Source organism: Cornus florida, unplaced genomic scaffold (assembly GCF_030987335.1).
Source record: "Cornus florida cultivar Cherokee Brave unplaced genomic scaffold, ASM3098733v1 CherokeeBrave_3.0.0_Hap2_Chr11, whole genome shotgun sequence".
In the NCBI taxonomy this organism is placed as follows: domain Eukaryota; kingdom Viridiplantae; phylum Streptophyta; class Magnoliopsida; order Cornales; family Cornaceae; genus Cornus; species Cornus florida.
In genome coordinates this window covers 101122884-101194972 of record NW_026775581.1, presented here as the reverse complement: position 1 = coordinate 101194972, position 72089 = coordinate 101122884, and the positions used below count along the sequence as shown (strand labels likewise).

Genomic DNA, 72089 nt, shown 5'->3' with positions numbered 1-72089 from the left:
CACATAACAATCAAAGATTAAACACGTAGATACACACAATACACAAAACAACCAAAATATAATTCTACTTAAGACATACTCCATTCCAGAGAAGAAAACCTCCTTTGAACTCAAGTTGCCAAATTAGGTCATAAAAGTTCAATTCGTAGTTTCGTTGGTAATCATCCAACCTTGAAACCTATCCATTAACCATAGCGTAATAGCACCATCGTTTGCCTAAGCAAATATCCAATGTCTTAACCATCATACTCCTTATATGTGGAATGCAAACCATCTAACGTGGCTTTACAACGCAGCGTAGAACGTCAGAACCTAATCCCCATACTCTCCGGAATGTGATATAAAATCACGTCTTTGTTCTGGTAAGAACTCCATCCGATTCCCAAACTCCTAAAGAGTACTTCTCACATAACTCCCGGAGAGATGATACAAAACTTTAACTATATGTAGATTGGTTCATACCAACTCCATTAGTACCATTCACTATACTGCTAGTGAATGAGAGCACACTTGTGCGATCCTTCATCCTCAAACTTCAATATCCCTTTTCTTGGATACGCTGATATCTCCTCCCTTAGGATCATTTTCAGAATCCTACTCCTCGCTTGTCTTTTTTTTTTTTAGAACAACTGAAGTTGTGTTGGCCCGACATGCGGCAACCTAACACCTACACCCTGATCCGTTCTTGGCGTATACTTTCTAAGTAGTGCCAACTCCGAAACCAAACCTTCAATCCCCAAGTTTTGTTTCTAGCAAAGAACTCGACAACATACTCCTTTACTCCGTTAAGTCCGTATTGCTTTCGTCGTGGACCCCATCCTCCTCCTAGTGTTAACCATTCTGTATCTACAGAATTCAATTGACATCAACTCCTCCTAACGAACCGTAAATAAAGTATAACGAATCCTAATATGGCTCTAAGTCTTTAAGAGACGCAACGCGGAAGTCTTATAACGAAAACATTCCTAAAGACACTAGAACCTGGAGTGCTCTGATAGCAACTGTGATACCCCCGGATTTTCGGATACGGTTTGGCTAAGCCCACACCCAATTACCCGAGGATATCAAACCAATTAATAATAAATGAACACATAATACAGTTAAGATAAACAAGAATAAATAAAACTGCTGGAACAAAACTAGAACGATAATCCAAAACTGAAAACCTCATAATAAAATTTTATTAATAAAAAATTAATCTGATACATCCAACTTCTCCAATTCTAATACATCTCGGGAATCCATCTCTAATGGACCCCTTATAATAATCCAAACTGAAATGAAAGTTACTTAAAGAACATCCTGTGTAAACCATGGAGAAAAAGTCCTACGTCGTCGGAAGAGTGAGTAGTAATCTGCTCAACGCAATCAAGTCTAAGTCTGGAACTGATGAGTACCTGAAAAATAAAGGTGGGTTAGGCCCACGAACAAGTTCTAACCTACTACAATCCAAGCAGAGACTCGATATGCATATACATTCTAACCAACTCAACAATAGCTAATAGTCCGTATGTATGTATATTCACACTGCAGGACTCTCACTGGACTATAGAGAGGGTCTCAACCTGAATAGAAGGCAACATGCGAAAACGCACCCATAGGTGGGCATGAGTACCTAAACCTAACAGGGTACACCTCAATCTCTCATATCCAGCTACGCATCCTACTGCATATACACATCCTAACCAACGAATCTGACACTCAAGCTCATCTTGTGGTACCATAAAAATATATTTAAAATCCATTCATATCCATCCATAGGAAATCCAATAAGTCGTTCAGCTTATTCAACCGTACAGACTTATATAAGAGTTCCAATAAGTCGTTCAGCTTATTCAACCGCACAAACTTAAATATAAAGAGAATATGTTTTTATAATTCGTACCCTTATTCCAAAATAGGTAGGACTGAGTATTTTTAATCAGTCTATCCCTAGTATGCTACTGTCCCATACTGGTGCATACAATCCACAAAATCTATATAATTGATAGAACGGGTAAAGCTGTTCACCAATTAAAATCCATAAGGTAGGAATTAGCGTTTTGAGCTAAACCATACCTAATATGTCACCGTCCCATACCGGTATATACAATCCTTCATATCCATGTAAATTACAATATATAAATAATAAATAAGTAATTTACAGTCCAAAACCAAATATCCATATCATTGCAGAAAAGTGATTAAAGTTTCATCAATTTAAATCCAAGATCTAAATCATGTAATTGCAAGAAATGGTTTAATAGTTCAACAACCAGTATCCAGAGCATGCATAGATCAGTTTTAATAAAACCACAACTCTATCATGCATTTAAATAAGTTTTATAATTATGTTCTAGTCCAAACAATTGTTAAATTAATTTAGGCAATTTAGTTCTTTTCATCCGGTAACATAATTCTCCAACAAGATTAAAATACGGAGAAAAAGTATAATCCATTCTGTAATCCATTATGAGCATAAAATTAATGATATCAGAATTAACATGCTCACTTAAAACTGTTCCACGATATTCGACAAATTAATAAAATACAATACTGTATAATTGTATAGTTAACAACCAAGTTCCCATTAAGCATAACAACGAATTAATACAATTGACATGCTTAATTTTATAACACTGTGACATGATCTAAACCATAAACTCCTTAAGTCTGTTGCTAATTTAGACATGAGCAACCTGAATCATCTGCATCCAAGCGAACACTTAGACTTTCTGTAAAACTCCCTACTATTTTCTACATTAATTTCCTATGGTAGTTTACGTATTACCATGCTTCCTGAAGCTTTAATAAGGGTTTAGACATCACTGTGCTCCCCTAGAACAAATCCTAATTCAATCTAGAATTTTAAAATCCACCACAACAGCCCAGACTTCGCAGAAAACCAAAAAAAATTGAAAAACCATGAAGGAGCCGGCTCTAAACAACTTGGAGCCGCCTCCAAACATGATAGAGCCGGCTTTAACCTATTTGGAGCCACCTCCAAACCCTTTTAGAGCCGGCTCTATGATTCTATGGAGCCGCCTCTTCCCCCTCTCCTCCTCTCTGTTTGATTTCTTCCCCTGTGTCTACTCCGGCGACGTTCAATTTGTCTGTCCTTAATTCTTAAGACTTTTAGGTCTCTAAACTGAGTTCCAGTATGTTCAATAGACAATTAAATTCTTTATAGAAACCCAGTTATCCTTCGGAACACAACCTACACAACAAAACTTAGAACGAAGTAATTGTTTATTCCTGAACACTCACTGATTAAAGAATTCAACCCTATGATCCAGTTTAATTCCACTGTATTCCCATGTGTTCCAGATTAATTAAAACCCTATATACATTAATGTACATGCATTCAATTAAAGGTTAAACAAGAAAACCTCAAAACAAGCAGTACTTAATCATACAACTACGATTAATTTTAAAATATCAGAAACATGAAGACGCAGATTAATTTTTAATCATTATTATCTTCCTAGAGTTGTATTAGACATGCAAAGAACACAAGTCAACGGGATAGAGTTAGGATTAGAACTTGCCTGTGAGTTATCAGTTCAAAACCTCAGCGTCGTCTTCCTAAGTTTCTCCGGCGAACTATGGTAATCCTCCTCTTTTCCTTCTTTGCCTCCATTGTCGTGAATAGGGTTCTAAAACCCTAGGCAGAACTTAATACATATATTTATAAGTTTACACAAGACCTAGGTTCAATTCAAACCCTATACTAAATCCTAGTTGGCCCATAGAAAACCCTATTTAAAATCAACGTCGGCCAACATACGTGACTTCTCAAAGAACCCTAAGTACTAAACATATTTTAAAAACTTATTTAACTTAATTACCTAATTAAACAATTCCTTACAACAATTAGATCAAAATAAAAATAAATAAATAAGTAAGCTAATTAAATACAACTTAAACATATAATTAAATTAAACCAACCAGTCAATTCACACATCAGGTAATTCAAATTTCACACATAGCCACATAAGCACCTAAAAATAATAAAATAAATACTGAAAACAATAAAATAAATAATAAAATTCCGATTATATCCCTTTCAAAACTAGGGGTATTACAGTTACCCATGGGTTAGTAACCCTAAAGTAACTATGGTGTCGGTCTGATCCGGCGTGATGTCCAAGTATCCACTTTGTTTGATTTCGCATTTCATTTCAAGTTGATAACTAGGTGATATTGTAACTTGTTGTCCTTTAATTGATTTCCCATTTTGAGTTTCAAGATGTTAACTTTGAGGAATCATGTTTTATGCATTGTATTGGAAGTTCCAATGTTGGTTAAATTGTATCGATATTGTGATTTGTGTTTTGATGTTCTAATAAGCTTAGGAATGATCTTATAAATTCATTTAGAACATAGACGTTAGGTGGCATGATCTGCTTTACTTATTTTCATGTTTTAGATTTCAAGTTGAGGACTTTGAGAATCTATATCTTGTTGCTTTGTGTAACATGCTTCTATGTTATTTCAATTGCATGAATGATGTGATTTATGCTAGAAATGATCTAAGGTAGCTTAGGATGCTCCCTGAGTCTCATCTTGACATAGACGTTAGGTGGCACGAGCCCTTTTGACTTGTTTCACCTTAAGGTGATAATTTTGTAAAATGCTAGATTGATGCATGCTCATTTCCTACGAGTAACTTTATGTTACTCACCCCGAAGTTACTGGGGATTTTTTTCGGGTACGAAGGCTTGGTTCATGATGCTCATCATTCCTTCGATGACTTGTAGCTTTTAAATTTCCATTTCATGCAAATGTTCGCATGAAATGTCATTTTGTAGCTTTATATGCTAAAACTTGTATCTTTGATTCCGTATATGTAATATGTACATAAGTACACCTTTTGTAATGTATTTGACATATATGAGATGTGGCCAGAGGCCAATAACATATACTTTGTATTCTAGGTAACTTTTGACTTCATGAAATATTATAAAAATATTGAAAAATCACAAGTCATTGTTTCACCATGGTTACATCGGGTGTGGAAATTCCATTTTTTTTCTTCCATAGGGTCTCATTAATCATGTTTAAAGTGTGGCCAAGGGTCAAATAGTAATTTGAAATCATTTGTTAATTTTGGTTTTCAAATTTCTCATTTCTTGTTCATTTTTGCCTTTTTGGTCTTCGGGGGGTCGAATTTTACATCAGTAGTATTTTTAAGCCATGGACCATTATCGCACGTCCGAATAGGTTTTTAACCCTCATGACCTGTTTTCATGGAGGGGCATTTTGGGCATTTTACAGCGAGTTTTTTTCATTTTCTTCCACAATGCTGGATAGAAAATTATTAGTTTACCCTTTTAGACTTAAGTGCTCGTTTTTCTTCGTCATGCCGTTTCTCCTTCATCCGAACTCCGAATCATGTGATTCTTGAGTCCATCTTGATTAGTTTTTTGTTGTTTTTCCAGTGGTATACTCGGTGGCACCTGAATTCATATTTTTAGAAAATTACCACTTTGCCCCTGAAGCTTATTTGTCATATTTTCGATCTTTTGCTTCCGTATCAGTTCTCGTTGAGTTCCACGGCCTCATGGAAGGTCACTTTGACTTCTTAGAGTCTTATTTTCTGTTTTCGCTTCTGCATTCGAATTCGTTATCGGGTCAATCTTCGGTTCATCACAGGACGCACTGGCTTGAAAAACCAGGACCGTCACATTTATACTTTATACAATTGGTGAATTCAATGTATTATGTTTCGATTCATTACGGAATTGATTGTGTCCACTTGATTACAAGAGATATTTATATATATATGTGATGTCGATCAATACATGAACATAAATAGTAATCATAAATAGTTCATAGTCGGTAATTATGGATGGACTCATTATTAACTAAGACTTGAACTGGATCTGCGTTAGGTTAAAATATATTGTGAGAGCCATCGTATGCAATTACTCCATATCACTGTCATGGTTTTTGACTCTTAAGTATGAAAGAAGTATAGACTCTTTTATTAATTAATAATTACTTTGATTTATTCGGCGGATATTTCGGGATCCTTAGACCAACACTTTGGATAGTTATGTAATTAATAGTTAGAGGGTTATATTCTCAATATTTGCATCAATGTTACTTGTATTTATTTTGTATTGATTATGGTTGATCACAAATTAAAATTAAAATCCCTCAGAAAGTTTTTAAAACTTGCACGTTTCCCAACACCCATTACCTGGTAGCTATAAGTTCAAAAGGCGAATAGTTGTGAAGGTTCCGACTTCATCTATAAAAATATATATAAAAAAAAAGATGGTCCCATTACGAATTTTAGCCCGTGATTCATAGCCCCGGCCGTAATGTTTGCTTGTAGGTCAATATGCGTAGCCGCACAACCAAATGACCAATTTGGGTACAAACAGAGACACATTTACACATTCTTTATTTGTTTCATTATTTCTTTAGTAAGCTTTCACGATGCATTTTGAGTCTTGTATTGTAAATTTAGGCTTTCTTTTATTTGTTCATTGTTTCTTTATTATGCTTTCGCAAGGTATTTGAGTACGCTATTGTGTTGGAAATTTAGGTTAAATACTTCAAACATGTTTTCAGGTGCAAATTTGTGAAGCTTTTGTTGGATCAGCTTTTTTGTTTGCATCTATTACAAGTTACAACATTGTAATTTAAGGGTCCGTTTGGATGGCGATAACGTTATATGTTATGGTTTGGTACGATATGAAAACAACTATTTTGGTATTGGTATGTTTTTAGTAGAAATCGGATCCATGTTTGGTAACGATTGTTTTGTTTTTAATAATTGTATATCCGAAACATGATAACGCGTTTGGTATTGTCATGCGTTTTAAGAAATCCAAAAACAAAACACGTTTGAGAATAGTGTTTTGTTATTAAAAATTCTGAATCAATAACAGAATACCTGTTTAGTAAAGACTGTTTTGTTTTGTTTTGAAAAATTATATATATGAATACAATTATAAGTTTATATGTAAAATAGTCCATTTTTCTTTATGATTTGAAATAATTTATGGAAAAAAAAAAAAAAAAAAAAAAAATCTGCATTAGAGTTGGGAAATTTTTTTTTTGTTAAATTTACATGTATAATGAATAAATCTGCATAAACATGATTAATGGCAACCAAGTTACAAATCTAACTTTGTAATAATCTTTCAATGAGAGTAGATCTTTGCACTCCATTTATCTTTTTCTTTTGGCTTGCATTCCATTTAACTTTGTTTTGTTTCATATATATATATATATATTCATGAAGAATGTGAGAGAGAGAGAGATCCTTGTAGTTAAAACTAACAAGAAACAAAGCCAAAACGTTAATCGTCTTGAATTGGTCAGAGTTGAAATTTGGTGAACATTGAAGCTTGTAAATAGTTTTACTTCACTTAGATTAGTTTGAAATTTTGCAGTGGAGGTCCTTCAAATTGGTAATATTTTTTTTTGTTTAGTCATAAGACCATTTCCCCTTTTGTTGAGTATTTATTTTGATAACGGACTTGTGAATATTTCATACAATATCCAACCATAAGCAGAATTGATAAATATGAATAAAGATTAAAAGTAAGCAATCAAGGAAGATCCCTCTTACAAGACTGAACGACATTCACATATATACTTCCACGTATAGTTTTGCTTTATACATCACAATCTTAAGAACTTGAGTGTTGCACCATTCACATATATACTTCCACATATAAGAAGCTAGACATTCCTTTAAAATATTTGAAAGTACACACACACTTCATTACACTTACAAAAAATGTACACATAATTGGAGATCACTAATATTCATTCCATAAAATGTACACCCACTTTTTTATACTTGCATAGGCCTCCATTTGATTAACTTAGAGATCACTAGCTTTCTGGAGTTGCAGCAACTAGAGAATGCTTCCTATCAATCCCGCTGGTGCCACTGCCTACAACTTACTGCCATGTCCTTCAATGTAGTAGCAAAAAATGAATTTGAATGTAAAACAAGACATTACCTATAGTAGCAAAATATAAAGCAGAGTTAAATTAAATTTTTATTATTTTTTTTAAAAAAAATCCGGCATGACTTCCCCTTAAAAATGGACATTTCCAAAATTTCAAAACACAATAAACCCAAGGGACACCGCCCACAAAATTAATTCAATAAGGGACACCGCCCACAAAATTCATTTAACAAGGGACACCGCCCGCAAAATTATTTCAATAAGGGACACCGCCCGCAAAATTATTTCAATAAGGGACACCGCCCACAAAATTATTTCAATAAGGGACACCGCCCACAAAATTCAACTAACAAGGGACACCGTCCACAAATTTAATTCAAGCAAGATATATCTAACCTTCTTTCAGGCTAAGCTGCAAATTTGGAGTGTAAATGACCTCATGCAAAACAAAACACATGAAGAACATTAGAGAAAAACAAAATAACACACGGTAGGAATGAAATAATTAGAAGTAGTAAATAAGATATATCTAACCTTTTTTCAGGCTAAACTGCAAATTTGGAGTGTAAATGACCTCATGCAAAACAAAACACATGAACAACATTAGATAAAAACAAAATAACACACGGTAGGAATGAAATAATCAGAAGTAGTAAACAAATATATCTAACCTTTTTTTCAGGCTTAATTGTAAATTTAAAGTGTAAATGACCTCATGCAAAACCAAACACATGAATAACATTAGAGAAAAACAAAATAACACACGGTAGGAATGAAATAATTAGAAGTAGTAAATAAGATATATCTAACCTTTTTTCAGGCTTAGTTGTAAATTTAAAGTGTAAATGACCTCATGCAAAATAAAAGACATGAACAACATTAGAGAAAAACAAAATAACACCCGGTAGGAATGAAATAATTAGAAGTAATAAATAAGATATATCTAACCTTTTTTCAAGCTTAGTTGTAAATTTAAAGTGTAAATGACCTCATGCAAAACAAAAGACATGAACAACATTAGAGAAAAACAAAATAACACACGGTAGGAATGAAATAATTAGAAGTAGTAAACAAGATATATCTAACCTTTTTTTTTCTCTAATGTCGCAAATAGAGTGTAAATGACCTCAGTAGCAAATTTTACAAATACCCTAAAGCTCACTCCCAAAATGACAGAGAAGATAACACAACAGCAACTAATACGTAGTTCAAAATATACCATTTAAGTATATATTACATACCAAATGAAACACAGGAAATTAACTAAATACATATTACATGTCATATATTACAAAAGATGGAAGTTTATCTAACTTCATCTTTCAATAACAACGATAATGAGCAACAAGAGGACAATCACAATAAATATGATTGTGATAGCAAGACATCCACAACCTAGGAAGAGCATGTACTTCTGTCTACATTGTTCATTTTGAATCATTGCAATGACTCTGTCCAAGTCAGATTGAACCTGTTCTTCAACTTGTGCACCTTGGTGCAACTCATCCACCCACATAAATGCATTCATATGTGACTACAAGAAATATAAATTATACAATTAGGAAACAGTAACAGAAATAGCACCTAAAAGTAATTGACCATACCTCCCGAGCCGGACACCTATAGAATTGTCGACCATCATTTTTTGGAGTTCGAGCCCTATACAGATGCATAGGACCTCTACCACATGCACATTGTGGTCGCTCACCTTCAAGCCTATACATAAGTGCGCCTACAAGTACTAAAGCATTTAATATTTGATATCCTAATATAATTAGTTATTACAGTTATCCATAAATAAGGAGCATCTGAGTTTAATTTACGTAATATAATTAGTTATTACAGGCATCCATATTTTAATTCTACACACTATTAGACAGTTTTATAATTAGTGATTACAGTGCTCCCAAATTAGGTTGGCAATACCATCACGATAAATATCCATCTGTCGTATCTGTGTATTAGTAGCACTGACCACCTGAACATCGTCATCCACATTAAGTTTATTTTGTGAAGATTGAGGGGTTTCAGAATCAAAATTTTCATCAGATTCACCTTGGGATCTTATGAAATTATGCAATGTACAACAGGCAATGACAATAAGAACTTGAGTGTCAAAGTGATAAGGGTGCATTTGCTTCAATATAGCGAATCTCATCTTTACCAACCCAAAACATCGCTCTATGATATTCCTCAATAACGAGTGCCTAAAATTGTACACCTCTTCTCTACCATGTGGTCCTCTAGTATGTCTACGATATTCCTGCATATGGTAACGTTGACCTCGGTAAGGGGCCAAAAACCCCGGTTGATTGGCGTACCCAGAGTCGACTAAATAAAACTAACCTGTCATGTTAAGTATTAAAGTATTAAAGTTAACGTATTTGTAATGTTAAATGCACAAATATGAAAACTTAATATTTTTACCTTCGGGTGGTGATGGAAAATTGAAATCCTCATTCTGAATGCACTCATTTAAAATCTTCGAATCATTAGCAGACCCTTCCCACCCTGCTAGAATGTATGTGAATTTCATATCAAATGAACACACGGCCATGACATTTTGAGTCGTATCACCCTTTCGACCACGAAAGGGTATTTGTTGGTCAACTGGCACTACAGCATGGATATGAGTACCATCTATGGCTCCTACACAATTCTTAAAGTATGGGTAAAACTTTGGATTGTTCTTTATCTCTTTAGGAATTTCATTCAAATCCGGGGGAACAATAATCTTAGTCCCTAACTCACAAATTAACTTTAATACAGTATGAAAGTGATATGAAATTGTGGATGTAGAGTGTTGGAATCTTTCAGCAACGACACGATTCCTTTCATTGTGAGACACGGTAAGTAGGAAATTGCAACTTGTTCTTCTACCGTTAGAAATGTTGAATCTTTCAATCCTAACAATTTCAACTCACGACACAATGCCCTAAAGATGTTGGGGTACATCCGAAAATTTTCATAACACCTATCTTCATGTCCATTTAAGACCTCGAATATGTAATCTTCCCCTTGTAACATGGAATCCCTACAACGTTATTTATCAAAATGTTTATAATAGTACTCATATACGGCTGCGATCATTACAAGAATTTCCTCCTCATCATCATCATAAATGGTTAATATTGTCCTTATATCCATAGCTACTATCCTATTTAAGAATAAACAGAAGCAGTTATTGTAACAAAAATGAAGCAAAATGGAAAAGACATACCAAATCATACAATTATCCAGCAACAATGTAAAAGCAATAGATGTAGAACATAAATAGTTTTCCAGCATTAATTTAAAAGCAGTAAATAGAGGAATTAAATATAGTCTTCCAACAATAATGTAAAAGCAGTAGATAAGAAAAATTCATTACACTCATCCAACAATAATGTAAAAGCAGTTATAAAACAGTCATCCAAAAGCACATAAAAGTAAGATACCGAAGAAATCATAGAGGCTGATTCATCACCCACCCAACCTTCCTTGCATCAGGAATGCGAAGAAATATATCCCTCCACACCTTGTCCTCACCAAACATCCTTATGATCTTAGCATAATGGGTATCATCAATCCCCACTAATGTGTTGACGATCTTGACGCACTCTTCAAGCTGGGGATCCATTTCTTTTTCTTTTTTACTGGGATATGTCACTTCAGGCATTTCGGTAAATCGAGATGGTTAACAACTAGAAGATGATTCTGCTATGGCTTTTGCAATTTTTTCAGCTTTCGCGTTCCTAATATTAGTCAAACATTCCATCACTAAAGACATTGTTTCTGAAAAAGTTTCTTTCTTCTGTTTCTTAGCTATAGGTTTGGGAGTAGGACTGAGGTCAATAGGTCCTTCTACATTAGGTCCTTCTACATTAGGTCGTTCTACATCAGTCATGCCCACATTGCCCTCAATGTTATGAATTTGAGCTTCATGTGTTGCCACTTGAGGCATTGTTAGCACTTGGTGAGGTCTGGGTGGCTTTGTAGAAGGATGAACATGCTTGCCAGTAGCATGTGTATTCCCAAAAATCCTTACCATCTGCTCATAATTCTTACACCCCTGTTTTTTTATTTTTTTTCCATGCTTGAGAATCTACACGTTATCAGCTTACAATTATTGTTCATCAAACCCTTTTAATACTAAATCACTAATTATTTACTGTATGTATGGTAAATAGACACGTATTGAAATACTAACCTTGCACAATCGAACCCATCTTTCAGCTTCCAAGTCAATCATTCCAGTTTCACTGTTGTACCCTACACCAGTCTCAGATAATATTTGTTTGCAATCTTTGTACAATGCTCTTATATTATTGAATTTTTGTCTACATTGGTCCTTCGTGTACTTCTTTCCAGTTTCTAATAACATTGCGTCCACAATACGTGTCCACCCATTTGGATTAAAAGTCGTGCCTGTACGATTTCCTTTTCCAACCTCTTCCTCCATCAAGAGCATGAATTTCTCTTGATGGGCATTACACCAAACAGCGGCATCGGCCTGTTCAACAACTACAACATCCTCACCATTGTCACCATCAAGAGAATGAATGTCTCTTGATGGGTATTGCTCAACATTGTCATTGTTCATGTCCATCTGATTATTATTAAGTAATTGAACAGTTTAGTATATTGAATTGTGTTTTGACTCATAATTCAACACGTCAATGATAAGTAAAAAATGTACTGTCTATAAAACACTTCATCTCACGAAGAGCAAGGTGAAGGAAAGTGGTATATAGCAGTATAACACACAAGGTACTGTCTTTATCTCTTTACGAAATTTCAGGGAAATATTATTGCAAGTACATTTCACAGAAGTAATACCTCTAGATGGCAACAATCATATTTTTGTTTCAGATGTGTGCATAATATACTGAGAGAATATTCTAATCATTTAGTGCATAGTGAGTGTTCCAGTAAATAAATGTATAATAGTATTCTTTAGGCCATTCTTTAGAAACTTAATTGCAACCCTATGAATTTTTGTATAATATCAACAAATATGCGAATGTGAATTGACAAGATTTGACAAATTATCAGTGCATTTTTTTCAAAGAGATGTAAATGTTTATTCTTTTTCTTATATTACCAATGAATATTCAAATATTCAACAAGCGATTCGTTCTCTATTTAGTTATGTGAACAAAAGTTCGTGTTCCTCTTCTGTTGATTTAATTTCTTTTTTGGATTCTTTGGGGCCTTAGACCCCGGTTTCTTTTATGTCTACGGGACGAGTTCCCCTATTGAACGCCTTTTTTAATATTATTACTTATAAAAAAAATAAAATAATAAGGCTATTTTTAAAGATATAAATTCGATTTTAATGCATTTCTTGTGGAAGGGTAGTTCTTTAATGAATGCTGGTTCAAAAGTAGCTTCGGAGGATGTTTGTTACCCTAAAAAGGAAGGTGGTTTGAGTCTTTGGAGTTGAATGCTTGGAACAGGGCCGCTATGGCTAAGAACTTATGGGAAGTTGTTCAAGTGATGCCTCAATCTCTATGGACTGAATGGGTTAAAGTTCATCTCCTTAGAAATAGAGACTTTTGGTCTATTAAAATTCCTCAAAGTAGTTCTTGGAGCTGGAGGAAAATCTTACAAATTAGAACTAACTTTAGAATGTTTATTATGCATCAAGTGGGTAAAAGGACACACACTTGGTTATGGAATGACTATTGGCTCCCTATGAGCCCTATTGTGATGAGAATAGGTAATAGAGTCATCTTTGACTCAGGTTTACAATGAACAAACAACTGTGGCTGATATTATAGTTAATAACCACTGGCAGTGGCCTCAAACCAACACCCTTGAGCTTATTGAGCTAAGGAATGTCATACCTTCAGATTTCCAGCCTTTCTAAATAATGATCAAGTTATTTTGTTACCTAGTAAGGGGCAGTTTACCATTAAAACTGCTTGGGAAAATATTAGACCTAAGAAAAATGTTGTTGCTTGGAATGAGACTGTTTGGTTTCAAGGAGCTATTCACAAGCATTCTTTTATCTGTTCGCTTGCCTGTTTAAATAAATTGCTAACTCAGAACAGGATTTGGATTTGCCTGAATCTGTTTTGAGGATCTAATGCTTTTGCTTATGTTGTGCCATCTCTTACTCTGCAGCAGGCCTGTTAGCTCTGACCAGGTCTGTTGTGTTTTTTTTTTAGGTGTATTCTTCATAATATCAGGGTTGTCGTTTGGATTTCTTGGTGCTGTAGCTGGAAGTTGTTCTGTTATCAAGATTAGTACTCCAATTCTTGTATTCTCAAGTCTTGTTCTGTTTTTTACATTTAGGGTCTGTTTTTGTTGGTTATGGTCTTGTGGAAAGATAATAGTGAAACTCCATTTTCTGTTGATATTTGAATTCCCTAGTTTAAATTTTATTCTAGAATTTACTTGTATTTATTCTTCTTTTTCAAGTCGTCTAAATTATACTGGTTTGAATGTTTACAGAACTGTGAAGCATACATTAAAAATTGGCGGGGCCTAGCCAATATAATGCACAAATTAAAAAAAAAAAATATATTGGCTGTAGATTTCATCATCCTAAGTTTGAGAATTTAAAAGTTGATGAATGTTTAAAATTTATCCTTTTGTCGAATCTTTTGTCCTCCCATTTGTCCTTAAATAATATAATACAACAAATTGATCATTCAAACAATTTAATAATTTACAAATATCAATCTTAATTTTGCTTTTTAATGTACGATCAAGCCTGATATGATATAAGAGCCTGTTAGGTTGATTTATACATAATACAGATCCTTTACAAAATTGTAATTTGGACCAAGAACAGATCTTGAAAATATCGCTAAAATCGATAGCTATAATTAACTCAGTCAACATTCTAATTGCTTCCACATTACAACACACACAATCGATGGATGACATATAAACCCTTATATCAGAACCATGGTTGATAGAAGAAACAACCCAGAAACAGGGCTAAAATCAAACCCTAGATCTCCGTCACAGCCTCATGAAACTTGTGATCTGGACACAAATGCCCTAAATTACAACACTCACAACATGATTCGAATAAAGATCAGAACTTGGAAACGCAATAAAGATTCTGATTGTCACAATATTAGAGAGAGAAAGTGAACACGAGGACCTCCCAAATGTAAATCTCAAAAGCGAAGATATATGTGATCTATAGATACAAACAGAGACACAAAATGACGTACCTGGTGGAGGAGCTCTGCCAGATCGGTGGTGGAGAAACTTGAGATCTGGACACAAATGCCCTAAATTACAACACTCACAAGATGATTGGAATAAAGATCAGAACTTGGAAAAGCAATATAGACTCTGATTGTCACAATATTAGAGAGAGAAAGTGAACACGAGGACCTCCCAAATGTAAATCTCAAAAGCGAAGATATATGTGATCTATAGATACAAACAGAGACACAAAATGACGTACCTGGTGGAGGAGCTCTGCCAGATCGGTGGTGGAAAAGGTTGGATCGCCACTGAAGTCGCCTTTCAGGGAGCTACGCGAAGAGAGAGAAACGATGCTGAAAAATGACCTAAAATCTGATATGCGATCTTATATACATGATATCACCGCTACAGTAAAAACGAGGGTTGGTTTGGTTTTGGTTTGAGATCAATTCACCGCTACAGTGCCATATCAGTCTAAATATCACCAAAATGTTGATATGAGTTTTGGCCCAAAAATGATAATGTTTTGGCACTGTTAAATACCATATCAGCCCGCTCCAAACATGATATTGACCCAAAACCAAAATCAAAACACCAAAACAATATCGGGCCTCCGAACAGGCCCTAAGTGTTTTTTGTTTTTGTTGCAGGTTAAGTTATAATTGTGTTAGGTAGTTTTGTCATGAAATTCTGAAAAGAAGATTACCAGAAACTAACTTTTGTACCTGTTGGAATATTTTGTGCTTAAAACTCTGCTCCCCAACTAGTTGAACGTGACTCTGCTCCCCAACTTGTTGGGCCCACAACTGGTTGAATTTGAAATATTAGTCTAGAATGCTCCTCAGCTGAATTTGGAAATTTCTGAGCTAATTTTAAGTTTATAAAACTTTTTTTTTTTTTTTCTTTTTTTCTTAACTATTTCTGTTTCCAACATGAACCCATACTCCTGGTAGTGATAAAATTGTATTAGACACTAATTAAATACGAAAATACGTATAGAATCCACTAAATTATGTACATTTTTATAACTTATGTGTCTGCATTTATTTGAATTTATTTAATTAATAGGTGATACGATCTTATTCCTGTGATAAGAATATTTTTTTTATAAAAGTTTTTCTCCTTTAAACTTAAATCACATAAAGCGTGAGTGGGGGTGAGAATTGCAGCTTTTCGATACTCATTAAAAAAGATTGTATAACTTAGTTCTAAACATAGTCTAATATTTTTGCACCAACTTTTTCAGTACTATGAATACTCAGTTTTCAAAAACCCAATTTCAGCTGTCAAAGGTTTGTTACCACCGAAGAATTAGTTGTTTTTGTATTTTTAGGTACATATCAATCACCCACTTAACTCTCTCCCTTTTTTCATATATAAATGTATATACACCTATAAACATGAGATACATTAGAACTCCGCCAACCACCACATTTGAATGTTACCCACACCTAGTCATGGACTCTTCTTCACTTCAAGCTCTGCAGCCCTTACTCTCGTGCTTCATGGTTGCTCTCATTTTCCTTGTCATGACCTTCTTCAGTCACTCACGCCCAAAACTTCCATACCCACCCGGCCCAAAAGGCTTACCGTTGATAGGAAACATGCTGATGATGGATCAGTTAACTCACCGCGGACTAGCCCGGCTTGCCAAGCAATACGGCGGCCTGCTTCACCTCAAAATGGGTCGAATACACACGGTGGCCGTGTCCACCCCAGACATGGCACGAGAAGTCCTCCAAGTCCAGGACAACGCCTTCTCAAACCGTCCAGCCACTACGGCCATAAGCTTCTTGACCTACGACCGAGCCGACATGGCATTTGCCGACTACGGCCCGTTTTGGCGCGAGACACGTAAGATTTGTGTCATGAAGCTGTTCAGTCCGAAACGGGCCGAGTCGTGGCAATCGGTAAATGAAGAGGTGGATTGGTTGATGGGGACCATATCGGCCAAGGTTGGATCCTCCGTCAATGTGGCCGAGTTGGCGCTTGCTTTGACAAAAACCATAACCTATCGGGCTGCGTTCGGGTCGATATCACGTGAAGGACAAGACGAGTTCGGGAAGATTATAGAGGAGTTTTCGAAGCTCTTTGGGGCTTCTACTATTGGGGATTTTATACCATGGTTGGGTTGGATTTGTGGACAAAAATTCAACGAGAGGCTTATCAGTGCTCGAAGATCGCTTGATGAGTTTATCGGCAAGATCATCGACGATCACATGGCGAAGAAAAAGATTAGCAATCTCAACAACTGCTTAGATGAAGTTGATACAGATATGGTGGATGAGCTACTGAAATTTTACAAGGAAAATTATTTTGAAAATGAATCCAAAGATTTACAGTTCTCCTTTAAGGTCACTAGAGATAACATCAAAGCTCTAATCATGGTAAGAAATTCGTATAACCATGAATCTAATCACAGTGATTTAAGTTAACACTCTTGCTTCCCCGACTACTAATTTTTGTTAAGAAAAATTACACATATATATACCCGAAATTAGGGACCTTTTTAGGGTTTCAAATTTTAAATAGGTGAATTTTTCAAAATTGTTAAGGTGGACATGAATGAAAATTTTTATTTTCAATTATTTAATATGCATTTTAAACTTTTTTCAAGTGGACCATTTTCGGATGATATATACAAAAGATAATGATTTGAAATTTGAAAGTCCCACAAATTGGACTGATTTATGTGAGTGGGAATTGACATCATCATGATATCAATAATATTTTTGACCCATATTAAATTAGTAGAATGGTCCGTTGCATATCAGATAATTCAAAATAATGCATAAGGTTTGTTCCTATCCACCTCAGCAATTTGAAGAATTCAACTATTTACATTTTGAAAATTAACTAACTTCATGTTAGTGTAAAAAACGGTCCCCTCGTGTATATGTAATTTTTTCCTTTTTTCTAATTTATAAATTTATTTTGCTTCTGTTTTTTAAATTTTTACTGTAAATGGGGACTTTTTATGCTATCTATATCATATATGTTATGAATAGTAAATTTATCAAAAAAAAAATTCTTTTATTTTTTTTTACAATTTTCTAACTTTTATATATTAATTTCTTATTTTCTGTTGTTTTAAATTTCTGTCGTAAATAATAACTTCTTGTGATATAAATGTTGTATATGCTATGTTCCATAATTTTCTTGTCTTCGCTTGACTTGTATTATATTTTTTAAATAAAATTTAAATTCTCAGATTTATTTTTGTTTATAATTTTAAATTCTCACCTGTTATATATTATGAATTTTCAGTTATTTTATTCTTAAATCTATTATTCTAAAGTGTAACAATTTACCAAACCATTATTTCAATTGGATTTAATTTTTTCGAACAAAAACTTAATTAAATCACGTTCTAATTTTTTTTTGAAAGTTAGAAATAAAATAAAAAAAATATCACGTTCTAATTGCCATTATTATAGGATGTGATGTTCGGTGGAACGGAAACCGTGGCATCGGCGATCGAGTGGTGCATGGCGGAGCTAATGAAGAACCCGGCGGACCTCAAGAAGGTGCAACAAGAACTCTCCAACGTGGTGGGCCAAAACCGCCGAGTCCACGAGTCTGACCTCGTGAAGCTCACGTACCTCAAATGTGTCATCAAAGAGACCCTTCGGCTCCACCCGCCGATCCCGGTACTCGTTCACAAGACCGCCACGGATTGCACGGTGGCCGGGTACAAAATTCCGGCCAAATCACATGTCATGATCAATGCATGGGCAATCGGTCGCAACAAAGCCGCATGGGACAATCCCGACACGTTCAAGCCATCTAGGTTTCTTCATGGTGATGCCCCGGATTTTACAGGAAGCAATTTCCAACTCATACCATTCGGGTCAGGACGTAGGTCCTGCCCGGGCATGAAACTTGGACTGTATACACTGGAGCTGACAGTGGCACAACTTTGTCATTGCTTTACATGGGAGTTACCTGATGGTATGAAACCCAGTGAACTTGATATGAATGATGTGTTCGGGTTCACCTCTCCGAGGGCGATTCAACTCGTTGCCGTACCGAGTCATCGCCTGCAATGTTAATGACTGAGAGATGCAGACTAAAGAAGAGGAAAGAGCCCAAGTTCCTAATGTGAAGCCATATATAAACAAAATAAGTAAATATACAATATCAGGGAATACTTAATAATGGTAGTGCACTATTTTCTTTTTGATGCCTCAAATTAGTTGTTTCCTTAAAAAGGTTTTAAAAAATAAATAAATACAATTGCTCTTTCATTGATTCATACAAATTTCTTTTACATGGAAATTTTTATCTTATCATAATTTTCATTTATTTCTCTCAACAATCTCACACCTTACTCTTTCTAATTTTTAAATTCTTTTTGTATAAAAACATTATATTTGTGTTAGACTTTGTAATTTATTGAATTTCTTTCGCATCAATTGCATGTATAATTAAATTGTTACTCTCTCCATCCCAAATTAAATGTTCCTTTATGAGAGTATAATTTTTTAAGAGGATGGGTTTTAATACTTTTTTATTGTATTAATTAGTAATAAATGAATTACCAAATCTGTCCATAGTGTGTCTACAGGATGTAATTATTTACTTTTTATAATTTCAATGCAAGAAGGTTAAATTCGTATTGTTACAAAAAGTAGTACTTTAACTTTTCAAATGAGACATTTATTTTAGGAGAGTTAAAAATAAAAAATTAAACATTTAATTTAGGACTGAGTGAATATCTTTTAAACTAAAAATAGAAATAATATTAAATTAATATAGTTAACTTGATAAGTTCAAATTTAACTATTTCACTTTAGGCCTCGAATTGCATCAAGCCGACCAGTAAGGCAAGGTTGGGATGGCATTTTATGGTTAGGAGCATGCATTTATTTGGCAGAGAGAAATTTGTTCGAGTCTTTCCTCAATTCAGGTGTATAATGCAGAATTGTTACCCATTTAATAATTGCAAATTTTTTTTTTTCTTCTTGTTTTCTCTTTTCATTTCTTAATTTACCTCAAAATTAAATTGGTTTTCTAACTCTTTAGGTATTCGCAACCAAAATAAAATGGAACCTATATGTTTATGCTTATGCACTCAATTTGTCATAGTTTAACGATAATTCTCTTAACTTTTCAAAGAAGTTTAGGGATTCAATTAAGTTTCTATAAAAACAAAAGTAATATATATGTAGAAGAAAAAAAATGACTCGAGAGAGTGGCTCGATTTGATGCTTTCTCAAGATCACTTGCAGTACTATTATCGTAATTAGATTTTGTAAATCTTTAATTTATCTTAATTACTTAGCTTAATTATAAGCCAACGAGTTATCAAGTTTTTTAAAAACAAATCTAAATCATGTGGTGTAAAACTTACCAAGATTACAAACTAGATCTTCATTATAAAAGATTTAGTAAATTTTTTTTAGTCCAGTTTAAACAATCTACTGCTAGCTCTGTGAAGTATAACTTTTGTAATTACTGGCATATTTTTGTGTCAAAAAGTGTGTGATAAACCAAGAGGGGGTGAATTGGTTTGTCTACATTCTATTGATGTATTGATACATGTACTTAACTGAAATTTTCCCAATTTTGGTCCATTGACTTCAGTGCAAGGTGACAACAATTAGGAACCCTAATTCCACACTTCTGTTTGATGATATGGCACTGCCACAAAATCAGACTTGACACCAAATCTTTTTTTACAAGGAAAAATTCCTATGTGGAGTTAAAAAACCTTGAAGCTGGGAAGCTTACCCTTATAATGTTCGAAATTATATACGATATAACTAACGTTATACTAATATACCATTAAAAAAAAAATTAGTAACATGTTAAAAATAATTAATTAAATATGCAACTCGATATTTAATTAAATATTCAAATTAAAGCAATAAAATAATAATAATAATAATAAATAAATAAATAAATAACTTGAACTAGCGATAGTATTGGATACTATATCCTTAAGATAATTTACGCCCCGCATGGTGCTAAAGGACTCAACAATATTTGTCTCCCAGGATACAGCGTCTGGTCTACATCCAGCAGTAGCAGTATTTCAAACTCATGGATGCGGCGAACCACCTCGGTGTAATACTCTCTCTGACTAAGAAATGCATTTATACTATTAAAAATATGATTTGGGTTCCATTTAAACCATTTAACTCAGACCAATTGCAATATGGCTCATTACTGTAGATATTGGGTCTAGTGGTTCAGACCACTTGACTAATGGGTTGAACCCACTTGGGTTCATGAGAGATGGAGAGAAGAAATGTGACACCCCCAACATTTTCCACGCATAAGTTGATCAGGCTTATACACGAAAAACGAGAGATATCAAAAACAATTGGCAATATACAAGTATGGAATATAAAATGATGATAATAAAAGAATTTAGACAGGAAAGGAACACTAAATAATACAACATCCATCCATCCTTTATTTAAATACAGTACTCCATTACAACTTGGAAATCCTATATCAAGGATTCCTAAATATAAACCTAAGAGTTCAACGTCAAAAGTAAATAAAAACTGAAACTGAAGTAATACATAAAACTTCTACCCTGAACTGGATCGTAAGAGTAGATGAGTTCGGATGGTGGTCCCACACTGCTAACCTCAACCTTGGAACGGGTACTGATCGTATCCTGAAATAACAACAATGGTGGGTCAACCCCACGAGCAAGTCCTCTCTACTATGACCCAAATCAGAGAATCAAATAAATTAATCATTATGAATCGGACGAGTACTATATCTGTATACACCCTAAGGGAACTATCCAATGTATAACATGACCTCAACCAGAATAGACGATGATCACTTAGACTCACACTAGGTGGTTAAGTGTCGCCTTTCCCTACCCGGGAAATCAGCTATTATACATGGTGCATGGTACTGACAATACAGACTATAACGAACTATACAGTGATAACACCTCTCAAAGTACTGATGAATATACTGAGTATATAAATTAGGCAACACATGCCAATAATATTACTAAACATACTGAGCATGTCAATTAGGCAACACATGCCAATAATATTAAACCACATACCCCGACAGCCACACATCTGTCTATAGCAACGAATGCATAAGGTATAAATGAGTCTAAACTTATTAGCCAGCTCACATGGTTCTATATGGCAACACATCCATGTAATATAAATGCGACATAATTTAAACAGTTCATTTATTCTCTGAAATGCACACAGCATAATAATCATGGTTGATATATGATTAACAGTATAAATATCCCATAACATCTAATGGATAACTTATATGACGATAACCGTGACATTATTAACAGTACTAATGAATACCATTTAATAAAATAATAACACAACCTATAGTAATGTTGTTCAAATGAATCACATTCATATCCGTACGGTAAACGGGCCAATTAAGGTTTAGAAATATTAATCGGCCATAATAATACTTAACGGGTATTGAAATAATAATTTTGTGGCTCGTTAAACCCGTAAATACCAACACCGTACCTAAAAATCCAAGTTTAAGGCTCTGGAATTTACAAAACAGGCCCTAGGGGTAATCTGGTAATTTCCAGCAGCTGACAGGGCCCCTCAAGCGCCCCCACGCGCCGCCCTAAGCTTCCCCACGCGCAACCCAATGTTTTCCACTCTCTCACGCGCTTGCACGCGCTTCCACGCGCTCCCACGCGCGCGTTGAAGGCTCCTGCAGACGTGGCGTCCTCCGGTTGGTTGGCTGCATCACCTTTCCTACATGCGCGCCACACCGGATCAATCCACCTATGCTCCTTTCATCCTACGGCTGATGATTAGCGCGCACCATCATATGGTGTCCCGCGCTACACCGAATCCATCTTTTAATCAATTTCCCATCAACCGGTCATGGATCCATGCGCACACAGGGTACTTTGTGCCGCAACACACCGGATTGCTCCGGTCTTCTTCCCCGCTGCCGGCGACCGGAAATCTCGCCGGAGCCTCGCCGGAAAATGCATAAAATTACCGGAAAATTCTAGAAAATTCTAGAAAAATCCCTGAAGCCTTAAATAATTATTTTTATCTAGATTTAATTGTATAGGATAATAATTAAATATCTACCATCCTAAATAATTAAAATTTTATTAATTAAATAAACTAAAAATAATAATTTATTAACTCCTAACATGCTCTCAAGGCTCCATAATAATTTAAATAATTTAAACAATTAATTTATGGATTCAAAGGGGAAAAATAGATAAGAACTTGCCTTTTTGGATTTAAAATAAATCCGCCGGTTGCGCGTAGTCAGGTAAATTTCTCCTACACCGGTCCAAGCTCCTTTCTCTCTCTCTCTTCCTTTCCACACTTTTACAATGATCACTGTTATTTTGCTCTTCTACTTACATGAGTTTCTTTCAAATTGTAACTAACTAACTAATATATACTAATTTATATAATATATATAATACAAATATCTAACTTAAACATTAACTTTCAACATTCCCACCTATATGGCTTTAAGACAATGCAATCTTAGTCAAGATATTTGATCTACCATTCTACCATAGTAAATGAAATTATATCCTAATATTCACTTTACATCATGACATTGTTTTATTATTATTATTATTATTATTATTATTATTATTATTATACAATACAAATTAAATACTTTAATTAACTAATATTAATTAATCTAAAACATAGCCAATAAATTTTCTAAACTAATCATTATAATATATAGAACATAAAATCAATATTACATGCACAAATAAATAAAATTAATTAAATAATTTAACATATATAATTAAAAGGTGAATAAATCTACACATTAAAGAATTAACCTAACACAAAATTAATTTAAATAAACTCTTTAAAATTACGGGGTATTACAAGAAACTAGAAAATTCTCGTGAATTCTCTATCTGAAATGAATTATTGAATGATATTAGCCTAGGGTATTTATAGTCATAATGATGGCTCTTCGTGACTAGACACATCACTTTAATTGTAATGACCCAGTCATTTTCCATCTTTTTCTTTTTCTCCATTTTTACGAATTAATTTTTTTTGTTAAAATTTCCTTTCGTATAACCTCACTCTTCGTACTCGGAGTTGGTTTTTGACTTCACGTACTTTCATTCTTGTTGGTTTCCTTGAAAGGCGTAGCTTTATTTTTTAAGAAAAGCTCGCCGGTCATTTCTTTTTTCCACAGGGACGTGGATGAAAAGATTCTTCAGAAACTTTTTTGTTTCTTGGGGTATTTTTCATAAATATCTTTTCAAAATATTTTGATTTGAGGGGTTTTTAAGAAAATATCTTTTGGAAAATATTTTCATTTGGGTCACTTGCGTAGTTATCCTTTTGTGCAGTGGTCTTTGTGCAATTAATGAAAGTTAATTACTAAGTGTCTCCTTGGGGCTTCAATCCTCGTACAGGGATTCATTTTCACATTTCGTTGAGTCGTGTGCTCTTAAAATTTCCTTCCGGATATTTTTACCAGTTTTAGCGTTTTCGGCCTCAGTTAGCGCCAAACTTGTTTGTGGCATATCTCTTTACTCGAGACTTGATTTTCAACGCCGTTTGTTTTATTATTTATTTTTCCTCATTTCAGTTCTTTTTTGTGCACGGTGTTTTATCATTTGAGCGCGTCTGCTCAAATTTCACTTTTCAAGACCCGGCGGGACTCGTTCGGGGCACTTTTTGAAATTCTATAAATAGGGGGTTCTAGAAATAAAAAGTTAAACCTCTCCGCTTTCTTCCTTGGCTAGCCAACCATGGCTGCCACCTTCTTTCTTCTTTTTCCGATCACTTCCCTTTAGTAAAACGCCATAGTACCTTAGTGTTTAATATTCGCTTTGATGATGCCTTCGACTCCAACCGATTGGAATCCCGTTTTAGCCATTTATCGAGTTGGGGTTTGAAGCCAAGTTAGGATTTTGGTATGAATTCCATGTTGTTTAATGTTCAACGTGTTGTCCCCGACAAAATCCCAAAGTATCGTCGGATTCGTAGCGGTTTCCATTTGGTTGCTTTTGAGATTTTCATCTCAAATTAAGGTAGGGGATGTCATAGGTTTATATTAATGTTGCATTGATTGTTTTAATAGCTTATACAACTTGTATACATGCCCTTGTCCAAGTTTTAGAATTTAATTTAATTATTTTCTATGTTTGAAATTTGATTCTATTGGTCACATACAACTTAGAATCAAATTGTGGTATGCTAGTAAATTAGGCCTTGGTATGCTTATTACCATATATTAAATTAGGATTAATTGAATAAGAATTGCAACTTTTATTTAATATTTTTCTTTTATGAAAGTTTAATTCACATAGTTGTAACTAGTATGAAATCAACTTGTAATGCGAGATTAAAGTAGGCTTTGGTGAGTTCTTTAACCTATGTAAATTTGAGAGCATTTGGATAAGTTTAGAATTCTAGAGATTTTGAATTAAATGAATTAATTAAAATCTAATTTATGATTCCATTGATTTGGTTGAGTTTTTAACTTGATAATGGTAATGACTAGAACTTGTTCACTAATACATATCAATTTGTGGCCATTTGGAGTTACTTTAGAATCTAAGGATTTAATTACCGTATTTTAATTAAATCCTATTTTGTTGTTTTAATGACCTAATTTAGTTTTGAGTTGGTTTGTGTAATGACCATATTATGTTGTTTAACATATATAAATTAGGGATAGTTTGGATGAGATTACATTTTCGATATTAAAATGATATTGTCATAGCGTGTAACAAATCGTATATTGAAGATTCGACATTGTAAAGGTCATTGTAGACATGAAACTCTAGGATATGGTTTGTGTGGATTCAACCTTACTTGTGCATGGAAATTGATTTCTATACATTATTTGAGTTTGTATAAATTTGGTCTAACTTATTGACTTTTGTTTAAGTTTTGAACTTATTTATTTTGGAAGGCTTATATGGATAATGTACATGTTGGCTAGAGTTTGGCTCTAGTACGGCAATAAGAGTTTCCTTAGTCATATGAAGTGCACACTAGGTAGTACCTTGTGGGTCTTAATTACCCAGAATCACTTATACACACACGCACTAGGTAGTACCTTGTGGGTCGTAATTACCCAGAATAACTGTCTTGGTCTATAACTAAGTATCTTAGTCTTTCCACTATCTGATTTTACATTAAATTCCAAGTAGTTAATCATGGATTACTTGTAGCTTGTGAATTTGTGCTTACCTTGTATTTAGCTCTCATTTGGTATACTTGAAACTATATGCTTGCTTGTAACTAGATCTCACTTAGTATACTTGAATTGGCATCCTCGTTTATGTTTCTAAACTCTATCTTGGATACTTATGCCTTGTGTGTTGTTTTGTGTAATCGGATTTCATTTTAGTATACTTGTGCCATGTATACTTGTTTTACACTTACTTTACTTAGCTTAGTATACTTGTGCTTGTATACTTGATTTACGAGTTTCTCCGTATCATTAGTATACTTGAGTATGTATACGTAGATATTGCATGTCTTATTTTCGTATAGTTTAGTATACTTGAGAATGTATGCTTATATGTCGTATAATATGTTTTAACATTGTTTGACATACTTGAGCATGTCTACATATATGTCGTAGTTCATTTCAATTGCATGAGTAGTTTGAGATGATTCCTTAGTCTCACTTTTGACATAGATATTAGGTAGCATGATCCTTTGAATTGTTTCATGTTAATGTGAAAACCTTGTAAAAAGTTAGGTCAATGCATGTTCATTCCCTACGAGTAAATTGTTTACTCACCCCAAAGTTATCGGGCTGTTTTTAGGTACGGATGTCTTGGTTTGGGATACACAATATCCCTGGTCAATCATCATGACTGAATTGGAACTCCGGAAAATACTGAATTTTTTTAGGAGAAAGTTGGAAATGTTTGATGTCTTCCGTAATGTTTTTATATGGTGGCATGTTTCACTTTTGATATCCAATTCTATCCTGATTAATTTCAAAATGGTTTATTTGTCAAAATATAACTGCATTTTCTTTTTATAATTACTCAATTTAATTGGAAAATCATGCAAAGCATTTTATACTTCTATTGATGTGTGTATCTTGTTGAGCAGGTTGATCTGTTGACACTCACCTATTGCAGCTTTAGCACTTCTGAAGCAATGGGATTGTCCTTGTCTTTATACTTCTAAGGCCATTTGGCTTGAGGGAAAAAGAGACCGTCATAGTACGGTCCATCAGTTTTGATTCAACTGAGGGAGAGACATTAAGAAAAGTAAGCTTCAAGAAAAGGGATTCAAACAACAACATGTCTGATGGTTCTGATGAATTGGTTATTGAAGAAGCTTTAAGCCTCAAGAAATGGGTTCCCCAAAAGCTAAAACTCGAAACAACTGTCTTGTTCAAGAATCTAGTTTTGGATGAAGAAAAATTGGATTCAAGGAGCAAGGATGATGAATTGACTCTTAACTCGAATCCTGAAAAACATTTAACCTGAACCTTCTATTTTGTTATCTCCAAAACCAGTTAGCGAGCTCAATGCAGCTGCACTTAAAGTGCAGAAAGTTTACAAGCAGAGTTATAGCACTAGAAGAAATCTTGCAGATTGTGCTGTTGTTATAGGGGAGCTTTGGTTTGTTCTCTTATTAGTCTCGTTTTTTCTTAGTTCAGCATTTAGTCCTTAAAATGAGGCCTTTTTTTTTTTGGTTGATTACTTGTTGGAGGTGTAACACAACGGTTCTTTCAATTTTTGAAGGTGGTAGGCATTAGAATTTGAGAAACCAGAAAGTGCAGTTTCGCGTTGGGCACGAGCTAGGACTAGAGCTGCAAAGGTATTTTTGCTGCAACTCTTAATAGGCAAAGTTCATTTATCTGGGAAAAAGAGTTTGGAAATCATTCTAAATTCAATTCAAAGATGGGGGGAATTTGGTTTCTAGAAACATAAAAGTATTAATTACTTTGACAGAAAATCAGGACTTCTTTTGTTTTGAATATTGACCAAGACCAAAGTAGATTATATAACTACCTACATATTCTCTCAGTATATTTTATTTTTTATATTTTTAGTATTAATATAAGACTTGACGATTTTAGGTGGGAAAGGGCTTGTCCAAGGATGAGAAGGCTCAAAAACTAGCAGTCAGACATTGGATTGAAGCTGTAAGCAGAATGCCCATTCTATATTTTGTTATTTCTGTTCCGACACATTGTTAAGAGTCAAGACACTTCCTTTTCCCATGAATTATCAGGGCCCAACAAAAATTTATTTGACACATTGTTCATGATTTGAAAACCTAAACAAGTCACTTTATACACCGCATATTATGTTCTATTCAACTGAAAAGAAAAAGGCTGTGTTTACGCTTTTCCTATGCTTCACAGATTGATCCACTCCATTGTTATGGAATCAATCTACAAATGTACTATGATGTCTGGTTTATTAGTCAGAGCTCGCAGCCTTTCTTTTACTGGTAAATCTAATTCCTTTCATAAAATATTACAACAATTTTTTTTTAAATGAAATAATCTGCTATATTGCTGTATTAATTTACTCCTTTCACTTTGAAAATGAAGGTTGGACGTAGGAGATGGTAAAGAAGTAAATCTTGAGAAATGCCCAAGGACTGATCTGCAGCACCAATGTGTAGTATATCTTGGACCAGTATGTATCTATTGTCATATTACAGACACAATTACATTAAGATCAGTACTCTGATCACCAAAGCATCCCTATAATATGATAAGAGACATAGGAATATCAACATCCAAGTTCAGACACAAGTACAGAACAGAGTGAGATCGAAGAGAGTCAAGAGAAAACACTTATATTTTTTGCAGTTGGAGTATTTCCTTAGTTAAAATAGAGGATGTTAGATAAATAGTGTATAAAAATCTCATCATAGTTTATCACATTGTATCTTCATATATATTGTTGATTTGGTATGTATTGAAACTATTGCAGAAAGAGAGGGAAGCATATGTGGTGATTGTTGACAGTGGGAAGCTTGTATTCAAACAAAGTGGAGTTCTAGTGGACACCATTGAGAGATCAAATTGGATATTTGTCCTCAGCACATTGAGGAATTTGTACGTTGGGGAGAAGAAGAAAGGCCAGTTTCAGCACTCCAGTTTTCTAGCTGGAGGGGCTACCGTGACCTCTGGAAGATTGGTTGCTCATAATGGGGTTCTTGAGGTATAACACACATTCACACATATATACACATAGATAGACATGCATTCACTTGGACAAACTTTGATCAACATATGATTTTTTTCTCCTTTGATTTGATATACTTCAATTAATGGCATTGAGGAAGGCCAAAATTATACTTTGTGGTCTAGAATGAACATGATTTAGATGGGATAACACAAGAGTATTTGCATTATTCACACAAAGTGACTGTAGTTGATCTCTGAAACCTAATTCTCACATTTGCTAGCATGAGATTTAGTCATACTAATATGTATTAAGTGTTGAATTTTCAAATGTTTCATTTCTCATCTTTGTTCAGGCTACTTGGCCATACAGTGGTCATTATCGCCCAACAGAAGAGAATTTTATGGAGTTCATTAGCTTTCTCGAGGAGCACAATGTAAACCTGAGCCATGTCAAGGTTATTATCAAAACCCTTTTCCGAATATATAATGACATAACCAACCTGAACTCGAAATTTAGAACTCTAGCTTGTACTGTATTGTTTTTTGCAGAGATATGCAGTAGACGATGACATCCCGCCAATGAAAGCTGCCACAGTTGAAGAGCTGAAGCCGGAGTCTATAGCAGGCCTCCCACCTAACACTGAATCAGCTGATTCAAACAGGCGCGCTCAACCAGGATACCATCACTGCAACTATTAATTCTGTAAACAACATTGAAACCTTCAAGGACAACCTTAAAGCACAGGTTTGTTTGAATCCAGGAAATGCTCATCGATCAAATATTTAAATACTTCAACTGGATTATCCCAACATTGACTTCAGCTGAACCAGTTGTTCTCTTCCTCAACATCTTGTCTAGTTTTTTTATCTTCTATTTTTGGGGGCTGGGTTGTTCATTCATTGTAAGCACTTATATGGCATGGATGTGTATTCGAAATATATAAATGAAAATAATATCATATTATAGTGATGCAAAGAATATTGAATAACATCAAGAATGCTCTATCTATGAATAATCTCCCTGGTAGACTCACTATTGTTGTTCAAGGTACTGAAGAAGGATCAATATTATTTTGGCAATTAAAAAAATCCTGACTTGTAACCTTTTCCTATAAATTTCTTTGGTTTAATTTTTTATTAAAAAAACAACTTGTAACCCTATCCAATAAATCCCTCTTATCTAATTTTTACCAAAGAACCCCCTCAACTATCTAAGGAGATAAAAGAGTTGATATTTGGACCAAAATGCCCTTTTATTTAAATTTTAATTTTTTCGAATTTCAAAAATTTATATCTCACAAACCATAAATCCAAATATTGTAAATAATATATGAACGAAAAGCTTATAAAACAAGCATTCCACAAATATAAGATTTGTTTATCAAAATTTTATAACCAGAGAGAAATTGATAATCTAAAAATCTACTACAACAATCTTATTTTATTTTATTTTTTATAAAATACTAGGGTTATTTGTAAGAAAATTTTCAAAATTATTCATTTTCATATGGAGCATAACATATAAAAAAAATTAACCCCAATAGAGACCGAATATTTATTTTTATTTTTTTAAAATGGTGAGTTTATAAAAGAATGAAAAATGTTTTGACACAAAATATAATATCTCATGAAATCGATCTCTGTTGGGGCTAAAAAAATTTATATATTCAACTCCATATGTAAATGAATGATTCTAGAAATTTTCTTGCAAATATCTCGAATATTTTATTTTTTAAAAATAAAATAAGATTGTTGAAGTAGATTTTTAGATTGCCTATTTTTCTCTGGTTATAAAGGTTTATTATACAAATCTTATATTTTTGGAATCTTATATTTTTCATAAGCTTTTTGTGCATATATAATTTATAATTTTTAAATGTACATTTTGTAAGATATGAATTTTTGAAATTCGGGAGAATTAAAATTTAAATAAAACGATATTTTGATCCAAATATCAACTCTTTTACCCCCCCTTCAAATAGTTGAGGGGGGTTATTTGGTAAAAAATAGACAAGAGGGATTTATTGGAAAAAGGTTACAAGTCGAGGGCTTTGGTAAAAAATAGACAAGAAGATTTACTGGAAAAGGCTACAAGTCTAGGGGGGGTTTTCTGTACTTTGCCCTCTTATTTTGTGGAGTGCAGAAAAAGATCAATCTTTCATAAATCAAATTGGAAAAACTCAATGCACCAATTATAGGATAAATTATTAAAATTTGACTCATATTCCATGAAAATATATGTGAAACACAAAAAAATGTCATTCATGATGTTTTGTGGCTGATTTAATCAAATTTGATAAGTCTCTAAGCCTTAAAAAAAAGTTGATGATATGAGTTTCAGAGAAAGTTTAGGGACAAGGATACTCTCCATTTGCACAATAGTCTATTTCCTCCATTTTTGTGAGTGACACCCAACATTTTTCTACTGTGCATCCCAAACATAACTGACGTAGCCATTTCTGAGCCACTCATTTCAAAATGGAGGAAATGACATACTATTTCACTGGAGGTGATTTTCACCCAAGTTTAAGTTGTAACTGTTGGACACATCTGACTCACCTAGACCTACTCTATAGCCTCTCACCCAACTTTGCCGAATGATGAATTGAAAAATTAAAGTGTTACACAAGAGACCAACGTTTGCTTGCGATAAGAAGTTATATTACTCGCTTCGTCCCATGTACACACAAATTTTTTAATCTGCAAATAAGAAACAAAATTGGGAGCAAATAGATTTTTATTAATTTATAAAGATGGAATACAATCCTCTGTAATAATATTCCAAAGAAAAAGGTCCTCTGATTCGATTTCCTTTTTGGTTGGTTGGATCCAAGGGCTGCACGAGCTTGATCTTGAACACCGTGGAATTTGGATAAAGAATGGCACGTCTTTGGCTGTGCTTATTGTTGATCACCGTAGAATTTGGATGAAGAACGGCACGATTTAATGTGCTTGCTGTTCTTCGTCTTCAGAGAGGATTTGTTGAATTTGGTGAAGAACGGCACGACTTTGGATGTGCATGGTGTTCTTCACCTTCAGGTTTGCCCTCTGGATTTATGGCTCTCTGGATTTCTGATTCCCTCAATTTCTAAACCTTCTGGATTTCTGGACTCTAAATTTGTGTCCCCTCTTTCTTCCTCCAGACCTCTATTTATAGGCTTCTTGGGTTGATAGGATGATGACACGTGTCATCTCCTGATAAGGATAAAATTATAACTGGGTCGGACTGTAATGTCTGTGTCTAATATATATATGTGTGTGTGTGTGTGTGTGTGTGTGTGTGTGCGCGCATATGTGTATACATTTGTATGTGTGTGGGTAATTTAAACTAAATAAATAAAAAGTCAAAGGGTGGTGGTGGGACCCACCACCCACTCACTTTTAATGGTCTAGAGACCATTTCTTTTCCTTCATTCTCTCTCCCTGTCACTTTCTCTCTTCCTTCCTTCTTCTTCATTTTCTTTTTCACTTTAGTTTCAAGCTTTGAGACTTGATTTCTTCCTCATTTCGTATTGGATTTGAGTGTCGTATGAGGCAAAACAAAGCCCACAACGAGCTCTACGCGCTAGTGTAAGTAATTTCAGATTTGGTGCTTCCTAGGGAGTTCAAAATTAGAGACCCATTTCAAGGATTTTGTACAATCTTGAGGTAGGAGCTTTTAATCCACAATTTTCTTGCTCCTATATGAATTACATCTTCTAAATTGTTGCAGGACATGCTTATTTGTGCTAGTTGTAGTTTAGAAGTAGTTAGAATATGTGTATGTGGTTATGTGAGAGCTTGTATTAAATGTTTTATGTGAAAAACTTGCCTATGTGGTGATTTATATATGTTCGTTGGGCTAGATATATTGTTGTATAAGAGCATGTTGAAATTCCTTGAGAAATTCTTGTGAAATTATGCCTTGCTTACTTAAATTGAGTTGGTTGTGGAATGATGAGTATATTCATGGTACTGATGCACTCATGCACTTACATTGGGCATGAAATGAGAGAAATTGTTTTGGAACAAAAAGGGAAATTTTGGGAAAAGAGTTTTTACGAAATGGTTTTATGAAAACCCGGTCGCCGCGGGAGTACCAAAGGGCCGGAGTGTTAATATAGCCTAGAGGGGATTAGGGAGTCGCCCTAACGTGGTTGAGCTATCCCCTCGATGACGCTGCGGGGTTACCAAAGGTCTAGGGACAGTAGCCAATCCTCCTCTTGTGCCGCTGCGGGGTCACCAAAGGGCAGGTTGTATTAACAGTTTGAAAGTGATGGTTTGAAATGTGAAAATGGGGAGCGACATCGGCATGCATTTGCATTCCATGACATTGTATTGTTTGCACTTGAGTTTGGTTGAAATGTTGTATTATCCCGACATTGTATGATCCCTATTCCTATTGATCTATTCTTTGTATGGATTCACAAGAACACAAAATATGTGTCTTAAGTGCTACCTATTGAGCTTTATGCTCACCCTATTATTTAATAATTTTTTTCAGGAAACGGGAAGGAAGTGGCGGATGACTTTCCAGCACAGGCCTAATTTGGATTAGAAAACGTCTTTTTGCTATTTTTGTATTAAGTCCCATATTTTTGTAAAATTTTAGTTTGTTATATTTGGTATAGAGGTTTGTGGACTCTTGTTATTATAATTATACCTATAGGCTGTAACTTTTGTATGAGCTGTCTAAATGTTGTAAAATATGAACATTTGATATTAATCTTGTATTTGGAGACTATAACTATATTATCTGGATGATATAATATGTGGTTGTACCATTATGGAATGAACTAAGTTAAGGCATGATGAATGGATGAAAGGGATGTTGGGATGTATTATGTATTTATTGTGCTGAGACAGGTTTAAAATGTATTTAAACAGGTTGTGGTAGGCCCATTTTTTAGGGGAGGTCATGCCGAAATTTTTTTTTATATGGTAACAGTTTAGGGTCGTTACACGGGCCGGTTATATTATGATAATTATTCTTAAAAATAATTATTCCAAATATATTTTAGGAATAATTATATGTTTATTTAAACATTAGGCTCATATTTAATGGGTCCATTTATCAAAACCAAAGCCTACTAAAATTTTAGTGTCTACATCCCATAATAAGTGTCATGTATTGGGAATCGTATAGCCATGTAGTCTGAACAAATGTGAGAAACGATAATACTGATGGTAAACGAAACACTTATTATGGAACGGAGGGAGTATATGAATGAGATATATATATATATATATATATATATATATATAACATGCAAAAAGAAAATTTTTAAGAAGGAAAAGAAAAGAATATTGAGATAAATTTGTAATGAAAAAAATTAATGTATGATTCAAAAGGGGAAATTTGACTTAAAAATTAAAAATTTAAGAGACTGTATATATAATTTTTCATACACATTTTAAAACTGAAAAAATAAATAATAATAATACATATTTTAAAATGAATACAAAATAACTAGGGCGGGCCAGGCAAAGGGGGCACGTGCCCCTAGGCCTTAATTGGCTGCCCCTATATATAGACAGACTGTATATGGAAAATTATGGGAGTTGAAAGTTCCACCACTTTACGAGTTCTCCAACAAGGAGCGTGCTTGTACTTCCGTAAATCCAGTTGACGAAGCTTCCTTTGGTGAGGAAATATTCAATTATCCACCGTAAAACCGTGTCGTTTTGTTCCTTGTTTCAAAATGGTAACCAAAAAGTCCTCATATATCCGTTACAAATTTCCTTTTTCTTTCGAATTTCAAAATTCAAACGCCCAATCACTCCAACATTAAACCCACCATAACGCCCCAACCTAAAACCCCAAACGTCCCCTATTCTCTCTCTCTAGATTACTACTAGTCTGTGTCTGCGGCTTGATTGCTGTTTTCAGACAGTCGTTGCTGAAATCACTACTCTCCAGAGTTCTGTTTAATCTATATTCTTCATCTGAACAGACTCAACAGAGAGGTTCAAGTTTATATAGTTTTGCTTTGTTCAAAAACCGAGGTTTATTTCTCTATCTATCTAATGGGTGCTTCAGGAAAGTGGATTAAGTCATTGATTGGTCTCAAGAAGACTCAAACATGTGACCTTGTAAGCTAACATTACTGATTTCATAATCTGTGTGTTTCTTCAATTAATTGTTTTCCTATTTTTGCTTCTCTGTGTTTTTTACCCTACTCGTTGTCTTTTGATTTTTGCAGGAAAAGATGGGCCATAAGGGTCGAAAATGGAGTTTGTGGAGGAGTTCTTCAGGTGGACTCGCACTGTCGTCAAAGGGCATGAAAGGAGGTCACGTGGCCAGATCGGAGCGGTCTGATTCTTCGTTTGTTGTTGATGAGGCGTTCACTGCCGCCATGGCTACTGTTGTTCGAGCTCCACCAAAGAATTTCATGGTGATCAGACAAGAATGGGCTGCGATTCGTATCCAAACAATGTTTCGTGCCTTCCTGGTAAATTGGTTTCTCTGCTTACATGTAATATGATATACATATGTACATGTGTATATATATATATTTATATGTATAAATATATTTAAATGTTACTAAATGCAAGTCTCTTGGATTGTTTTTGGTGAAAAAAGCGCCAGAGCTCTTTTAGCATGATGAATAGACTTTCAATCATTTGAGAAGTGTGTGCTTGTACAATTTTTAGATATCAAATTTGAATGTGTTTAGAAAAAAACAATGATATGATTGAAGAAATATCCATCATGCTTTTATAAATTTTACTCCTTTTTTTTTGTCAAATATTGTTTGTTATTGCTAATTTGGGGAGTAAAATGATGATTGAAGGCAAGACAGGCTTTTAGGGCCTTGAAAGCAGTGGTGAGACTGCAGGCTATATTTAGAGGCCGGAAGGTGAGAAAGCAAGCCGCAGTTACACTCAGGTGCATGCAGGCTCTTGTCCGAGCTCAGGCTCGAGTCAGGGCTACGAGTGCTCAGGCATCCTTGGAAGCACAGAAATTACTTGATGAACAGCGAAACCAAGCTGATCCGATTAAGCAGGCCGAGGTATGATATGGTGTTCGATATATGTTTACAACTATGAATTTTACATAGTGCAGTTCAAGAAGTAGATGAATGAATGAATCTTTTTGCATTTGATAGGGTGGATGGTGTGATAGTCCTGGTACAATCGATGAAGTGAAAACAAAGCTACAACTGAAGCAAGAAGGAGCCATCAAGAGGGAGAGAGCAATTTCATACGCCCTCTCTCAACAGGTAACGAATCCAAATTATCATTTCCTAAAGTTTAAGCAAACGCACACACTACCACAATATTACCCCTTGCAGCGCTCGAATCCTCAAACTCCCTTTTGGGAATGAGAGATCGTATCATCTAGTAGGTTAATGTAGTTTAAAATGTATTGATTTCAGCAATTGAGATCAAAACTCAGCACAAATTCTACATCAAACAAGCTAGTGTCTTCTCGCAAGCTGGATAAGGACAGCCCAGGATGGAGCTGGTTAGAAGGTTGGATGGCGCCTAAGCCATGGGAAAGCAGGCTGCTTGAAGAATTCAGCTCTGACCCATCAGAGATGACTCCAGTATCTAAGAAATATGAAGATTATTCTGTCAGGTTTAGTTCAGATTCTTCTGAACAGGACTCGGCAAAAGTTAGACGAAACAATATTTCAACCAGGGTATCTGCAAAACCTCCAGTTACCGGCAAAATCACTTGCTCGTCTTCTGACCCATGTTCGGAATTTCCATATGATGAAAGCACCACCTCATCAGCTTCATCAGCATCTGCGGGAACTCCCGGATCTGGCAACACTCTAGTGGAAGGTAATGCCAATAAACCAAACTATATGAGTCTCACTAAGTCAATCAAGGCTAAGCAGAGAGCCTGCAATCATCTATCTAACAATATGCAGAGGCATTTGATGGAGAACCTTCAGTTCCATAGGAAACAGAGTCCATTTTGTAGTGGGGATACAAGGAAGAGTGCTAGTTATAATTGTTATTCAGTTGATTTGTGCAAGGATACAAGGAAGAGTGCTAGTTATAATTGTTATTCAGTTGATTTGTGCAAGGATCTCTACCCACCAGTGCAATTGGATGGATATGATGATTGGGTAAAAAGTGGTCGGAACTGAAGGAGATTCATAGTTTGCTATTATGAGCACAAAGCTTGGGCTATTTCCATTGTTTTGCTTCCATGGAAATGGAATTCAACAGCTTGTTGTCCTTTTTGAGTTGGAACTTCTCAAGTTAGAAATTTACATCAAAGGGTGTTCATCCTTAAGGACCTGAACAAGTTTTCGAACAATTGGATAGGATTTTGTGGTTTGTTTTACAAGAATATATGGCTTTATAGATGTAAAGGGAAGTGGTTGAGGTTACAGGATTTGTTTATTATGATTTTTTCTTCTTTTTCATACAGCCCTTGTAGGGAAGTGAAATATGCAGTACTGACTACTTAAATGACATTTTTCCATTTGGTTGTGGATTGGAGTGACATTGAAGAGTTCATGTTTGTTTGTCTACTACTATAAATTTGTGATTTTTCATATGCAGCACTGACTAGTTATATGAAATGACATTTTTCCATTTGGTTGTCGACCACATGAATTTAAATGTAGGAAGATATATAATTATATCACTTGACGCATGGACTCATTTTGTTGTGATGCCAAATATTTTAAGTACTTGCATAATGTTAAGATGATGATTGCTGTCTTGCCAACCTACTACTTTTCAATCAAGTATTTTTGCCAGAAAACAGCCAATGCTAATTAAGCATAGGTGCCAAGGGCCCAAGTACTCAAAGTTCAAACCAGCCTCTAGAGGTACACACTAATATACACATAGGGCTGCAATTCGGGTGGGTTGGGCGGGTTTGAGGTGTAAGTTGAGCCCAGCCCACTATATGAAATGCTAAACCCCGACCCCAACCCTATCCTCAACTTTAATTACTCAACCCAAAGCCCAACCCATTCTTCTATTTTTAAATTCAGACTTGCAACTCGGGTTTAAATTCTAGGTAAAAACTTCGAGTTAATTCGGAATACTTATATAACTAATCCTTATATCAAAATTTTAATATCATCTTGAATTAATTTTAAATTAGATTACTCTTAAACAAGAGAAAGTTCAAAGATTTTTTTTGTAGATTTTTAATAAATTACAAACAAACCTTTTAGAAAATTAATTCTCCTAAATGTTAACGTACAAAAAGTTAAGATTTAACAAAAGAAGTTAAAAAAAAAAAGAAATGTTAAATATTATATATAATGTATTTAAAAGTAAAAATATATATGAAAATAATATTAAAATTCGGATTCGAATTAGCTCGGGTTGCTAGCACTTCAACCCAAGTCCAACCCTAATTAAATTCGGGTTGAGATTTTTCAACCCAAACCCAACCCTAATTTTAAAAATAATTGCCCAAGCCCGTGAAAAACTGGGCTGGGCTCGAATTGGTTACGGGTTACCCAACCCAAGTTACACCCCCATATACACATACATAATAGTTTCTTGACTAGGCCATTGACGTGTTTACATGATTGTTTTGGCACCAGTACCACAGATCATAACACCACTACTGATATGGCCATTCCAAATGTTTCAAGCATCATCCAAGGTCACTTTTCCTTCCAAAAAATCCTGATTTATTAAAAATCAAATGATAATTTATGGCCTTGCAATTACTTTTGAACCACTACATATCATACTAGATTCGGAAAACAGAACTGCATTTTATAGATCAATCTGAAATACAAACATTAGAATACTACCAAACATTACACGCAACAAGGACAATAAGCTTAAAATGAGCAAATCTACAAACCTAAAGAAACAAATTGTCAATATCCTTCAAGGAATACAAGGCAGTTGACGCCACCAGAAAGTACCCATTTGTTTCAAAAGGGCAAGCGTCTAGACTTTTGATTTGATTTGATCGAAATTTCGCTGAAGGCAAATGTTACTATGCTGTGATTCTATACCTGCCCTTTGCGATTCTTCGAGCAATGACTCTCCGGCCTCCCTTGGTTGCTTTGCTGCTCATAAAAGGTGCATTAACCATAAAAGTCATATCTACTCATTATTTACCATTTTTATGCGAACAAGCAAACAAAAATGAATCATTTTTCACATAAAATAAAATAAAATAAAATAAAAAGTTTGCCTGCATGCAATCAAAAGGACAAGGATCATTGAAGTAAAATTACTGCCCCTTCAATACAAGGTAGATAAGCAATATGTCAGACATCATTCTTAGCTGATCTGGCAAAATAATCTAGTTCTGGTATTTTCAAAACCAAGGAATTCAATGATGTGCCATCACAATTGGTCAAATCTACCAAGAGCAGGATGAAGCATCCATTACTGAGAGAATAAGGTTCCACATGGGTAGCAAGCCAAAATATTCTCAAATGAGATCCAGTTCCCGGACCAACCCTTTTATTTCCCATTGAGATCATACTTTCTCAAATTCTTGTTCAATAATAAAGAAAGGGGCCAGGTTATAAGGGGGCATATCCAAGTTAAGAGCATACAAGTATGCACGTCTGAGACTTGTAGTGTTAGAGAGAGAGAGAGAGAGATGTACCGAGCAAAAAATCCATGTTTCCTCTTCCTCCTGATGGTGCTAGGTTGGTATGTCCGTTTGGGAAGTAGAAGCATGGGTCCACTTGATGAATCATCATCTCCTGGAGCAACAGCGCAATTACAACTTCATGCTAAAATTAATAAGGGCCAAGTGCAGTAACATTATTTTCACAAGTTAAAAATACATATTAACAGAGAAGGGAAAGGATCTAATAGTATAATACAAGAATTGCCAGCTCAGATTTAGGACCCATGCTGAAGAAAACTCTGTTGTAGATGGGGTTGTTCTGCAAAATGCTGCAGCAATTTTTTATTTTTTTTCTTGATGAATTCAGTGAACTTAAAAATAAAAAAATAAAAAAATTAGACCCACGCAAATCATTGAGAGAGAGAGGATTTTATTTCCTCCATACAGATAACATTTTGACACCCCACACACACACAGACAAAGGAAAAAGTTCTACAAGGTGCATCATGTTCTCAAAGGCTAACATCCACTCTGATGTTAGTCCTGCTTGTGTGATATGTTTGGCAGAGGAACCTGACATTTGTCTCATTATTTTGCACAAACTGGCTGGACGAAAACTCAATAAAGTATTCACGCGCTTGGCAACCTGAGTTTCTACTGTTGCGCAACAATAGTCCCGGACACTGCTCTCAAGGACTAAGACTTAAACACGCATCATGACTTTGAAGGTACTAATTAATTATACTTGATTACTTCTGACCTCATCATCAAGAAATAAACCTTTTGGTGGAAGTCAGACAATATGTTTGTAACCTTTTCAGTACTACAGTACCTTAGAACACTAAATACAAGCAGCCTCTGTGAAACCAACCTACCCAAAACTAAAACTCATGGACACATACAAAGGGCAGAACAATGAAACAGAAACCCTTAACAGAAGTTGAGTGCCCATTAATCCCTCTCCTGCCCCTACCCTCGACTTGAACATCCATCCCCATCCCTTCCTTTAAAATGCCACTAAAGCAACAGAGCCTTCTCCCAACTGCTACAAGGTTTTGGTTTTGGTTTTTATTTTATTTTATTTTGTGGGGCTCTTCTACTTTTCAATGGCAAGAGACCATTAACGAGGATGATTTAAAGTTTTATTCAAAAGAGGCAATGTGCAAAATGAACTTAAGTTGAGATCCTGAGTGATCCATACAAATGAAGGAAATACGGCCAACTAAATTTATTCACATAACGTCAAATTTCAACGAGGCTGTTATCAACTGCATCAAACTCCAGACAGGACAACAAAGAAACACATTATTACAAGTGTCAAACTTCTTTAGAACCAAAACTCAAGATAAAGATAGACAGAGGACAACAAAGAAACACATTATTACAAGTGTCAAACTTCTTTAGAACCAAAAACTCAAGATAATACTATGACATTAAGGGAAAAAGGAACCAGATTTTAGGGAACTTTAAAAGAGAAGTGGAGGAGAAAGGAAAGCATAATATCTGCCTCATTAAAGTTAGATATCCATTTTAATTGTTCAATGCTTAAATTGTTGTTCGTCCTCAATGACTATTAGACGTTGTTGAAATATCTGTATTATTATTTTTTTAAAAATTATTAGCTGTTTTCAGCCTTTTATTAGGTGTTTTATATAAGATCCCTATTATCATGGGATCGCGTAGATAAGATACCCATAATCATGGGATCACGTATATTTTGGCATATTTCATGTTTTTCTTTGATTTGGTTTTCTTTCTTTATACCCTATTCTTGTATATAAATATAGCTCTTGGCTCTCGGTTTGAGTAAGCCAAAAACCCAAAACAACTTCTTTTTGGTATCAGAACAAACCAAAAACCTTCGCTTCCCCATCTTCCTCCCCAACGCCACCACCTTCTCTCTCCCTCTCTCCATTTTCCCTCACCTCCAGCGCACCTCCATCTCCTCCCAGCCCTTGCGCGTCGGACCCCTCAGGAAACCCTCTGTTTTTGACTCTTTTTTGTGAGAATTCCCTTAGGTTTTTTTATGACCCAAGGGTCCTTCTGGTGTTTTTTTTTTTCTTTGTCGCCGATTTTTCCAGCCTTGTTTTTTTCTCTTTCCTCCTGCTTTGACGTGTGAACCAGCCTTATTTTGGTACAATGACTGATTCTAGTAGCCAAAAGGACACTTTATCCTTGATCCAGCATACTTTATCTTCGGCACATCATACTCCGGCACAGCAAGTTACTAGTGTGCTCTCGAATGGACGCAACTTCGTATCTTGGTCCCGTTCTCTTCAACTCTATATTGGAGGGAAAGGGAAAACTGGTTGGCTTTTTGGTCTAGTCAAGGAACCGAAAAAGACGGATACTAAATATATTGCATGGGACATGGACAGGTGCACCATTCTAAGTTGGATCTTCAACTCAGTGGAGGAGCTCATGTTTCACACTTCCATTTTTCGTATGTGGCTAGCCCTTTACAAGATGTATGCTCATTCCCGCAATGACGCTCGTATCTTGGAACTCTATAAGGAGATTGCTCATGCATCTCAGGAGACACTAAAGCTGTCAGTATCAAAGTATTTTGGGTACCTCCAGTCTAGGTGGGAAGAATTAGCAGGAACCTCTCTCCGATTTCTCTAAAGAAGCTGCAACTCTTTTGGTCAAGAGGCTGGACCGCCAACATACCTACCAGTTTTTTTATGGGTTTACAATCTGAGTATGATGCTCTTAGAACTCAAAGCATAAACCCCTCTCATATGTCTGATTCATATAATGTCTTCGCTACTGTTGACCATGAGGAGTATAAACGTCAAATCTCTCAGTCAGTAGCTTTACTAGAAACTCCAGTTGATCCGATGTGGCTCTTGCTGCTAATTCTAGATTTTCAGAGGGAAAGGTTATTTGTCAACATTGTGGAGCCACAGGTCATGTAAAGGATTGTTGCTTTAAGCTTCATCCCGAGCTAAAGCAGAAATTTTCTCGCAATCGTCCTTCTGGCCGTGGCAGCACTGCAACAGTAACCGATACTATTGGTGGGTATACTACTCCACAGATTGTTGTCCCTCCTACTTCAACTTCTCCCATACCATCTTTTCAGGACTTCAATCAGTTACAGTCCCAGATTGGTCAGCTTCAGGAGCAATTTGGAGCTTTATCTACCAGGGCTGGCTCTTCTATTCCCATGGCTACTATAGTTACAGGTACTCCTTCTGCTTTTCATGTTAAAGCGGGAAAACCGACTTGGGTTCTGGAATCCGGAGCCAATGACTGGTGAGTTGTCATTATTTTCTACTCCTGTACCCCTGTTAATCAGGCTGTTAGTTTAACCAATGGGTCAACCACCATTATTCGTAGTAAAGGAGATGTTCATCTATCTCTTGATATTATTTTGCCATCTGTTCTTCATGTTCCTAACTTTGCATTTAATCTTCTATATGTTACCAAACTTGCCAAATCACTAAATTGTGCAGTGATTTTCTTTCCTCATTACTGTGTTTTACAGGACCTGTGTTCGAAGAGGATTGTTGGTAGGGGATATGAGCATGATGGCCTCTACTACTTTAGGGATCCTCCACCGACACCTCCTTCACTTGCTTCAAGCCTTCAAGCCTTTGTTCTTCTAGTTTCTAGATCTTATGATTTTTCTTTTCAGACTTTAAATTTACGGCATGCTCGCCTTGGGCATGTAAACTTTCAGCATTTATGTCTGTTTTTCCCTTCATTAATAGCTTGTAAGGATAATAAGTTTTAATGTAAGATTTGTGAGCTTTCTAAACATACTAAAACCAATTATATTTCTCATATGCATCGTGCACCTAGCATGTTTGATCTCATACATAGGGATGTAAGTGAACCAAACATTCGACAAATAGCTCGGATTCGGCTCGATAAGAGCTCGGCTTGCATTCATTTATTTGATAAATGAACCAATCTCAAACAACCCCGAGCTCGACTCGTTAGTTCATGAACATGTTCGTGAACAAAGCTCGTTAATAAGCTCGTGAAAATAATAAATATATAATCATTAATCCATATGCATGTAACTAACCATTTTAAAAATAAAATAGACTAAACCCAAACAAATTAAAAAGTCTAAGCACAACTCACAAGCCCATATCTAAAGCCCATCTATATAAACATATTAACCACATCTGATCTCAAGTTCTCAACCCTAAGTTCCCAATAGCATCTTTTTGAAGTCTGAACCGAAGGATCAACAATAGCTTCAAACCAACCCCCAAGTTCTTGACCCTAAGTTCCCAATAGTGTAAAACCAAACACCCCCCAAGCAAACGACGAACACAGTAACAACAAAACCCCAAGCCAAAACATTCAAGTACTGGTGTTTCTATTTCTGTCAACTGGTCTCCCTCTTAGCCACTGGTTTTGTTTTTCTCTCTCATATACTGGTTTTTCTCTCTATCTCCCTCAACTGGTCTCACTCTTCTGTTCTCTTTATAATGGCATGACTGCTTGAAATCAGGAACGTGAAAGTTTGAAGATGAAACATTGCAAGATTGGTATGAAACTTAAGATAGATGAATATATATATATATATATATATATATATATATATTTGAATAAAGATTCATATATACAGATGTGAATCATAGGATTTAGCAAGGAGAAACCATCACATCTGCTGAACCCAAAAAAAAAAAAAAAAAAGAAGAAGTTGCCGAGCCGAGCTTGATCATCTTTTGTCTGAGCCGAGCCAAGCCCGAAAACTCTAAAGCTTGGCTCGGCTCGGCTCATTTACAGCCCTACTCATACATTCTGATGTGTGGGGTCCTTCTCCTGTTACAACTTTTCCGGGGCATCATTATTATGTCACATTCATAGATGATTATTCCCGCTGCACATGGGAATATTTACTTAAAAAAGAAATTTGAAGTTTTTTCCTTATTCACTCAATTCCTCCAAATGATCAAAACTCAATATAAAACTGTTGTTAGGAATATTAGTTCTGACAATGGTCGTGAATATGTTTCCAATGAGTGTCGGTCTCAACTTAACCAAGAGGGTATTCTTCATCAACTTGCTTGTCCATATACCCTTGAACAGAATGATGTGGCATAGCGTAAAAACCACCAGCTAATGTCAATTGTTCGATATCTTTTAAGTGGTATGAATGTGTCAAAGTCATACTCGCACATGGCGGTTCTTGCAGCTACTTTTCTCGTTAATTGTACCCCTAGTAGAGTATTAAATGGTAAGGCCCCCTTACAAGTGCTTCAGCCTAATATTACTCTTTTTTCCATCATGACTCGGGTGTTTGAATGTACATGTTTTGTTCAGAATCGTAGCCCTTCTCGTACTAAACTTGACGACAATGCCATTAAATGTATCTTTTTAGGATACTCTTCAATGTCAAAAGGTTACCGGTGTTATGATATTGTACACAAACACATGTATCACTCTCTTGATGTCACCTTTCATAAGCATACCCCTTTTTATGGTTCTAACACTATCTTGCAGGAAACTTCTACACCCGATCAAGAGGCTTCTCCTCTTGCTCGTCGTCTTCCTATTTTTCAAGAAGAGTCTTCTCTTGTGGTTTCCTCACCCCCTTTGTAGGTCTATTCTCGCTGCCCTCGTGCTCTGCCTCCACTGCCTTCATCCTCCTCAGGTAAATCTCCTCTTTCTCCATTACATTTCCCTGCCCTGTTCCTGAGTCCAGGTATCCCACTCGGGACCACAAACCCCCTGCTAAATTTGGATCCGCCTGTAGTAATGATCATCCTATTTCGCAATATATCACTTATGATGGTCTTTCAAGGTCTTACTGAGCCTTTCTATACAAACTTGATTCCATTTCCATTCCCATAAATGTCTCTGAGGCTCTCCGGAATCCCAATTGGATGCCTGCTATGATGGTAGAAATGGATGCTTTGCAGCAAAATAAAAACACGGGAGCTTGTATCTCTCCTTCTTGGTGAAAAAAATGGTGACTGGAAATGGGTATTCAGTGTTAAATATCTCGCCGATGGCTCTATTGATCGGTATAAGGCCCGTTTGGTGGCTAAAGTAAAGACTTTAATGATACCTTCGCTCCGATGGCTAAATTGACCACAATTCGTTTGCTTGTCGCCCTGGCTGCCTCTCACAATTGACCTCTTCATCAGCTTGACGTGAAGAATGTTTTCCTTAACGGTGATCTTCTTGAGACTATTTATATGGATCCTCCACCCTGTTTTCGGGCTGAGGGGGAGTATGCTGGAAAGGTCTGTCGATTGCGGAAGTCTTTATATGAGTTAAAACAATCTCCCAGAGCTTGGTTCAACCGCTTCAGTGATGTAATTATATCAATAGAGTTTGTTAGATACCATTCTGACCATACATATTTTATCCACCGTTCCTCTACTGGTCAATGTATCATTCTTCTTGTCTATGTTGATGATATCATCATTACTGGCAATGACATCCCTGGGATTGCTCAAGTAAAGCTTCAATTGGCTAAAGCTTTTGATGTGAAAGACCTTGGATAGCTCAGATATTTCTTGGGAATTGAGGTTGCTAGATCTAAACAGGGTATCTCTTTATCGCAAAGGAAGTATGTCTTGAATCTTCTACGAGAAACGGGTATGCTTGGGTGTAAACTTTCTTCCACTCCTATGGATCCTAATATGAAGATCTCGGCTGAGACTGGAGATCTCCTTTCTGATCCCTCGCAGTATCAGCGCTTGGTAGGAAGATTGATTTATCTTACCAAGACCCATCCTGATTTGGCTTTTGTTGTTAGTGTTGTGAGTCAGTTTATGCATATTCCTTGTACAGCTCATATGGATGCGGTATATCATATTCTTCGATATCTTAAGTCCTGTCCTGGACTTGGATTATTCTATTCTTCTAGCAGGCAAGTTGGGCTATCCTGTTTTAGTGATACAGACTATGCTGGGTCCAAGACTGACAGACATTCCACATCTGGCTTCTATACTTTCTATGGAGATCATCTTATATCCTAGAAAAGTAAGAAGCAACCTATAGTTTTGAGATCTTCAGCAGAGGCTGAGTATCGTGCCATGGCCCCAAGGTACTTGTGAGATTCTCTGACTTCGATCTTTCTAGGAAAAACTAGGGCTAAGTGAAAAACAGTCATCAGACTTGTTTTGTGATAATAAGTCAGCCATCATGCTTGCTTCAAATTCTGTTCTTAATGAGAGGACTAAACATATAGAGGTGGACATTCATTTTATCAGAGAGAAGGTTCGTTCGGGAATCATCAAGCCTCTAATAAGTCGGCAAATGTGTTCACCAAATCCGTTGGTCCATCTTTGCTTCATTCCTCGATTACCAAGCTAGACTTGATTGATATCTTCACTCTAGCTTGAGGAGGAATGTTGAAATATCTGTATTATTATTATTTTTATTTTTATTAACTATTTTCAGCCTTCTATTAGGTGTTTTATGTAAGATCCCTATTATCGTGGGATCACGTAGATAAGATCCCAGTAATCATGGGATCACGTAGATTTTGGCATATTTCCTATTTTTCTTTATTTTGGTTTCCTTTCTCTGTACCATATTCTTGTATATAAATATAACTCTTGGCTCTCTGTTTGAGTAAGCCAAAAACCCAAAACTTCTTCTTTTGAAGTCACAATTTCCAGCACAATAAGAATTCAATATTGTCAATGACAATAACAGCATATACATCAGTATTGGCGTTACCTTAAAACCCATATGAATAGGGTTGGCCAGTGAATTATGTTTTTCTGTTCTTTTCTATTTCAAGTCATTTCACCTATTATATTTAAGTTTTTAAATCATTTCTAGTAACTTCATCCCACGTTCATTTCGGTCGCCCTCTCTGCATCTTACTTTCTATGCAAACTAGTTCTTCTCTTCTCGGTGTATATGTCCATACAAACAGAAAGACATGGTAAGCACTACAACTAGGTGACTTAAAGCCACCATAGTTGGAGAATTCAACAAATCCAAATGTACTAAAGTCACCATACATTCAGCAAACGAAAGTTGGAAAAAAAGAGTAAAGGTTACTCAGAATGTCATATGTATCATTCCCACTTTGCAATGAAATCAGCAAAGTGGGCTTCATCCCTGAGGACGTGCTTGATCACAATTCCCATATGTTGCACCAACCATAATAGTGATATCCAACATTATATAAATTCTCAGATTACTTCATCTTTTATTTCCATATGAATGTCATAAGTTTCAAGCAATCTTTTGGTTCACTACTTCTTCACATTCTACCATTACTTTCTTTGACTACCACCAAAAGCAATGAACCAGAACCCTTTGACTTACCGAAACCAAAGGGTGGCAATGAAAATTTTCCAACCCAACTAGTACAGAAAATCCCATCAGTTATATAGCAATTAAAAATATGGATCAAAATTAAAATAACAATAATAGTAATTCAATCAATTCACCATGTTCCACGTAAAGTTTTAACACACAATTAGGCATTGTCACCGCCAATATCACCAAAGAATCAGAAAACAATTCAAATGCCCTCAATTTAAAGTAATAGTTAAGAAATGCGTCTAGCTTAATCAAATTGTACACGAAATCACAATGAACACCTTTTCAATTCGTATTCCAAGTAGAATATGATCATTCATTTCTACAAGACAACCAATCAAAACTACACCTATACGTCAAATACATCCACATTGTATATAATATATATACAAATATGCACGGAGAGAGAGACAGAGAGTACCATCTGGTAAGAAAAAACGGAGAGAAGGAAGTCCGCAGGGGTACAAGAATCCAACAGAATTTAATCTTTTGAGGGTTTCAGCGTCGTCTTGGGGCAAATTGAGAGGGGTACGAAAGTTGGATAGGCATGGAGGGAAAAGCTTTGGGGTAATTTCGGGTGCGTGCGATGCAATGAGATGGCTCGAACTGGAGCTCTGTTGAAGAATCATTGGATTCAGTAATCGATTCATCAGAGACACTCCGGTGCGCATTAGTGTCTTAGACGACATTTTAGGGAGCTGATGATGTTTCAGTAAAGTGCAGAACCCTAGAGAGAGAGAGAGTCTGAGAGTTATCAGTTCACAACATGCTTTTACAAATCATCTTATGGACTCTGACCCATGAGCAAATAGTTTTAAAGGCCCGGTCTAAAATTAGTGCTACTAGACCATAAATGGCCCATTAGGGATGAGATTGAGCCAGTGGGCCCATTATCCAGCCCAATCATTGTTTCTGAATAATATATATTTCCATGCCAAATAAATTTCTTAATGACTCTAGAAAATCATTCCAAAAATTTCTTAATACATAGCATTTGTCAAATCTTAGAACACATGTTAAAGTTTGTGAACCATCACTTTATTGGTTAAAAAAAAAAAACACATCACTTTATTGGATTAGTTGTATCAGGTCTGTACTTCCCAGGTTATAGGGTAATCCCTGTTTCTTCATTCTAATTAATTTCAAAAAAAAAATAAATAAATAAATAAAAATAAAAATAAAAAAACCTATAAAGTGATGAGTTGGAGCTTTCAGACTACCAACCTCAAAAATGCCTTTTAAAACAATGGAGACCTGTCCCATGAATTGCTTTTGGTAAGGGGTAAATTAGGATTGACCCCAATTATTGATAAAATAAGAGTAAACTTAAATAATATGAACACATCCAGCGTAAACATGTAGATGAACCAATTAGAAGAGAAAGTTTGGTTTGTGTAGGAAGTACGAAGCAAAGAGGTCGAAACAAGGAGGTCAAGCTCTAGTAGGAGATAAGATTGGACAAAGAGAATTTGTGTGGCCAACCTCTCTCACGTGAAATAAAGGCAAAAATGATGACAGTGATGACCACCTCGAATGCTTTGCAAGTTCCTATGAAAAGTAGGAATGTTGTCGTTAGTGCGAAAACTTGTTATTCCAACACAAGTTCCAAAGTTAAATCCAAACATCATTTGCAAATCTTTCTTCCTTCACATTGCTTCAAAACACACAATTATGAGAATGCTACAACAGACATTTCCAACCTTAACATTTCCAGTTACACTGTTTCAACTACAAACAAACAATCCCACTCATCCAATATTGAAGGGGGACAAAAAGGGAAATATCAAAACCACCCAACTGATACAACTTTGTCAGCAATGAACAAGGGACAGACTGGCATTCTAATGCCAAACATGTAAATTAGTGTGGAAGCATTTGCTCCGCAACAAAAATAAAAAGAATAAATAACTGGGAGATGGGACCAGAGGATAAAAAAATTAATCAAAAGGACGGCATCATCCTGAATCTGTAGGCATGTTGAATTGATAATTAAAACGACATACTACAGCTCCAAAAGGACGCAAAACATTTTTTTATCGTATTTGTCATTGTTGTTCTTCGTGGAGTACAGTAGAAACCCAATCTGAAGCAGTTGTATGTGTGTCCGATTCTATATGTGGCGAAAGAGAGAGTGGAGTTATTGCAACCTGTTCCAAAGTAATATGCAAGAATTAGGCAGCTGGAAACAAGAATACATGAGATTTTAGAAGCCAAATGAAGCTTGAATCGTTCCATTTCAAGAGATAGTATTTCAAATGAGTCTATTTTGAACAGCGTCTTACTATTTTCTCAAAATGAAGTAAATTCCATGTATTAAAGATGCAATACCATTTCATTTCTTTTTCTTTTCTTTTTTTTTCATTTGATACAAAAGCTAGAGTGTCTAGTATGCTTTGCCATCCAATGCAAACCAATGCTTCATTGTCTTGTAAATACAGATATTTGTACAAATTGTCACTCATAATAACGGGATACAATAAATGCAAAGGGTGTTGCCTTATTATATCCTACAACTGAACCTACTTTTGGAAAATGTTCTTGCTTCTGAGATGATACATTGATTAACACAACAGACTGTTAATTTCCAATATGCATTGAATTGAGCCCTTAGAGAATTGGAACAAAACCATTTCAATTTTACACAATTTAATAAGTCCCATTAACCAAAGAGATAAAAATGTTGTACTTACAAATCCATTTTCAAGTGCTCCAAAATCTAGATCATCGTCCACATCTTCATGTGCTTTGTCCATAAACTGCAATCATCAATTATTAACAATATCATTCCAACATAAAATAAGTCTAGAGACGACAAATGGCAGGCTGGACCACAGCAACTCATCAAGAACATAAATTGAATTGAAGAAGTTCAATTTATAGGAAGCTGCTTCACCTACTCAGGAATAATTTTACTAGTTTTTGGGTACATTTGGGAGCAGCATTAACAAAATTTATAAATTTTTTTCTGTATCAAATATGTATCTTTCAACAGAATTTATAAATTTTATTGTGAATCAAGGATGTATCTTCCATAATAAAAATATTAATCCTAATTTAGTAACATAGTTTCAAGGAACTTCACTGTATTCACATAAAAAGAAGTACATAATGCTAAATGAAGATCATTTTGAATAATGAAACTACCTGACAAATTTATTCTTATAATTTGATCATGATAAGCTTCCAACTATTTTCCACAAATCATCATAATGGGAATAATTTTTTACAAGCAATTCTTACAGCTTCCAAACACAACCCCGTTACAATCAAACTTTTCTTACCTCTAGCCTAAAGTACTTCACCGTCTGGTTGGAATCGGATTTTCCAGCAACTCCAACTGATTCAACAACCTCCAAGTCCTTTTTCTGTGTTGTCAAACGGCGGGCTGCGCCCTGAGAAAAACAATAATGTCAAATTTTGAGAATGGAACTAAAAAGATCACTATGATCTTCAAGATGGTAAAGACAAGTAATGCAATTTTTAAAAAGATACTCACTGCAGCAGAGGCATCCCGGCCGAGCTGTGCAAGCTGCATTCCAAGGCTTTGCTGATTGGACATGAAACGTCCAGCAGACGGAAGCCTGTTGGCTGAAATGGCTAGCCAGGTTGGTGTGGACCTCCACATGCTTTGTTTCGTTAATTTAAAGCCCTGTCAAACAAAAGAATCAGAGATATAATCAAGAAAATATTTTCGAAAAGATGCACCTAAAGAGAAAATAGTATCCTAAAAGAATACTTAAATATCAGAAAACATTGAAAGTGACAAACAATTTGTTTGGCAGAGTTAAAAGAACGCGCAAAGGGAAGAGACTCTTTTAGTGCCATGTGCAAGTGTGATGTATTTGTATGGCTACAATTCAAGTGGTGGTAACTTTGAAAAGGGTGGCATTGCTGCAGCTAAGGGGCAAGATAAATTATTCTGCAGAGAGAATACAGAAAGGCCACCTCGTATCGTAGTCAGTATTCACATAAATAGATAATATGAATTTTCACAATTAAAAGTGGGGGTAGTCATAGTCTAAGCAAAACAAGTTCACCTCCCCTCCTGCATAAGATTGATATATATAATGGTTGCACTTAAAAAATTTGTTTAATTATACAAAACTAGCAAGTAGGATCTAAGTGTCCCAAACTAAATTTTGGGTCACAGCTAAATATAACGGGATGAACAGCAAACTACAATATCTATTATTAGTGTGCCTCACCACCCAAAATCAGACCAAGAAATAACTTGGAAATGATGGATGAAGTGAAAGAAAATATTTTTTTTTCGAAAGTCAAGTGAAAGAAAATATTCATACAAAGTTTTTTATGGTTAAGCTTCTTTAGTTACCAATTATGAAAAGAATGATGAAGTGGTTTATTGGGTTTCCCAACTTCACTTATCTCCAGAATTCGAATCTGTACTTCCAAGTTGGTTCCAAACGAGCGACATTCTACTTGTCTTCAAAATAAAATCCAGTAATCTAGTATTCCTCCGGTAAGATGAGCCCAAAAGAAGACCTTTCAAGTCAGAAGTTTAATCCATCAATTTATCAGTAGCTTAATTCTAAACTGCACCAACAGCAACAACTTTATTGCACAGTTACATTCACATTAGCAGCCAACATAAAATATTATAGTTCGGGGGGGAAGGACACGCTTTCCAAGTTGTTTTTTCGCTAGAACATTGACCTCTTACAATTCACTCATTAGAATCCTAATTCCTCCTTCCTCCAAGACAAAGTCAAGCGAAACTGCAAATGGATCGTATAATTTCAAAATTCTAGTTCATACATTGACCAAAAGTTCTCCAGTAATGATGGAAGGACCTAGACACTTTATTAATGGAAGCAAGTGCACCACCTAAGGAATTGGTGTAAATATGACGCACACTTTCCTCTATAATAACCTGATGGTCAAAAGTGTCCAGACCAAAAGGCAAAAACATCAGAGAAGGCAGGTTAAAAGATCATTTTGCACTAAAACATTATATATCAGTTGCTAGGAGCACTATTATACTCGAATAATTCTATTGATTTCTCTTCAAGACAAGATCCCTTTGGAAGCTTTTCGCACTTTTGCAGCACTACAAAGGTCCCAATGCCTAAAAACTTGGTAAATGATATAAAATCAGACAATGACTAAGATAGTAAGCAACCCCTAGTCACTCAGTGACTAGAAGAGAGGGCAAAACCGCAAAAGCTCAATGAGAAGTAGAAATATTTCATTTCCAAAATTGTAAATGATGTTCATCCTCAACATGTGGTTATCAGGTTGCAACAAAGATAACCTCATAAAATGCCATAACTCTCATCTTATGGCAACTAATGCTTCACACCTCCAGGGGAAAAAAAAGTTCTTCTCAGTTTCCCAAACAAAAAAGATGTGCAGTAGTTATAAGTATATGGGTAACAACAACTGCAAAATAAAGAAACTCATCTTGGGTAAATGAAATAAAATCAGATAATGGCTAAGACAGTGAGCAACCCTCTTCACTCAGCGATCAAAAGCAAAGACAAAAGCTCATCTTCAATGAAAAATCAAAATATTTCATTACTAATGAAAACCTTTGTGAAATTATGAATGGTATCCATCCTCAACATGTGGTTATCAGGTTGCAACAAAAATAATATCCCAAAAGTACATGCTCCCCTGCCATAACTCTCATTATGTTGGAACTAATGCGTCACAACTCCGGAAAAATTAGAATGAAACAAAAAAGACTGACAAAATGATGGCTACTAGTTCAACAATGAAAAAGAATAATAACATTGCTTCAAAGCCTAAACCTTTTAAGTTTCTAAAAGTTTGGTGCCTCCAGGAAGAGATTGAGGATGTAGTTCTTCAGGCTTGGGGAGACATAATTACAGGAGATCCTTTATATATCTTGTCCAAGAAGCTGCAGAATGCTAAACAAGCTATTAGAGTGTGGAACACTACAGTATTCATAAAAGTGGATGTTCAAGTTGCAGAAGCTAGGAATAAAATGGAGGAGATTCAGATGAAATTGCTTGGTGACCCTGATAATGGAGGTCTTATAAATGCTAAGGTTGAAGCTCATTTGGCTTTGGAACAAGCTTTGTTCAATGAGGAGGTTTTACTTTCTCAGAAATCTAGAATTAACTGGCTTAAGGAGAATGACAAATGCTCAAAGCTGTTTTATCATAAGGTTGCTCAGCATAGGGCTGTGAATTCCATTACTGCTCTTCAAAATGATGATGAAGAATGGGCTACTGATATTTGACCAAATCAGAAGTGGATGATGGAATACTATCTGAAGTTATTCAGTAACGATCAAGAGGTTCAATCAGATCAGTTTCCTGTCTTCCCTAGAAGATGCCTATCTACTTTGGAAGCTCAACCACTTGAGGAAATGGTTACAGCTGAAGAAATAAAAAAATGTTGTTTTCAGTTGGGTGTTGATAAAGCCCAGGACCTGATGGATTCCCACCCAGATTTTTTTGGCAATTCTGGAACATAGTTGGAAAGGAGGTCATAAATGCTGTCCGGTATTTCTAATCTCAATCCAGAATGAACAAAGCCTATGACTCATCTTTTATTTGCCTCGTTACTAAGAAGCACAACAGTCGTAAAGCAGCTGATTTTAGGCCAATCCCTCTCTGCACTACTGTCTACAAGATCACTACTCAGATCCTAGCTAACAGGCTGAGAGTTATCCTTAGCAAGCTGGTTGGGAAAGAACAAAGTGCTTTTATAAAGGGCAGAGGTATACCAATATTATCTTACTTAATGAAATGATGAGGGATTTCAATTCAAGAAGAGTGAAGTCTTTAATGGCCTTGAAGATAGATTTGAAGAAGGCTTATGACTCAGTAGACTGGTCCTTCCTCCTCCAACTTCTTCAAGCCTATGGGTTGGGTCACAGGTGGATTGGTTGGATAAAAGAATGCTTGCAGTCAGCCTCGTTTCCTGTGCTCATGAATGGTTCCCCTGCTGGATTTTCCAACCTCAAAAAGGCCTTAGACAGGGGTGTCCTTTATCAGCTCTGTTATTTACCTTTGTCACTGATCTATTCTCATCTATCGTGCAGAAAGAAGTCATAGAAGGCAGGTATCAATCTTGTCACATTGCTCAAAAACTTAATTTTGGCTTCTCCCACTCCTTTTATGCTGATGACTTGATATTGGTGGCAAATGCTGATATAAGGACTGTTAAGTGTTAACTGTATAAATATGTTACATTACCAAAAAAAACAAACAAAAAAAAAAAAAAGGTAGTTTTAATATGTTGTTGAAGCAATTTCAAATTTTGTCTGGTTTAGTTATGAACTATGAGATGAGTCATATATTCTTTTCTCAGTCTATCAGTTGGAAGAGAGTAATCTTGAGACTTCTGAATGTGAAAAGAGGGAACCTTCATATGAATTATTTGGGTCTCCCTTTGGTTGAGAGGGATCTGAAACATGCTGAACGTAAGCCTCTTGAATAAAATTGCTGCTAAAATCCATGGTTGGTCCTCTCTTAATCCTCCCTTGGCTGGGAGGATAGAGTTAGTTAAAGTAGTTATTATTCTTTCTTTTATCATTGGTGCAAACTTTTTAAGATTCCTGCTACTACTAGCTCCACCATTGATAGGATGTTAAAATCCTTTGTTTGGGGCAGTAGGGAGTCGGTGAAAAAGCTACACTTACTGAAGTGGAGTTCTGGAACTTGCCCTAAACTGCATGACGTTGGTTTGAATTTGAAAGGAGTATTATTCTGGGATTTTGTTCAAAAGAAAGAAAGAAGATGGATAGATGGTTGGTCTCTATGAATGTTGCTTTCGCTTCTATCTAGTCCTGCACAAAGAAGTACAAGTGATCTTCCTTTTGGAATCATTTAATTGAAGCCAGGGATATTATTATTCCTGGAACTAAATTCAAGGTTGGGAATGGGCAGAATGTGACATTATTTCTTGACCCATGGCTGAATGGAAAATCCTTGTTACAAACTAATGGAAGTAGTCTATAGGAAATTGGAGTTGTCTAAGTTCACTTGGATGAGTATGGTGATTCAAAATGGTTGTTGGTGCAGACCTATTCATATGTCATCTGAAATCAACAACATCTGGGAGCTTATTTCAGCTTTTCCTATTGGTACTGAAAATGAGCAGTTTGTTTGGAGCCATGGTAAATTTAATTTTAAATCTCTTTGGAAATTCAATAGGCAATCCAATAACAAGAAGGATTGGCATAAGCTTGTGCGGAACGGAGGCAGACCTGTTGCTTGTGTTACTGCTTGCTTTATTTTTCAAAACAAGATTCCCTCCATGATTAACCTTCAGAAGAGAGGCATTCCTCTAACTACAGTCTGTCAAAATTGCATGGGAGATGAAGAAAGTATTGATCATCTAATCTTCCACCGTGTTTTTGCTCAAGAACTATGGAGATTGATTTTTGGAAATTGTTCATGGAGGTGGGGTCAATTTAGTTTATTTTATCAGCTGTCTCACTGGTTCATTTTTCTGTTCAGACAGGATTCACAAAGAAATAGCACTTGAAGACAAATATTTACTACATCCCTATGGACCATTTAGGGAGTCAAGAATCAAAATTTTCATAATTCAGTCTCTTGCAGTGCTGATCATCTTGTTAGACCGATTAAGTGGGAAGTAGTGGATACGAGGGGTCTTAAACTTTCTGAAATTTTTAATGCTCCAAATGACTGATTTGTATCTTTGTGAAGTCCTTAGCTGGTTTGGTTGTTGGGGTATGGAGCTGTTAATTTGGAAAGTACAGTTGCCTATCTGCTGGGAAGCTTCTGCTGTTTGCTTCAGGCCTTCTTTCCTTGTGTTGTAAGACTTGGTTATATCGGTTAATAGAGGAGAGGTCTGGTAGTTTTGGGGGGCAGGATAGGGGTTCTTATTGGTTAGAATTTTTGTGTGTGCTGGTGGTTTTTGCTTTTCTTGATTGCTGGATTTGGGAAATTGGACTGGTTTAGTCCCATGTACTCTAAGGGGGTTTCCTCTTTTGTTTTGGTTTAGTTTTGTTAATAAAAGCTCACTTAGAAAAAGAAAAAAAAAATGCAATGAAAAAGAATTTCTGATTAGATATAAAAAAATAAAAAATAAAAAATAAAAATAGTGCTTATCAGCTTCCCAAAAAAAAAATATATGCATTGAGTTACAAGTGTATAGGCAACAACAACTGCAAAGGAAAGAAACTCAAATTTCAACAAGGTAGATATATTAGCAAAATCAATCATACATCATTAGAAAATAATGTGATATCCTCAATATAAAAAATAAAATAAAATAAAATAAAATAAACCTTGTTTTTCAAAGGAGACGTTGGAACTTCTACATTCAGTAAGCAACTTTTGGGGAAATTTCCCTTCTCTATATCTCTTATGGCTGCGCTTATCAATGGTAAACAGACTGTTACAGCATCCTTGAAGTCATTTTCTTGACTTTCATCCTTCTTCCTGAAAAAATATTATGATAAATATCAACAGTCATAAGAAAAAACAAATCCAAAAAGCTAAGGACCATCAACACACCAGTTCAGAGATATTGATATAGATGGTACACCACTAAGCAAAGCCTCTCTAGCTCCAGCCACAACACCTGAGTAAAACCTAGAAAAATCATCAAATAATGAGCAAGCAATTAAGCCTCTGAACCAGGCTAACGTAAGAGAAGAAAAATATACTCAACCCCAGACCAACGCTGTAACCGTCTGGGATTCAATTGATTTCTTCACATTAATTAAACAGGCTAAAATCAATCCATATTTGTTTGGGGTTGAATAAATTTTAACTTGTTAAGCAGCCGCACCAATTAAATAAATTATTAAATTTCTTCATTTGTTTGTTTGTGAAGTTTGCATGTGATATTTCAACAAACCATATCTGATATAGAAGAGGAACTTCACAAACATACAAGTCTATCGAAACAAAAACAAAGCAGCAAAATTTCACCAAAACGAAGCGGGAAGAATATTGCTATTTAGAATGTAATAAAACCACATGCAAACTACTTACAGGTGATGGCCACAACTTGAACCCCTGTTAATTCCACTAATTACCTGAATTTCAGATCAAAAATGCAAATCCTCAGGAGATTATCACAGTGAAATAAATCATCAATCTCATTACTGGCAGTGGATTAAACTATACCAGCAGAGGCTTTGACCAAGAAAACAGTGATCCAGATAATGCTAGTGATACACAATCCGCAGGTGTCCCTGAATGAAAGAGCCAACAACAAAGCCTAATAAGGCAAAGCAATGCATAAAGTGCAAAACTTGCATCAAATTAATACAATGTTATGATCACCGAAAAAGATCACCCGAAAGCCAACTAATAGAAACGGATCATTTAACCATAAAAACTATAACTAAACCAATCCCAGTCAAAGATTCACCAAAACTAATTGCAAAAATACAGTAACCGAAGAATGAAGACATATATATATATAAATTGAAATGCAATCATACCAGAAACTTCATAAGCTGTGGCACCATTAATTTCAGCTAAACTAACAGCAACTGTTTCTTGGAGTGTCAATGAATGACCCGACAATGATTTGTCCCTAAACCAATCCACCGACAAATCAACAAATCCCCAAATGAAAAAAAAAAAAAACAAAACAAAAACAAAAACAAAAAAAACAAACCCAATACCCAGAGCACAAAATTAAGAGTATCAATCAAACTAATACCACGAATCATTTATAGATTCAAAACCAAGATGCTAATATCAAAAAGACCCCATACCCACATGACAAAACTAGCAAAATAAACCACATATATGCATATATATATATAAAAAAACAGCAAAAAAATCAAAATTTGATAACTCACGATTGTGGTGCGCAGACGTGGACATTGTAGAGGCCTTCATGAACCAGAGCTTCAACAAGGTGAGTGAGCCCAGGTGATTCAATCCCATCACCATTTGTGACCAAAACAACAGGCTTTGAACTGTCTTTATCTAAATTTGGTTCATTACTATCAGAATTCGTAGTAGAAGAAGATGGTTCGGTGGAGTCATCGGTGCTCTTGGCTTGTTCCTCTTCTCCTCCCTTTCTGCTTCGAAGGACGTCCTGGAGATTCGAAACCAAACCCGGAGGCAAGAAGTTGTTCTTCACAGAAGTTGTCATTCCTATAGAGATTAAGAAAGAAAATGAATAGTGTAGGCTTGTACTGAAGAATCAGAACCCTAGAGAGAGAGAGAGAGATGTGTAAAGGAGTAAGAAAAAGGAGGGCAATAAAACGCTGAAAATGAAAAGCTTTAGAATGTCCCAAGGGGTAGAGATAGACCGGGTCTAACGGTGTTATCTGGAGAGAGGAGGAGGTTTTTTTTAGAGAGAGAAATATAACTTGTTTCAATGGGTGACCATGGAAGGGGGAGAAGGAACAGAGATGAATCACATAGCGCTGCTTTGGAGGGTGATAAACGAATCAAACGCGCAACTTTAAGCGCCGTGAAAATAATTTAATTTAAGAAATTAAATGAAAATTTAATCCACTAATATTCATAAGAACGAATACACCTACTTTTCTACAATTGGCAAAATTTTAAGGAATTGACAACTCCATTCCTAATTTTATAAATAAATAATTATTTTTTTCAAATATCAAAATTACATATTTATTATCTCTCCCTCTCTCCTTAATTTAACATCTCTCTCAATTATTATTTATTTTTATATGTAACAATTAACAATTATTATTTATTTTTATATGTAACAATTAAAAATTGGCACAGAAAGTATGTAAGAATTATCAAAATTTTATGAGTCATTCAACACCATCGTGTTATTGGTGATTATAATTTTTTCTTTTATTTTTCCTTTTGTGTGTTTTGAGTTAAATTTCTTTTTTTTTTTTTCTTCATCTGACTTTTAAGAATTAATTTAAAATATATTTAAATCTTGAAGTTTTTCTTGTTAATGAGAAAAGCTCTAACTGTTATAACAATAAAATTTCAAGAACAAAGATTTTGTAAAAAATAAATAAAAAAGAGAGAGATGGGTATTATGTCAAAACCTATATTCATAGAAACCACCTTCCAAATATTTTCTCTTTTTTTTTTTTTGTTTGAGTTATAATTTTTTTTTTTTTTTTTTTGGAAAGATTAACCAAATATAATATTAATTAATTAAAAAAGCAGAGAAAAAAAAAAAAAAAAAAAAAAAAATCATTCACTTGATAGAAGAATAACTCATATAGAAATAAAAATTTCAGCAAAAATGATACTGTATAAAAAAATAACTTTTATAGAAAGAAAAATGGTGAAGAAGATGACGATAAATGGTAGTTCTATTTCAAATTAGTCGGTGCTAATGTGATAATATCTAAGGAGGATAATTAGTTTATTGCCACGTTAAACTATAATTTGGAGTTAATAATGAAGGTAAAAAAAAAAAAAAATTATAATACAAAAAATAGGTATGATATAATAAAATAAGAGAAAATGCATTAATTAGTTGTCTTTTTTGTCATTCGCATTAAAAAAAAAAAAGAAAAAAGAAAATTATATTGCACTTAAAAAAGTGAAGTGCGATCTCCCCTAATTTTATTAGAATAACAACGTACACACACAAAAATCCAATATGATATCAAGAAGTATAAGAAACAAATTAAGGAGAGGTACAACTTTTTATTGGTTTTCTTGGTTCGTATTATCCTATAGTTCTTTATTTTTATCTTAATTGCATGATCCAATCAATATTACGTATTTTACAATGTGCATTGTCATTTTTCACTAATCTATGTTTTCTTATTTTGAAAATAAAAATTAATTAGTATGAAACCATGAATCACTGAATTAAAGTTCATGTAGTAACTATATATATATATATATATATATATAATAACATACTTGAAAACTACACACTTGAATAAATAATTATATAAGAAGATTGAGTATAATTTTACATTTTTATTTACATGTATTTATGATAAAATTAACATTTTAAAAATAACTTTTCACCTACTTTACAATTAACATTTGATGATTAGGTGAGATGTATACATTAAGCAAAAATAAAAGGACTTCAATTGTGAATGCGATTGAGCTTTTCACTACTTAAAGAACTTTTTTTTATATTTCTTGTTTTTTAACAGTGGTGTAAAATTTTATTTTAATGGGCCCTTTTATTTTGAGAATTACCTAAAATGAAATAATGTGAAAAGTGAAGACAAAGATGACATATTGAAATCAAAGGTATCATCCTCGTCCATCATGTTGCTTAAGGTGAGGGGCACACGTTTGTAAGGATGTTTTCGCAATTTAATAAATTAAGATATGTAATTTTCAAGATTCTTTTAACCCACCATTTTGTGAGGCCAATATTGAAAATGAACCTCGTTTTAACATAATTTTATATACAAAAATAAGTAATGCAAGACTAACAAGTCCGCGAATTTTAACCAATAATTCTCTAGAGAGCGAGTTTCTTTTCTTTTTTATTTTTTCTTTTTATGTTATATTTTACGCTTGGCTAACTAAGATTTCTTTAATACTTAAGGTTAAAAGCAAAATTTAATGAGATGGTTGATTGGAAATTGATGTTTGACTATTGCTAAAACACTATTTGTCCACTTGGATCACCGACTTCATAAATTTAGGTTGTTTGATTTGGTAAGTTAGGTTTTGAAAATTTTCATCACTGCGAAAGAGAAATGTCTAATAAAACAATAACGCGTTACATGATGTGAATCAACTACCTTGTTATTTTACATTTTGTTCCTCAAATAAACACAACGAAAGAGTAAATTGCAAGTAAAAAAATGAATTTCAAAAAATAATTTAACGGAATATTTTAAGAGAAAAAAATGAAGGAATGAACGAATTTTTTTTTGCTCATTCCTTCTTTACAATTTTTTATCCGTCCATTTTTTTTGTAAAATAAAAAATGAAAACAAGTAGACCATTATAGAAGTTTTAAATTAAATATTATTCTAAATTATACAAGTTTAAATTAAAATACTAACATCTATAAATTAAAATATTATAAATATTATTAAATATATTGGTAAAAATAATTAAAACATTCTCTTTCAATCTCTATTTATTCTTTTATATTCCATCCAACTGAAGAAAAAAAAAAAATACACAATCTTTTCTTATGATGTCTCTTCCCTCCCTTAAACATTAAATGCATCAAAATAAATTTGTAATAGAAACCATACATTAAGGGCATGTTTGGTGTGGTGAAACATTAAGGACATGTTTGGTGTGATGGAATGAATTGGAATGAAATGAGAATGGAGGTGGGAATGGAATGGGAATAATGATTCTTATTCTACCATTTTGGTTGCAAATATGAAATGTGTAAAAATGGAATCTCATTCTCATTCCTATGTTTGGTAAGAAAGTTAGAATATAATGAATTTATATTGTTTCTTTAAATTACATTTTATTATTAGTAAAAAAATTAATTAAAAAAATTAATCTGTAAAAATAAAGGGGAAAGAGATAATAGAGAGAGAAAATAAACGAGACAGAGAGAAACAAAGGGTTCTCCGATGACTGCAAAAATATAAGGGAAAGAGATAATAGAGAGAGAAAATAGAGGAGATAAAGAGAGAAAATAGAGGGCTCTCTGACTATTGCAAAAATAAAAAGGAAAAAGATAATTTTCCAATCATCTGGCTAGATAATGACTGAGAAAGTTTGCTACACAAAAACTCATAGAAGTTCAATTACACTATTTTTGTCTCATCCTTGTGTGTGTAAATTGGAGAAAATGAACAAACGGCATATATATATATATATTATATAGTGTGTGTATGCGTGAATTATCTCTTTAAATTACTTTATTAATTCTTGATGGGAATGCAATGGTCATTCCACCTCTCAAGAAAAGGAATGGGCATTCCACATTTTTGATGAAATGGGTATTCCCTAAGAATGACCATTCCACTCTTAATGTGATACACTAAACAAGAGAATGGAAACAAATACATTTCATTCCTCCTACATGAGAAATGGCCTAATACATGGTGGGGTATGTTCGGTAATAAACAATCTTTAAGCTACGCACATGCAATCCGCTCAGACAACAAACATTTCAATGCATTTGATTTCGTAACATAAGAACTGAGACTATAAGTTGAAGTTGATTTAGCTTCAAAATATCTAAGCAGAGCAGACCCGGCCTAGAGCCATCTAGGAACCAAATCACCAATTTAATAAGACACCAAGATTGAAAACTGCAAGTTCTGTCATTTATTTGGTTTTTTTTTTTTTTTTCCTTCAATCTAACACAGTAGTTGACATAGATCGTCAAAAAAATATCAAAACAAAGTACAATTTTGATTTTTTTTTTTTTTTTTTTTTTTCCCAGCACTAGAGATCCATCTGATCTAATTGATCACTGATACAGCTACAAAGAAGTTCTGCAAAACATAGTAGCAACTAAATTTGGAAAACAATTACTATGAACCACCAGGGAAATAAACATTCCATACAAAAGGTTTAACCATAGTTGGTATGCTCCAGCGGTTATCAGATGTTGACGTGTAGCTGTTGTAAATAAACTCACTTCCGGTAAGGATGGTGCCTTCCGGTTGCACCACCACCACCACCGTTCCCATATCCTTTACCGCCGCCATATCCACTGCCACTGCCATATCCTTTACCACCACCAAACCCACCAGCACCAGCACCAGCACCAGCACCAGCGCCACCGGTGCCATATCCTCTACCACCACCATATCCAGCAGCACCACTGTAACCACCAGGAGTACCATAACCGCCACTACCGTAACCGGCACCTCCATATCCAGCAGCGCCATACATGGGCCCACCAAACCCAAATCCTTGCCCATATCCACCATAGCCACCATAAAAACTTGCAGAACCTCCACCATAATTTCCCCCATATCCACCATAACCACCATAGCCGCCATATCCACCATAACCACCATATCCTCTGCTGCCCATCTTTCCACCATAACCACCTCCATACCCGGCAGCGCCACCGCTGAAACCACCATATGACTTTGACGAGCCGCCGCCTCCATGACGCATCCGGCTATCCTTTGAATAATCACTGACAGGTCTTCTTGGCTCAGCCTTCTTTATTTCCACCTGAAACATTTTATGTAGATGCTCAACTCATCTGTTCTCTCAAAATAGAAGACAGCAGCGTACCAATTTGAAGTCCTAGAATACTTTGGCTTACCTGTTTGCCTCCAAGTTCATGCGTTTTGCCATCAAAAAATATCTTTTCCACAGCATCTTCATCCTCAAAGGTGACAAACCCAAAGCCTCTAGAACGGCCGGTTTTATGATCCAACATAATCTGGTGCTCAGCAATGTTACCGTAAGAAGCGAAATATTCCTTCAACTCATCTGCAATATAAAATAAAATGGAAAAATTAAAAGTCATTTCATTTTACTAATATTGGAAACAAACAAAAGGTTGGTGTATTACCTTCAGTAAAAGATGGTGGTATACCACCAATGAAAATTTTCCTTGTTTTCAAATCTCCTTTGACCTGCATGTCCTCTCTAGGGACCGTCCTCTTTACTTCCACCTGACATACAAATATATCAGAACACCTCCAGCAGGATAATATCATATAACAATCCAAGTGATTATCAAGGGGCCAAGCATAAGGTGGAAAATATTTCTGAATACTATGTAATGAAATATCGAAACAAAAGACCTACCGCCCTGCCATCTATGACATGTTCTTCCTCGATAACTTTGTCAGCAACTGCGGCTTCGGAAAATGTTACAAATCCAAATCCTCGAGGTCTACCAGAGAGTTTATCAATCATTATTACAGAATCCGTAATTTCTCCATACTTGCTGAAGTAACTGGCAAATGTCTCTGGAAACCAAATTACGGGAGCAGATGAGTATACATTATGAGTGGATACGAATTAAGAGAACAAAGTTGAAATATCATGATAAACATTTGCAAGGGGCAGCGGAATACACCAAAATAGTTCAACTTTTCATTTCCTGTGAATAGAAATGAACATTAAGAGCAATCCTTCAGATAGCCTAGTACTAAATACCCAAAACCGCATTTTAAATGATTTCCATGCCACCAGCCAGCTACTAAAACATACATCACTAAGTAAACAAGCATCAACAAGGAAATCAGATGAAATAAGATGTATCATACATCCAACAGAAATGACATCAGTCCATTGTGTTTCACAAAGCATATAAAATGACTCACTTATTTCATCATATAACTTTGACCTGTTTGGGACATGCATAAAGGATTTCATGAAATGACAACTGTTTCACATGTTGCTTGTTAAGTTCCTTAAAAGTAACATGCCCGTGCAAGCGAACAACCCCCCCCCCCCCCCCCCCCCTCTTTCTCTCTCAAAGAAGATATGGTAAACAATAACAATCAGTTGGCGGCATAAATCAATGCCAAACTAGCAAATCATGTTTTGGCCCTTTAGAAATTATCAAAACATAACTACAAACAAGCAAATTATCCCATGCTTCTACTCATACTAGTAGCTGGCTGCATGGAGCTTCCTGATAAAATAATCATATACCAAGAAAATTCAATCATTTTATTTAGTAAGTAATCAAACGTATTCCTAATAAATGTCCAAATAACTGACATGAGATAAAAATATCAGAGATCACAAGCTCAACCATGAGATCTATACTTCTCATTTAATTAGATTTAAAAAAAAAAAAAACCAAAAATATTCTGTACCAGTTACATCTTTCCAAACACCACTTACCTTAATCAACTTGACGCTAGAAATTGTAATAAACACTCAGTTACTCAAAAGAGTTCATAGAAAATACCGCTCAACCTTAATCAACTTGATGCTAGAAATTGTCATAAACACTCAGTTACTCAAAAGAGTTCATAGAAAATATCGCCCAAATCTGAGTTAGAGAAGAAGAACTTCTCATTTAATTAGATTAAAAAAAAAAAAAAAAAATTATTATGTACAAGTTACATCTTTCCAAACACCACTTACTTTAATTAACTTGACGCTAGAAATTGTCATAAACACTCAGTTACTCAAAAGAATTCATAGAAAATATCGTCCAACCTTAATCAACTTGACGAAGAAGAAGAAGAGTTCATAGAAAATATCGCCCAAATCTGAGGTAGGGAAGAAGAAGCTCAACCATGAGATCTATAATTCTCATTTAATTAGATTAAAAAAAAAAAACCCAAAAATATTTTGTACAAGTTACATCTTTCCGAACACCACTTACCTTAATCAACTTGACACTAGAAATTGTCATAAACACTCAGTTATTCAAAAGAGTTCATAGAAAATATCCCCCAAACTGAGAAAGAGAGAATTCTTTACAGTTTTTTTCCCCAATTCTGGTTTACTTTTAACTGGAAATCACTCTATCCCTTGAACAATCAAAGCATGTGCCACATAACAACCCATCCTCTACTCTGCCGATATCAATGACTTAACTGATGGCATGAGTATAGGGTGGAAAGGCAGGTGCAAGTCTTACCTTTATCTTCTTCTGTTCCCCTAAAAAACAGAACACGACTACACAAGGACAAAATCGAATGATCTCCACGACCAACCTTTTTCTTCTTTGACTTGAGGCTCTTTTTGTGATATCATGCAATGAAAAAAAAAATTTACAAGGCATCTAATCAAACTTCTGATCAAACAAAGTGCATCATTCCCCTATTGGGCAACATGCAGGCAATGCTTCCAATGGTAGGGATGTCAAACATATATACCATTCACGAACTATATCATGCCAAGTTCAAACATGAATGGAACAGAATACCTGTTATATCTTTGTTTTCAATATCCTAATGTATCCTTTTTGTCAACATTATCCATTATGTTTTAAAATGTTTTATTTCCTCTGTACCGTAATAAGTGCCACACTTTGGGACTACAACTTTTAAGGAGTCATGCATTTAATGCATTGTCACCCATGAAACTTTACAAAACTAACCAATAAAATCCTAGAAATTACTTTATTAATTTCATAATTTGATAAAGCTTTCAAATATTGAGAACAAGTTGGAAGGTTAAAATTTGAAACATCCCAAAAAGAAAAGTGGACACTTATTCTGGGACATCCCATAAGGGAAAGCATGGCACCTAATTTGCGACAGAGGAGTATTAATTTTTACAAAATGGGATTTTCTCTTTTTAGTAAGTCGAAATTAAACAGGTATCTTGCAATATATCCATCAGCATATCCATATTTACTGACTTTGCACTATATCCAATTTATCAACCTTTATTCCTAGTGAACGTGCATAATCCAGAAATATTTGAGTACCCGTGAAACATAGAACCTAACTATTATATTTATTTACTCATAACTACAAACTCCACCACTTGTAGGGAAAAAGAAAAAAGCACATCATTAATCCATCCAATAATCTCCCATTTAAAACCCACTAATATTACCTTGAACTCATAGCACATTAAAGTGGAAATTTAACTTCATACAGAAGTTCTAGGAGTTTAATTAATCCAAAATATATGAATCATACATAATTTGATTTAACTCAAGAAGTCATGTCATCATATTTTCTTATTTTTAACAACCAGTTAAACGTCAAATAATGTAAGTATACTATTTTCTATAAAATAAAAAAAATAAAAAAAACCATTATTTACTCCCAAATAACTGTTCCAAATAACATTTACCTATATATATTATATAATTGAAACATAACACAACTGAAAATTTAGTGCTAGCACTATCAATCCTAATTCCCATCTCCAAACAAATCCAAACTAAATAAAACAAACAAAAGCAAACAACTTATTTCTAAAAAGATCTGCCATGAGTTAGTTCAATTGAGTATATATGAGAGTGCGCCTCTTGATCCAATAGCTGTGAAGGCAAGCTCATAGTGAGAGCATCCTCATAATAAATTTACTCTAAATACCACCAATCCTATAAGTAAAATTTTCACACAAAAGAAAAAAAAAAAAGAGACTTGCTCAAATAAAAACAGAGATATCAAAAGTAGAAGCTTTTTATTTCTCCTAATCATGAAAATGATTCCAAGCACAATACAGAGAAATGATCATCCCAAATGCAATGTGAAATAGAATGAAGTAATTACATCCTCGTGGAAGATAATAAGCAATTTTTAAGTCTAAAATACATATATTGCAATGAGCCTCTTGCATACCTTCTGTTGTCTCCCAAGCGACGCCTCCAACAAAAAGTTTTCTACCACACAAGAAAAACCAATGGTTACTTTTTGCGTATAACTCTCGAGCATTTCATGGAGGGGCAATCATATGAAGAAGTCGCTCTCCTCTAAAAACACTACATGTATATAATTGAAAAGTCTAAAATTCTAAACAAATTGAACCCTAGGACCTACACAGACTACAAAACTAACCCTGAAGAGGAATCACGATTGTCGTCATCGATGGAACGCTTTATCTCATCGCCTGCACTATCATCTACATGTTGTTCGTCTGAATAAAACTCTTGTTCGGTTTGTTCCTCCTCAACATCTTGTTGTTCCTGTAGTTCATCGCCATTAACAGCGTGAATTTGTTCTGCAACATCACCATCCATTTGGGTTTATACCCTTTTTTCTCTCTCTATGTCCCTCTACCTATGAACCTGCAAATGAAGAAAGATTATTTCCAAACTAACCCTAATAGCTTAGCTTCGATGTCTTCGTTTCTAAAAACCCTAGAAATAGAAGAATGAAAACCCTAGAAGCATTCGATGAACCCCCCTTCTACGATGGATCGATACCTTCCTAGATTAGGGTTTTAGACGAATTTTGGAGTTCGGTCTTTGTGGTACAGAAACCCTAACGCCGCCGCGTCGAGGGAAGTCTTGAAAACGTGAGATATTCGATTGTGGTTCGAAACGTTGATTTTGGGGATTGGGGATTATTTCATTTATTTGAACCCAAAAAAAATAGAAATACCAACGACGACGTTTTATGGTCTCCAACCGACATGACGACGCCGTCGCTAACAGCCTTCTCCACTATTGATATTTGATATAAATCACAGCATATAATATTATTTATTATTTTGTACTCCTTTGAAATTTGGTCTGTGCTCAATGGCACATTGACACCTTTTAACATTTCTTTTTGGGATATGTTAACCAAATTTTAAGATAAAATACAATATAATGTATTATTATAATATAAGAATATTACTAAATGTTTACACTTAAAATCACTTTTCAATCATATTAAATGTTAGCATGTATAACTAATAATATCAGTGTAATTTATGGCTCAGTGTATTGCATATTCCCTCTCTTGTTTTAAGTTAAACTCTTACGTTGTGTTTAGTATATAATAATGGAATGAAATGCAAATGAGAATAAAATAAAATTATCATTCTCTTTTTATTATTTAGATGTAAATATAAAATGTGTAAGAATGTAATAATAATAACCATTATAGTATTTGGTTGGACCAATTTAAAATTTAGAATGGAATAAATTTCAAATTGAATTCTCCATAATATCCCTCTTGGTAACAAATAAATTAAATTAATAAAATGACATTCTCTAATACTTTTTTTAAAATAAATGGTGGTAGTGGCAATGGTAGATGGTGGTGACGATGGTCGTGGAGGTAGATTGCGATACTAGTGTAGGTGGTGGTGTTGGAAGGCAGTGGTGGTGTTGAAAGGCATTGGTGGTGGCAATGGTGGAAGGCGGCGGCGGCAGCAGTGGTTGTGTTGGAAGGCAGCGGCGACAGTGGTGGTGGAAGGCAGCAGTGGTGTCGGTGGAAGACAGTGGCAATAGTGTGGTTGTGGTAGTGGTGGTGGAAGCCAATGGAGGTGATTGTAATGGTGGTGGTAGAAGGTGGTGGTGGTGGTGGAAAATGGTGCGCGGTGGTAGTGGCAATGGTGAAAGGCAGTGGCGATGGCGATGGCAGTGGTAGTGGTGGAAGGCGATGGTGGTGGTCGCGACAGAAGGCAGTGGTGATGGAAGGCAGTGGTGGTGGTGGTGGTGGTGAAAGGTGGTAGTAGTTGCAACAAAACAATGCGATGTTAATGGTGGTGGTGGTGAAAAGCGGTGGGCAACGGTGAAAGTTGATGGCGGTGCCAGTGGTGGTGGTGATGAAAGATGAAGGTGGTTGTGGTGGAAAGTAGTGATTGTTTTTAGACTTAGCCATGAGGGTTTTTTTGGGAAGTTTATTTTTAAAAAAAAAAATTACTTGGAAATAGAACGCCATTCCACGTTTTATTGTGGAATTGATTTTCATTCCCATGAATAGATTTTCATTCCAATAAAATGACCATTCTCACTTTAAATTGCATACTAAACAAAAAAAAAAAAAAAAAAATTGTTTGAATAGGTATTCCATTCCTGCACACCAAATGTAATACCCCTAATTTCAAAATGATAGTCCTGGTATTTTATTTTGTTGATTAAATTACATTTGTTTATTTCTTTGGTGTGGTTTAATTGTTTTAAATTGTTTTAGTGCATTTAATTATTTATTTGCTTTAATTTAATTATTTAATTGGTTTAATTGTTTTCGTACTTAAATTTAATTAATGGGTTTAATTGTTTCTATTTGGTGTAATTACTTATTTGAATTCTTTCACTGAGTTAAATTAAATTAATTGCTTATTATTATGTCATTTGTTTGATTTACCTTAATTGGTTATTTAGTTATTCACGGTGTAGTTATTTTATTTATCTGAATTTAGGGTTTTATGTTCTAGTTCAACTGACGTTCTATGGGTATGCTATTTATGGATTAAGGTTAATGTTTAAGTCTATAAATACATACATGTAATGGGGTTTAGGGTTTTAGACAAACATAAGGTTATGTCTGTAACACAAGGGGTTGCTAAGAAACAGAGCGTGAACTTGGGGAATTGGCAGAGCAGTTCAAGGGAGAATACAGAAACTGTGGAATTAGTGTTTCAACTCTGAAATTCAAAGGCAAGTCTCTGTTATTCTTTTTCCCGTTAATTCGTGTTCTGTGGATACCTAGTTAAGACTCCAAGGGTTAATCAAAGGTTAAAATAGATGAAACGAATGTTATGGTTCATCCTGTATGCATGTTTAAATTAGTTTTTAGTTCTATCGTATTAATTTGTCCTGGTGTTGCTTAAAAGTATTAACTGAAATCTTGTTACCGATTGTTTTTAAATCTGGTGTTAAATTCTTATTGTGGTTGTATTTCTATGTTGGAGGATTAGTCTGAGACATTAAACGAGCTCTAGAATAAATACTTAAAACAGTGTTTATATTCACCAAATTAATCTGTTGTGGGTTGCTTACAATTTCAGACTAAGTTTCTGTTGTCAATGCTTCTAAACCTATGTTCTATGCATGCTATCATTGCATATCAGTGATTCAAAATTTGTCTAGAATTGAGTTTAAACCTAGAACAAAGACTTAAAAACATCACAGAGGCTCCGTTAATCACCGGAGTTGGAGCAGAAGACACAGAAACAGTTAACGGCATCTAAGGGAGTGAGAGTAGGCTCAAAAAGGGGACAGAGCCGGCTCTGTAACCCTTAGAGCCGGCTCCCTAAGGTTGGAGCCGGTTCTTGGCAGCCTTAGAGCCGGCTCTTAGTGCCATAGAGCCGGCTCAATCAGATAAAAGAGCAGGCTCAATTTTTTTAGAGCCTGCTCTTGCCCAGTTTTTGCATACTGTAAGGTTTTGGTGCATGGTTTGGACTGTGCAGTGTTTTGGCATGTCTTCTAAGCTGTACTAAATGTGTTTTGGGATTGTAATAGACTTATGAAGTTATGGAAAACATTAATCTGAAATTTGATTAGATCTTGGAGTAACATACAGTTAAGGAAAAACTGACATTTTTGCACATTGTCTTGCTAGTTTATGTTTCAGAACTTTGCAAGGTTTTATTACAGTGTTTTAAGTATGGTGACTTAATTAAACTCAACTATACTTAGGTTGGATTTAATTGGTACTTAAATTGTTATTAAATTATACCAATTCGTAGTTTTATTGGAGGATTTACTATGTTTATTTACTGGAGTTTAGCAATATTGTTATATGTGATTTAACTATATATATAATCATATTTTTTTCATAGTATTATAAGTATAGAGAATTAACTAAAAGTTCCTATGCTTAGCTTGGGTATAATTGGTACTTAAATTTGTGTTAACTGTATCAATTCATGGACTGTATTGGAGAATGTAAATGTTTGAATTTAGTATAGCAGTTTACATTACTGGAATTGGATTGTGGGCTCTATATTGAAAGCCTGTTATATATATATGCATTAAATTTATGTTGTGTATATTCTGGA

At 34.9% G+C, this 72089-nt stretch overlaps 5 protein-coding genes and 1 pseudogene across 5 annotated transcripts; 3 read left to right on the top strand and 3 right to left on the bottom strand.

Moving 5' to 3' along the window:
• Positions 1-16525: 16525 nt before the first annotated feature.
• On the top strand, positions 16526-19120 carry LOC132281696 (cytochrome P450 84A1-like). The gene is made up of 2 exons (XM_059783371.1): positions 16526-17455; positions 18506-19120. Exons 1-2 carry the CDS (start codon positions 16526-16528, stop codon positions 19118-19120), a joined length of 1545 nt encoding a protein of 514 aa, XP_059639354.1.
• Positions 19121-27318: 8198 nt separating this feature from the next.
• LOC132281695 (IQ domain-containing protein IQM5-like) lies at positions 27319-29867 on the top strand (annotated as a pseudogene).
• Positions 29868-34864: 4997 nt separating this feature from the next.
• Positions 34865-37340, top strand: LOC132286749 (protein IQ-DOMAIN 6-like). Its single transcript, XM_059789135.1, has 5 exons — positions 34865-35240; positions 35351-35599; positions 35942-36160; positions 36257-36370; positions 36527-37340. Exons 1-5 carry the CDS (start codon positions 35175-35177, stop codon positions 37247-37249), a joined length of 1371 nt encoding a protein of 456 aa, XP_059645118.1. The 5' UTR covers positions 34865-35174; the 3' UTR covers positions 37250-37340.
• Positions 37341-38827: 1487 nt separating this feature from the next.
• Positions 38828-48688, bottom strand: LOC132284337 (uncharacterized). Its single transcript, XM_059786431.1, has 3 exons — positions 48347-48688; positions 39706-39805; positions 38828-39154 (listed from the first exon to the last, which is right to left on the bottom strand). Exons 1-3 carry the CDS (start codon positions 48612-48614, stop codon positions 39082-39084), a joined length of 441 nt encoding a protein of 146 aa, XP_059642414.1. The 5' UTR covers positions 48615-48688; the 3' UTR covers positions 38828-39081.
• Positions 48689-49549: 861 nt separating this feature from the next.
• On the bottom strand, positions 49550-59308 carry LOC132283876 (uncharacterized). Its single transcript, XM_059785911.1, has 10 exons — positions 58709-59308; positions 58343-58437; positions 58023-58090; positions 57888-57931; positions 57405-57482; positions 57176-57329; positions 51422-51574; positions 51207-51317; positions 50616-50681; positions 49550-50072 (listed from the first exon to the last, which is right to left on the bottom strand). The coding sequence occupies exons 1-10, from the start codon at positions 59005-59007 to the stop codon at positions 49971-49973; spliced, it is 1170 nt and encodes a 389-aa protein (XP_059641894.1). The 5' UTR covers positions 59008-59308; the 3' UTR covers positions 49550-49970.
• Positions 59309-63167: 3859 nt separating this feature from the next.
• On the bottom strand, positions 63168-68723 carry LOC132282817 (heterogeneous nuclear ribonucleoprotein 1-like). The gene is made up of 7 exons (XM_059784620.1): positions 68578-68723; positions 68210-68439; positions 67994-68034; positions 64533-64696; positions 64294-64396; positions 64042-64211; positions 63168-63947 (listed from the first exon to the last, which is right to left on the bottom strand). Exons 2-7 carry the CDS (start codon positions 68389-68391, stop codon positions 63396-63398), a joined length of 1212 nt encoding a protein of 403 aa, XP_059640603.1. The 5' UTR covers positions 68392-68439; positions 68578-68723; the 3' UTR covers positions 63168-63395.
• Positions 68724-72089: the final 3366 nt, after the last annotated feature.

What these genes read in the sequence shown, in the direction of transcription:
- LOC132283876 (XM_059785911.1), bottom strand. Translation starts at nt 59,007, where the DNA reads ATGACAACTTCTGTGAAGAACAACTTCTTGCCTCCGGGTTTGGTTTCG. An exon ending in CTTGGTCAAAGCCTCTGCTG is followed by an intron (nt 57,932 to 58,022) that starts GTATAGTTTAAT and finishes TCTGAAATTCAG; the next exon opens with GTAATTAGTGGAATTAACAG. An exon ending in CGTCTCCTTTGAAAAACAAG is followed by an intron (nt 51,575 to 57,175) that starts GTTTATTTTATT and finishes TTTGTTTGACAG; the next exon opens with GGCTTTAAATTAACGAAACA.
- LOC132284337 (XM_059786431.1), bottom strand. Translation starts at nt 48,614, where the DNA reads ATGTCGTCTAAGACACTAATGCGCACCGGAGTGTCTCTGATGAATCGA. An exon ending in CCGTTTTTTCTTACCAGATG is followed by an intron (nt 39,806 to 48,346) that starts GTACTCTCTGTC and finishes CTGTTGCTCCAG; the next exon opens with GAGATGATGATTCATCAAGT. An exon ending in AAACATGGATTTTTTGCTCG is followed by an intron (nt 39,155 to 39,705) that starts GTACATCTCTCT and finishes TTTTATGAGCAG; the next exon opens with CAAAGCAACCAAGGGAGGCC.
- LOC132282817 (XM_059784620.1), bottom strand. Translation starts at nt 68,391, where the DNA reads ATGGATGGTGATGTTGCAGAACAAATTCACGCTGTTAATGGCGATGAA. An exon ending in AATCGTGATTCCTCTTCAGG is followed by an intron (nt 68,035 to 68,209) that starts GTTAGTTTTGTA and finishes CTTGTGTGGTAG; the next exon opens with AAAACTTTTTGTTGGAGGCG. An exon ending in ATGAACTTGGAGGCAAACAG is followed by an intron (nt 63,948 to 64,041) that starts GTAAGCCAAAGT and finishes AAAATGTTTCAG; the next exon opens with GTGGAAATAAAGAAGGCTGA.
- LOC132281696 (XM_059783371.1), top strand. Translation starts at nt 16,526, where the DNA reads ATGGACTCTTCTTCACTTCAAGCTCTGCAGCCCTTACTCTCGTGCTTC. An exon ending in ACATCAAAGCTCTAATCATG is followed by an intron (nt 17,456 to 18,505) that starts GTAAGAAATTCG and finishes CCATTATTATAG; the next exon opens with GATGTGATGTTCGGTGGAAC.
- LOC132286749 (XM_059789135.1), top strand. Translation starts at nt 35,175, where the DNA reads ATGGGTGCTTCAGGAAAGTGGATTAAGTCATTGATTGGTCTCAAGAAG. An exon ending in AGACTCAAACATGTGACCTT is followed by an intron (nt 35,241 to 35,350) that starts GTAAGCTAACAT and finishes TGATTTTTGCAG; the next exon opens with GAAAAGATGGGCCATAAGGG. An exon ending in ATCCGATTAAGCAGGCCGAG is followed by an intron (nt 36,161 to 36,256) that starts GTATGATATGGT and finishes TGCATTTGATAG; the next exon opens with GGTGGATGGTGTGATAGTCC.